This window comes from Sturnira hondurensis, unplaced genomic scaffold (assembly GCF_014824575.4).
Source record: "Sturnira hondurensis isolate 20B ecotype Veracruz unplaced genomic scaffold, ASM1482457v3 Scaffold0016284, whole genome shotgun sequence".
NCBI lineage: Eukaryota > Metazoa > Chordata > Mammalia > Chiroptera > Phyllostomidae > Sturnira > Sturnira hondurensis.
In genome coordinates this window covers 5,428,354-5,500,442 of record NW_028088915.1, presented here as the reverse complement: position 1 = coordinate 5,500,442, position 72,089 = coordinate 5,428,354, and the positions used below count along the sequence as shown (strand labels likewise).

General features: G+C 41.9%; 1 long non-coding RNA gene across 1 annotated transcript; it reads left to right on the top strand.

Annotated features, from left to right (window-relative positions):
• Positions 1-33,032: 33,032 nt before the first annotated feature.
• LOC119000779 (uncharacterized) lies at positions 33,033-45,296 on the top strand. Its single transcript, XR_005069407.1, has 3 exons — positions 33,033-33,043; positions 39,558-39,563; positions 45,229-45,296. It is a non-coding gene; the product is annotated as an uncharacterized LOC119000779 (long non-coding RNA).
• The last annotated feature ends 26,793 nt before the right edge of the window (positions 45,297-72,089 follow it).

Sequence of the window (72,089 nt, the reverse complement as noted above, 5' to 3'; positions counted from 1 at the left end):
CCACGGAGCAATGCCACGTTTCAAAGATCACAGGCCTGTATCCTTGAAGGAGTGATAGAGGGAGTAGGATGACCAGACAGAAATAGTGCTGAAGGCATCCCTTGCAACTCTGCCTTATCTTACAGAAGACCAAAAAAGGTCAATTGTACTTCCTTGCCCTTTGTATTTATATCTTGTAGACTTTGGAAAGAAACTCATCTCATTGTCTCTAAGAGATAAGAAAGTCAGTCTTTAAGAATCAGACTTGGCTGAACATTAGAAAAGCTCCGGGGGAGCTATAAATTCTGAGGTCCAGGCTGCTCCCCATACTAATTAAGGCAGAACCTCAGTGGAGTGGGACCCAAATATCAGTATTTTTTAACCCCCGCCCCCAGGAGAACCCAAAGGCAAATAACAGTGGTGAGGTGGCGCCTACTCACACAGGAGCAGATCATTTGCATGTCTTCCTGTGATAGAAGAGGAGCTACATCTGGTCCTTGTCCTGGGTTCCTGGCTCAGAGCTTAAAGAAAGCTTGGAATTTCTTGAGTGATCAGAGTATTTTTTGTTATTTGAACAAGCCATACTTGCATTTATGCTAGTGAGATGACTCAAGGTGCACTCTTAGATAGCTTCAAGGGAAGAGCTAGCCACACCAGAAAGACCAAGCATGTGATCGGAAGGTTGGAACTTTATGTATGTATGCATGTATGTATGTATGTATGTGTGTGTGTGTGTGTGTGTGTGTGTATGTATTTATTTATTTATAAAGATTTTATTTATTCATTTACTTATTTTAAAGAGAGGAGAAGGGAAGGAAAAAGAGAGGAAGAGAAACATCAATGTGTGGTTGCCTCTCACACACCCCTTTCTGGGGACCTGGTCCACAACCCAGGCATGTGCCCCCACTGGAATCAAACCAGCAACACTTTGGCTCACAGGCCCAAGCTCAATCCACTGAGCTATACCAGCTGGGAGAAGGTTGGAACTTTTAGCCACACCTCTAACCTCTGGGGAGGGAACAGAGACTGGAGATTGAATTTAGTCCTGTGTCAAAGGATTTAATCATGTTTCCATAACAAAACTTATAAAAAACTCTAGACACAAAGACTCAAGGGAGCTTCCTGGTTGGTAACCATATTGATGGACAGGAAGGTGGCATCCCTGACTCTACAGGGACAGATGCTCCTGCATTTAGGACCCTACTAGACCTCGCCCTATGTACCTATTCACCTGGCTGTGAATAGGTATCCTTTTGTATCATTTGTATCCTTTGTAACAAAATCGTATTCATTAGCATAGCATTTTTCTGAGTTCTGTGCATCATTCTAACAAAGTTGAACCAGAGGGGATTGTGGGAAGCCCCAAATTTGTAGTCAACTGGGCAGAAGTGTGGGTGGCATGGGGAATGCCTGAAATTTGTGTCTGGCCTGAAAGGGGGACAGTCTTGTGAAAAAATTGCCCTTAATTTGTAGGGTCTGCACGAAGTCTGGATATTTAGTGTAATAATTGAGTTGAATTTCAGGACCTCTGAATTGTTGTCAGTGACTTGGTGTCAGAACACACTCCCCAACTCTGTGTTCAGTGATTTTGTGTTAGCAGCTTGAAATCAGCCACAGTGAGAGCATTTACATGTGGAAATTGGCAAATGCTACAGATCAGGGCTCATCCTTCCTCTGCCTCTGAGAACTAGTTGTTAAACCTTTACCAGCACACCACTCTTTTGAACCACTAGCCTAGATAATTGGGTGCTTATTAAGACATGCTGGATAGAGCTTAGGAGGGCAGAGTCTGAACGTACTGAAAATCCCCCATTTCACATTCATGCACGTGGGGCCAAGCCTGTTCTATGAGTGACAGGCAACCACTCCTCCCACAAATCCCTCCACAGAGCCTCACTTCCATGGGAGCTGTACTCAATCTGTCTACGACACTAACCTTCAGTCAGTGGGCAAAATTCTGTTTAACAAGACAGTCCTACTGTGTGACAAATCAGAGAAGCCACCACTGTGTCTTCATGTTAACTTCTCATGCTGCTTTCTTTTTCCTTTTGAGTTTTTTAATTTGTTGTGGATCTTTTAGGAGTGGATGCGTCCTGTTCACAGCTTAGCCTCAGTTTGACTCAAATCCCTTTTGGGGGAACTCAGAAAAGACATAAGGAAATTCGCTTAAATGTTATGAGTTTTCCAAGATAATTAGTTCACCAGTACTATTCCCTCCTGGACCTCTCTCCTTCCCCACTGCCCAATCCTCTTTAAGTTTTGTTCTAATTTGCTTAATATTTCTTCCTTTCTGACCCATAATTCACTTAAGAGCAGGAACACATATACATTGTTCAGGAAACCACTGTTTGGGAAATCTCTGACTCTTTCATATTTTCACTGTTCATTTAAAACAGAGGTTCAATTTTCCCCCTGACACTTGAATTTAGGATTCAGTTGCATTCTTAAGGGATGTTACAATGTTTGCAGTATATTGTAGGAACTGACTCACCTAAAGGAATGAATCACACTAGAATTTAATTAGGGCCTTGTGGGTGGAGAAGCAGGAACAACAGCTGGAAAACACAGAGACTTAGGAATTCAGTTCAAAGCAAAATGGGACTTCAGAAAGAGATGACCCCCTTACACACACATAGCCATGTCTTCTTGTAGTTTCTCATGTTGGGGCAAATTAAACTAAAACCTGGAACATAATCCTCTAGTGTAAGTTTTTAAAATTTACTGCATATTCAATTTGGACCTAGATTCTGTATCTTCTCCCTCTTTGTGGTTGACTGTGAAATTAAATTAGGTTTTGTCTAAAGCAGAACTTTCTGTGCTGACAGAGTATTCTAAATCTGTCTTGTCCAATGCAGTTATCTGTAGTAAGTACACAAAATATGACTAGTACAACTGTATTTTAATTTTACTTAGTATTAATTTATATACATATATGTAGCTAGTGGCTGCCACGTTGGACACATCAGCTATTGATAAACAAGTCCAAAAAGGAATTCAAAAGACAAAATTTGTGAGTTGGCACCATTATTAGCCTGCTGAGCCTGCTATAGCAAAGTACCACAAACTAGGTGGCTTAAACAATAGAAATTTACTTTCTCAAAGATTTAAAAGCTAGAAGTCTGAGATCGAGGTGTTGCCGGGATTGCTTCTTCCTGACAGATATGAGAGAAGGTTAACTTCCAAGCCTTTCTTCTTGACTTACAGATGTTCATCTCCCTGTGTTCAAACCTACTTTCTTCTGTACATGTCGTGCCCAAATTTCTTCTTCTGATAGGACACCAGTCATATTGGACTAGGGCCCAGCCTAATGACCTCACTTTAACTTAATTACCTCTGTAAGACCTATCTCTGAATAGGGTCACATTTGAGGCACTGGGGATTAAGACTTCAGTATAAAAAGGCATTTGGGGTCCTGGGCGGGTGGCTTAGTTGGTCGAACATGATCCCATGTACCAAAAGTTTGTAGGTTCGATCACTGGTCAGGGCACATACCCAGGTTGTAGGTTTCATCTTTCTTTCTCTCTCTCCCCCCCCATTCTTTCTCCCCCTTCCCTTCCTCCCTTTTTCTCTCTCCAAAACAAATAAACATATCTTCAGGTAAGGATTAAAAATATTGGGGTGTGGGTGAGGGGAGACATATTTCAACACAACTTTATTGACTGCCAGTGTTACTTCTGTCCAGAGCTTGCTCTACCACTCTCTTAGGTTGAAATAAAATTGAAAAATGAGGCAATTTTCCAACTTTTTAACTTCTGAACAATAACTTCTACTCTAGTAATATTTTCATTATTTTGTTAAGCCTATTCCTAATTTCTTTTGTCTAAATATTCCTGTAAGAAATTCATGTAAAATATGTGGAGACTAAACAACACACTCCTGAACAATTGACAGTCAAAGGACAAATCAAAAGGGAAATGAAAAATATCTTGAGACAAATGAAAATGGAAACACAACACCTCAAAACTTAGGGGATTCAGTAAATCCACTTCTAAGAAGGAAGTTTATAGTCTGTACATATAAACTTTACAAATGCCTACATTAAGGAAAGAGAAAGATGTCAAATATACAACCTAACTGATGCCTAAAGATACTAGAAAAAGAAGAACAAACCAAGCCCAGAGTTAAGATAAGGAAGGAAATAAAGATGAAATGGAAATAAATGAAACAGAGACTAGAAAAGACAATGGAAAAGATCAATGAATCCAAGAGCTGGTTTTTCTGAAAAGATAAAACTGACCAACTTCCACTAAACAAGGAAAAACAGAGAAAAGTCCCAAGTAATATCAGAAATCAAAGAGATGTTATAACGGATAACACAGAAATACTAAGAATCATAATAACTATGAACAATCGTATGCCAATAAATTTAATAATATAGAAGAAATTAATAAATTTCTAGAAATATATACTCTACCAAGATGGAATCATGAAGACACAGAGAAAACCATTAAGAACTGACTGATAAGAAGTAAGAAGATTGAGTAAGTAATCGAAAACCTCTCCAAAATAGAAAGTCTAATACCAGCTGGTTTCACTGGTGAGATTCTACCAAACATTTAAAGAAAAATTAATACCAATTCTTCACAAACTCTTCCAAAAAATAAAAGAGGAAGGAGCACTCACAAACTTATTTACAAGTCACGTCCAGCATTACTCTGACATCAAAGCCCAAGGGGGACACTGTAAAAAAAGAAAAAATACAGGCCAATATTGCTGGTGAACCACCATTTTAAAAATATGAAGTTTTCCCAAGAAATTAAAAATAAAACTACCATATAATCCAGCTATCCTAGTTCTGAGTGCGTATCCAAAAGAAACAAAATCATGATCTCAAAAACATATGTGCACCCCCATGTTCATTGGAGACATTATCCGCAATAGCCAAGGTGTGGAAACTCAAGCATCCACTGGCAGATGAATGGATAAAGAAAACATGATATACATATATGAGTATACAATGAAATATCATCCAGCTTCTAAAAAGAAGGAAATCCTGCCATTGGCAACAACATAAAGGAAGCTGAAAGCCAGTATGCTAAGTGAAGTGTGGCAGGCAGCAAAAGACTATATGGGCTCACTTAGATGTGGAAACTAAAAAAAAAAAAATAGTAGAAAGTGGTTGCAGGGTCCAAGGGTTGGGGAAGGAGATGTGGGGAAAAGGGTACAAACTTCCAGTTATAAAATGAGTAAAATCTGAGTATCTAATGAATAATAGGGTGACTGAAGGTGATAACAGTGTACTGTATAATTGAAATTTGCTAAGAGTAGAGCTTAAGGCTTCTAAGCAAAAAATTAAATTAAATTAAACTTTATTTACTTTTTAAGTATATTTGGATTGATTGTGCTATTACAGTTGTCCCAAGTTTTTTTCTCCCCTTTCTCCCCCTCTGCCCTGCACTGTCCCCTCACCCTCCAGCATTCCCCCCACCTCCGCCACAGTTCACGTCCATGGGTTGTACATACAAGTTCTCTGATTTTTCCATTTCCCATACTATTCTTAACCTCCCCCTGTCTATTCTGGACCTATGGGTCATGCTTCTTATTCCCTGTACCTTTCCCCCATTCTCCCTCTTGCCCCTCCCTGCTGATAGCCCTCCATGTGATCTCTATTTCTGTGACTCTGTTCCTGTTCTATTCTTTGTTTAGTTTAGTTTTGTTTTTGTTTAGGTTCAGTTGTTGATAGTCGTAGGTTTGTTGTCATTTTACTGTTCATAGTTTTTATCTTCTATTTCTTAGATAAGTCCTTTTGTCATTTTATATAAGGGCTTGGTGGTGGTGAACTCCTTTAACTTGACCTGATCTGGGAAATACTTTATCTGCCCTTCAATTCTAAATGATAGCTTTGCTTAATAGAGTGATCTTGGATGCAGGTCCTTGCCTTTCATGACCTTGAATACTTCTTTCCAGCCCCTTTTTGTCTATAAGGTTTCTTTTGAGAAATCAACTGATAGTCTTATGGTAACTCCTTTGTAGGTCACTGTCTCCTTTCTTCTTGCTGCTTTTAAGATTGTCTCCTTATATTTATTCTTGCATAATTTAATGATAATGTGCCTTGGTGTGCTCCTCCTGGAATCCAACTTCTTTGGTATTTTATGGGCTTCCTGGACTTCCTGGAAGCCTATTTCCTTTGCCAGATTAGGGAAGTTCTCCTTCATTATTTTTCAAATAAGTTTTCAATTTCTTGCTCTTCCTCTTCTTCTTCTGACACCCCTATGATTCAGATGCTGGGAAATTTGAAGTTGTCCCAGAGGCTCCTAAGCATCTCCTCATTTTTTGCCTTCTTGTTTCTTCATTCTGTTCCAGTTGGATGCTTATTTTTCCCTTTTGTTCCAAATCATTGATCTGAGTCCCAGTTTCCCTCCTTTCACCATTAGTTCCCTGTATATTTTCCTTTATTTCACTTTTTGTAGTCTTTATTTCTTCCTTCATTTCGCAACTGAACTCAAACCAATTCTGTGAGCATCCTGATCACCAGTATTTTGAACTGTGCATCAGATAGGTTGGCTATTTCCTCATCACTTACTTCTTTTTCTGGAGTTTTGATCTGTTTTTTCATTTGGACCATATTTCTTTGTCTCAGTGCACCTGTTATGTGTTAAGTGGTAGAATCTTAGGTATTCACCAGGGCAGGGCAAACCTCTTTTCTGGGTTGTGGTACTGTCTGTGAAGGAGGGGTGAGAGAAGAAACAGTGTTGCTTGCTCTGTTCTTGTCCCACTTTCTGTTACTTCCCTTGCTTCCCACAAGTGGTTTGTGCCCTTTGGTTGCTGATTTGCAGGTGGGTGGGTTTGTGCTCATTTTAGGACCCTGTGGGGTCCTAAAATATTTCTCTCCAATGTACTCTCCAGTGAGATTGGGAGTTTCTCCTGTCACCACTATCCTCACAGATCTTTTTTTTTAAAATATATTTTATTGATTATACCATTACAGTTGTTCTATTCCCCCCTTCAATCCCTTCCACCCGCACCCTCCCTCCCCCACCATTCTGCCCCCCTTAGTTTATAACCACGTGTCTCAAGTTCTTTGGATTCTATATTTCCCCCACTATTCTCGCCCTCCCCCCTATCTATTTTCTACCTACCATCTATGCTATTTTCTGTGCCTTCTCCCCCCCTTCTCCCCCTCCCACCCCCCTGTTTCTAACCCTCCATGTGTTCTTCATTTCTATGGTTCCACTCCTGATCTAGCTGTCCTCTTGGTTTGCTTTTGTTTTAGGTGTGGTTGTTAATAGCTGTGTGTTTGCTGTCCTTTCACTGTTCATATTTTTCATCTTCTTTTTCTTATATAAGTCCCTTTAGCATTTCATATAATAAGGGCTTGGTAATGATGAACTCCTTGAACTTGACCTTATCTGAGAAGCACTTTATCTGTCCTTCCATTCTAAATGAAAGCTTTGCTGGATAAAGCAATCTTGGCTGTAGGTCTTTGGATTTCATGACTTGGAATACTTCTTTCCAGCCCCTTCTTGCCTGTAAGGTCTCTTTTGAGAAATCCGCTGACAGTCTGATGGGTACTCCTTTGTAGGTGACTGTCCCCTTATCCCTTGCTGCTTCTAGGATTCTCTCCTTCATTTTGGTCTTGGCTAATGTAATTATGATGTGCCTTGGTGTGTTCCTTCTTGGGTCCAACTTCTTTGGCACTCTCTGAGCTTCCTGGATTTCCTGGAAGTCTATTTCCTTTGCCAGACTGGGGAAGTTCTCCTTTATTATTTGTTCAAATATGTTTTCCACTCATGGCTGTTTCTTTCCCCCTTCTGGTACCCCTATAATTCGGATGTTGGAACGTTTAAAGATGTCCTGGAGGTTCCTAAGCCTCTCCTCATTTTTTTGAATTCTCATTTTTAGGGCTCTGATCCTGCTATGGAACAGGCACGATCAACCCGAAAGATGGCACAAGAAGAACTCAAAGTCCAAGAGCCAATAACTCTCAGCGACCAAGAAATTGCCAGCCTCTCAGAAGCACAATTCAGGACACTATTTATCAGGATGCTCACAGAACTGGTAGATTATAGTCACAAATTAGAGGAATATATGAAGGCTAAACTAATTGAAATGAAGGGAGATGCACAGGAAACCAATAGTGATGGAAAGGAAACGGGGACTCAAATCAATGGAATGGACCAGAAGGAAGAACAAAACATCCCATCAGAAAGGAATGAAGAAATGAGAATTCCTCACAGATCTTTTCCTCAAACTGGTTTTGAGTCCTTAGTTGCCTATGCTGAAACTCAGGGTTTTAGGGTACATCTTGCTCCCCTGCCTTCCCCTAGACTTGTCTGCGTACCAATGTGGGATTGCCTGTGCGGTCTTCCAGCTGCCGTCTTGTCCCGTCCTCTCTGCCCCCGATGCCTGTCTGCACCCCTCCTACCTCTGGTTAAATGTTTCTTCAGTCCTTGGTTGTTGAACTTCTATGCAAGTGTTTTTCTGGCAGTTCTGGTTTTTCTTTGTTTTTAAATTGGTTGTTTTCCTTCTTTTGGTTGTGCAAAGAAGCAAAGCATTTCTGCCTACACCTCCATCTTGGTCCCCTCCCTCAAATTAAATTAAGTTTTATTTATTTTTGTTTGTTTTTTAAATTTATTTAATTATTTTTCAAGTACAGTTTTCTGTCTATTACTCCCATTTAAAACAGTGAATATATGATATGGTGGATATGTTAATTAACTTGATGGTGAGAATACTTTTTCAATGTTTACATATATCAAATCATCACCTTGTATACTTTGTATATATTTGTAAATTATATCTCAATAAAGCTGAAGGAAAAAAAGCATCCATTTAGAGGTCTCTTTCACACAACTACTAAGCTTCTGCTTAATCTCTATTACCCTGATTCCTTACTTATTTCCTCTTCCAAGCACCTTTACTCAGAACCTCCTTTCCCTTCCTGGACCTTACATCAGTTAGGAAAAAAAAGTTAGGCTTAAGCTAGAATTAGGGACTCCTTCCTGGGAAGACAATGCAGGCAGGTGCTGGGCAAAGCTGTCATATTTCACTGATCTTTCTTATCGGTGGGATTTAGCACCATCTTTTAAAGTTCACTTGGGCTTTGAAGACTCTTGGGTTTAATTCCTATTTCCCCCTCTCTGTTAAATTTGTCAAGTATGCTGAAATTATTTAATAGAAACATTCAAAATAAGTTAATAAGTTAATTAGATATGAGGGGGGATATCATGAAATAGTTCAAGTACAGGCTCTGGAATTGGACATCACTCCCCTGCAAGCTAGGAAACCTTTGAGTCTGACACATTAACTATACAACAGAGGTAAGGAGAAAGGTTTGTTGTGTGTTAGTTAAGATAAGGCATGCTTAGCACAGTATCTGGCACATAGAATACTATTTTTATTTTAGCTGTAATTATAATTTGTTTCAGCAGTCTTATTGTCAGACAAATAGGGGAACGTAGCATAGTGGAGTCAGATACTCCAAGACCAACTGCAAAAGTTTTTTTTTTTTAATTGTAAAGATTGGTAATATATGATTTAAAGAAAATAAAAGGACAAAATCGCTTCACTTTACCATTGGTCAAATTTTGATAGAACAGCAGAATTGGAAAATCTTGCCCACTTGAAGAACTGCAGTTCCTGAAGCACTTTTAATTTCCCAGCATGCATGCTTCTCAATGAGAACTCTCAAAGCACCCGTGGTATTAAGCGTTTCCCTTTCAAGAGAGCAGCATGGATTCTTTAAGGCATATTCTTTTACATCACACATTGCCAAGGTGATTTTTTTTCTGATCCCAACATGTGTTCTTATGTTGTATTTAATTTAGGAAGATTATAACCAATGATCGAACCTAGCTCCCACCTGGATTCCTCATCATCTGTATTTTTGTATAAAGGTTTTTGATGTTTTTGTACTTTAGATTTTAAAAGTATTCTGATTGCCATTTGTGGCCTACAAAAACCAAGGATCACTCACTTCCACAATTTTCCTCTTCTCCTAAATTATCCCTAACGTCCCATGCAGTCACTTTTTTCAGTATTTGTTTCCTGGGTAGATAGAAGCTCTATGAAGGTAGATTCTAAGTTTATACTGTTTACCACAGTCTCTCCAGCAGCTGACACAATACCTAGACCATAGCAGACACTTGCTAATTATTTGTTCAATTGTTTTGCACTGTTTTGTTTTCCTGCTCCATTGAATGTAAGCAGCGCAGTAAAGCCACAGGGATAAGAAGCAGCAGATAAAGACTATGGCCCTTTCAGCCCTACCAAATCTGTGATATTTTGCATCCAGGAAGACATCATTTGTAAACACCACTGATTTTGTTCACACCTCCAATGACTCTGAGGAATGTGTTGAACATCTTTATTTTTTTAAATTTAATTATTTTTCAAGTACAGTATTCTGTCTATTATTCCCATTCCATCCCACCCTCCAGGCTCCCCCCCTCCCATTTCCACCCTTCTCAGTTGTTGTCCATGTATCCTTTATATATGTTCCTCTAAATCCCTCCCCTATTTCCCCTGAAATTCCCTCCCCTCTTCCCTCTGGTCACTGTCAGCCTGTTCTCTATTTCAGTGTCTTTGGTTATATTTTGCTTGCTTGTTTGTTTTATTGTTTAGGTTCCTGTTAAAGGTGAAATCATATGGCATTTGTCTTTCACCATCTTGCTTATTTCACTCAGCATAATGCTTTCCAGTTCCATCCATGTTGTTGCAAAGGGTAGGGGCTCCTTCTTTCTTTCTGTGGCATACAATTCCATTGTGTATATGTACCATAGTTTTTGGATCCATTCATTTACTGACAGGCACCTAGGTTGCTTCCAACTCTTGGCTATTGTAAATTGTACTGCTATGAACATTGGGGTGCATATGTTCTTTGGGATTGGTGTTTTAGGGTTCTTAGGATACAATCCTAGCGGTGGAATTGCTGGGTCAAAAGGCAGGTTCAATTTTAGTTTTCTGAGAAAATTCCACACTGTTTTCCATAATAGTTGTACCAGTCTGCAATCCCACCAACAGTGGACCAGAGTCCCCTTTTCCCCACACCCTCTCCAACATTTGTTGTTTATTGCTTTGTTTATGATAGCCATTCTCACCGGTGTAAAGTGGTGTCTCATTGTGGATTTAATTTGCATCTCTCTGATAGCAAGTGATATTGAGCATCTCTTCATGTGTCTCTGGATCCTCTGTATGTCCTCCTTGGAGAAGTGTCTGTTCAAGTTCTTTCCCCATTTTTTAATTGGGTTAGTTGTCTTCTTAGACTGAGGTCGTGTGAGTTCTTCTGTATATTTTGGAGATTAAACCTTTGTCTGAGGTATCATTGGCAAATAGGTTTTCCCACACAGTTGGTTGTCTTTTTATTTTAATGCTCTTTTCTTTAGCCACGCAGAAGCTTTTTATTTTGATAAGATCCCGTTTGTTTATTCTTTCTTTTATATTCTTTCCTCTAGGGGACATATCAGTAAAAATGTTGCTGCATGAAATATCTGATATTTTCCTGCCAATGTTCTCCTCTAGGACTTTAATGGTGTCACGGCTTATATTTAAGTCTTTTATCCACCTTGAATTTATTTTGGTGTATGGTATAAGTTGGTGCTCGAGTTTCATTTTTTTTGCATGTTGCTGTCCAGTTCTCCCAACACCCCAGGGATGCAAGGATGGTTCAATATCCACAAATCTGTAAATGTAATATACCACATAAACAAAAGCAAAGACAAAAACCACATGGTCATATCAATAGACGCGGAAAAAGCTTTTGATAAGGTACAACACCCATTTATAATAAAGGTACTCAGCAAAGTGGGAATAGAGGGAGCATTCCTCAATATAATAAAGGCCATATATGAAAGACATACCGCCAACATCATACTCAATGGGCAAAAACTAAAAGCTTTTCCACTAAGATCAGGAACAAGACAAGGTTGCCCACTTTCACCACTTCTATTTAATATAGTATTGGAAGTTTTAGCCTCAGTGATCAGGCAGGAAAAGGAAATAAAAGGCATTCAAATTGGAAAGGAGGAAACAAAACTGTCATTGTTTGCAGATGACATGATAGTGTACATGGAAAATCCTGTAGACTCTACAAAAAAACTGCTTGAACTAATAAATGAATTTGGCAAAACAGCAGGATACAAAGTCAATATCCAGAAATCAAAGGCATTTTTGTATACTAACAATGAATCAGCAGAAGCAGAAATCAAGAAGAAAATCCCATTCGATATAGCAAAAACAAAAATAAAATACCTAGGAATAAACCTAACCAAGGAGGTAAAAGACCTGTATGCAGAAAACTATACAACACTGAAGGAAGAAATCAAGGAAGACACGAACAAATGGAAACATATACCGTGTTCATGGATTGGAAGAATTAACATCATCAAAATGTCCATACTACCCAAAGCAATTTACAGATTCAATGCAATACCTATTAAAGTTCCAATGGCATATTTCACAGACATAGAACAAATACTTCAAAACTTTATATGGAACCATAAAAGACCCCGAATAGCAGCCACAATGTTGAGAAAGAAGAACAAAGTAGGAGGGATCACAATACCTGATATCAAACTGTATTACAAGGCCACTGTAATCAAAACAGCCTGGTACTGGCATAAAAACAGGCAGATAGACCAATGGAACAGAACAGAGAACCCAGAAATAAACCCAGCTCTCTATAGTCAATTAATATTCGACAAAGGGGGCAGTAACATAAAATGGGGTAAAGATAGCCTCTTGAACATCTTTAAATAAAGCAGCTATTGATGTCTTTGCTCTTAGGCTAAGATGAAGGAGTTCAAGGAATTAGGGTGATTCTCTTCACAAAGTCTCTGCTTTTAGTCATCTTCTTCATTCTCCAGTTGGTGGGAGAATGAAGAGAGGAAAGGAGGAAGTAAGTTTCACTAACTCAGATAGGACTGAAAGCCTTTTACCCCCTTAAAAAAATGTGGAAAGACCACAGAGAAAGAATGAGTCTCTCTTCAACCTGAGGCTTTGCCATAAACTCTTAGCTGTAAATAAAGTAACAGGTTGATGGGCATGACCATTAACTATGAGAACCTATTTATTGCTTGTGTTGCTGACTTTGGGGGAAAGCCTTGTGTGTTCTGTAGTAGGCATCCCTACAGACAGAATACTGCCCTAACTCTAATCCGACACATCAGGACAGTGTTTGTTTTTATTATTTAAATGAAGAGAACACTTTGGTTTCCACTAAAAGGAAAGTCACAGAGACCTCTTATTTTTAATACACTTTACTGGTACCTGTGGGCTTTAGAAAAATTTAATTACAAGCAACTTCCAGAATTCCACTGGGGTTATTGTTCTAACTTGAGGAATGACCATGACCTGACAAATCAAGGCAGCCAAACTAGTAAAATGATACTCTTTCCAAACAGATCAACTAACCTCCAGTTCCCAGTACCTCTTAGAGAAGGACCCTGAGGTGGAAGCATCGTATGAAGGCATCACATCTTCACATGCCAGAGGAAGACGTAGGAGCTGGGAGGGTAAATTGCATGTTGAGAAATTCAGACATGGTGTTTCTTGCTGATTCCACACTGGAGCTCTAGAGAACTTGAGTTTGCTCAATTCCAGATGCAGTTACAGGGTGATGGGGAGGTATTTCCTGCTGTGTTTCTGTTGCTGTTTCTGTCTCTCTCTTAAGTTTACACACAAAATTGTTATTAACTCCAAAAAAACCCAGTTCCTTTTAAATTCTTAAGAATATGCAATGCCCCCTCTGTTTATTACAGAGATTTGCAACAGTGTGAAACCAGGTTCTCTGAGCAATACAGTTTTTACTTTTTGAATATCAATTAATAGCTTAGTGAGAGACATTTTCTTTTCTTAAAGATTCAGCTAAAAGCAAGGATGACTACAGGTTAGGTAGTATTATGGAGTGTGAGAGGACTGGCTGAGTTGTTAGGTAGGGAAGGATCTATGGAAATGTTGTGTTCTAGCTCAAGCTTGCCCTTGCTATTTTGGCAATCTTAGAAAAAGAACTCCAACCCCTACGCCCTGCCCACCCCAAGCCTCATCTCCTTGATTGCAAAATGAAGATATTGAGCTGAGGTTTTCAAACTGCTCCCTAGAGATTTGCAGAGCTCTCTGGAGGAACCATTTAGGGCAAGGGAAAATGAAGGGTCAAGATGCTCTGCTTCATCCTACTCCGTAGGGTGGTGATGCCATGCTCTGAGACAGTGAGGCAGTGTTTCTTTGATGGCTTGTAAGACCATTGCAGAAATAGAATTTCATGTATTAGAAGCAGACAGCTTCTAAAATGGTGTGAAGCAACAGGTGCCAGCAGAGAAGCTAGAGGCTCCAGTGAGGCGGCATCTGGACACTTGGCTCTGGAGAGGGCAGAGATCTGCGGATGTCCTTTGCATTTCTCCTTAGATGCAAATTGATCAGAGCCTTCAAACCAGATTACCTCAGCACACTGCCGCGAACAGCTTGCATCTCGAGTTATCGATGTTTCTGCTTTTAACCAAGAAAAAGGATGAAGTGGAGGAAAATTGTGTGTGGTGTAAAGACTTAGAACAAGCAGGAATATAAGAAGCAGCTGAAAGAAAAATAATCAGAATACACCCGTGACACTTCATTTGGCATCTTGGGAAATGAAATGTTACACACACACAATGACATTTTCCAGTTTAGAGAAGTTCATCCATTCCAGCACACGAGCCTGAAAAAAATCATGACCATTTTTGATAGAAGGATAAACATAATAAACATGTAATTCTCTTTCTACCCTCAAAATAAAGCATCTTGAAAACTTTAAAATTTTTTCTTAATTACATACATATGCATTACATAAGATGTGATTACACATTAATTCAAATATTTCTTTGTGTTCCCCGAAGTTTGTGTCTAGTAAAGAGAACAGTCTATTTTTTGTGGGTGTGGGAAAGCTGGCTTGTTAAGAATGTGTTGTGATATTCTAGTTGTAGCTCTGTGTGAGGAACTTGGGTACCAGATAGGATGATCTTAGTGCATTGGCTTTTTTCCCTGAATTTAGGTTTGGAGTCTTATTCCAGGGAGTTAAAATTTGAGGAAATCTGACTTGTAGATACCTAGTAAATATTATATGTATTTTTTAATTGGAAATATCCGTGTGCTACTAAAGTGTGCCTATGGGATCTGAACGCCTTTCCTCTGATTGGTGTCAGGCTCACTGAAGAGAAGAGTCACACACATGCTCAGAGCAGCGGGGAGGGGAAAATAAGGGATCTGCGTCTAGTGAATGTGGCCCAGAAGGCCAGCCTCTGGGACTCCCCTGGCGTAGCATGCTGAACCTTGGCCAGAATATCAAAATCTTAAGTCTGACGAGATTGCACCAGAAATTGTTAGGACCAGCCATTGCTGTGGCTGCAGCAGGCACCGTGGTTCAGGAGGCTGTGACCGAGGGAGTGATGTCATTACCGTGACAGTCCAGGTGGTCTTTGTATAAGGATGTATGCATGGCGGACATACTGCTCTTCAGTCATTTTGCCTAAACAAAGATGTAATTGTTATGTCTCTTAAATGCTCCCAGAAACCCTTAGGCCTTTTTGGTCTCTGCCAGAGTAGCTCTAACAGTCGTAGCTGCGAACACCAAGCATAGGACAGCCCAGCTGGACCTCAGTCCAGAGGAATGATTTACTTTAAAAGTGCATCTGGAACCTTCCAATGGCAGAGATAGAAACAGGGATAATTACTTCTTTGAATCCTCAACCCTGGCTTCCACCACTTCTCTCTGTCTCTGCTGTCTCTGAGGCCCTGAAGTAGAATAAGGCAGTGTTTCCACGTCTGCTTCCCCTCCCACACACCCCTTCACCCCAAGTGCAGTCTTGGTCCTGCTCAGGATCCCCGGGCAAACCTAACTTAGCAGGAAGCTTCCCTGTGGCCTCCACACTACCCTCCTCTAGAAGTAGAAGTCCTTTTCCCTACCCAAATCAGGACCAGGCTGCTGAAACCTCCACACTGGCCCCCAGGTGCCCTAAGATGAACTTGAGTTGGCTACTTTGTAAGTCTAGAAGTTAAGAGGCCCTCTGCCCCACTGGTGATGGGCTAGTGACCCTACCCAGGCCTCAAGTTTGACCTAGAGTACAGTTGCCTAATACGTTTTTTTCAACTCACAGCATCCTTTTGTAGCCACAGCTGCCTAAATTCTGTGTGCACTTATCTGCCTAATGCTTTTCTACCTCTTCTTTTCTCCTCTGTGCTCCCCTTCCCCCTGCCCAGTGCTGGCTGTTTCTGCCAGTCTCTCCAGCCAAGCCAAGTCCTGACTCACTCTTCCTTCCTAAATTCTCCAGAATGGACCACCATGTCTCAGGTCTGAGTTCCAAAGGACAACATGAGTTGCTCTGCGAATGTGCCACTCGCTGTAGTGGAATTCCATTTTACTTTTTGATATGCAAGGGCATGTTCATTTGTCATCCCTGTTGAGCTTATGGGGCTCCTCCAATCAATACACTACACTACACTTCGGACTCACTGAGTCAGAGCATTCATGTGCTGCTGCTTTCATTGGCCTTTCTCTGCCTCCCATAATCTCTGCGGCTCTGTGCATCTGTAGTGGCCTGATTCTTTTTTTTTTTTTTGGAGGGGATGGAGGTCAAAGGAGATAAAAATTCCAAATCCTGCCTTTATTGCCATGCTTCAGGGGATGAACAGAAGGGAGGAGGCTCAACTCTGCTTAGTGGTTATCAGACCCAGAGGCAGCTGGAGGGCAGCCTGGAAGTCTTCNAGCATTCATGTGCTGCTGCTTTCATTGGCCTTTCTCTGCCTCCCATCATCTCTGCCGCTCTGTGCATCTGTAGTGGCCTGATTCTTTTTTTTTTTTTTTGGAGGGGATGGAGGTCAAAGGAGATAAAAATTCCAAATCCTGCCTTTATTGCCATGCTTCAGGGGATGAACAGAAGGGAGGAGGCTCAACTCTGCTTAGTGGTTATCAGACCCAGAGGCAGCTGGAGGGCAGCCTGGAAGTCTTCTCTACACAGCAGAGGAGCTAAGGGGAAGAGGAGAGGTGTCTGCTGCTGCCACTGCCAGGAACAAGAAGACCTGGAGCAGCACCTCCAGAAGTCACGAGAGACCCAGAATCAGGCAGGAACATCAGGCGCTGGAAAGGTGGATGGGCTGAGAAAACTCTTGGGGTCCCAAATAGCACTGAGCTTTCACAGAAGGGCACCCAGGTCCTGCTAGCTCTAAGGGCAGAAACCCTCAGGGAGGCACCCCAAGACTGAGATGCTCGCAAAGGGGCCCTGATATCACCCCCCCCCTCCGCCATTCAGAAAAAATGAAGAGAAAGTCTGGAGGGAGAAGTGAGGTTGGGGTCTGGGCAGGCAGGAGGCTGAGAGGGGAGCCTAGTTAGAGCCTGAGGGGCTGGTTATCAAGGCAGTGCCATGAGGGGACAGTGGCACTGCCTCCTGCTGGTGGATAAGGTTGGCAGTGGGGATGGTGACGCTGCCTATCAAGGCCAGGTACTTGACGAAGCCGATGTGCCCACCGTGGTTGGCTTGTCAGCAGCCTTTTGGTTCTGGGTGAGTTTGTCAGAAGGTGGGTTCCCATGTTTGTCAGCAGGTGGTTGAGCTCTTTCTGAAGCATCTTTCTGGAGCTGCTCTTGCTGATCTTGTTCTTGGCCAGGCTATGCTTAAACGTGTATCTGTAGCAGTTTAACATCAGGCCCACGAGTGCCTTCTCCAGCTCTGTGTAGCAGCCTGCCATCTCTCTGCCTTGCTTGTCAAATGCCCGGCTTTCTCAGCCCACCTCCTCCATAGAAAGGCTCTGGGCCTGGGTTCTGGCACCGCCAGCAGCAGCCTTCACTCAGCCCAGCCATGATCCCTCCCCATCCCCTTCCAGAATGGATCCCACTCCCTCCTTCCCTGCCTAGCTGAGCTGGCTCAGAGGTAGTGATTGAGCTCCCTCTTGACTTGGCCCTGGACTTGGCCTGATTCAATTCTAATACTGTCCAAAAGAACTGTGGAATCTTTGGGCAATGTCACAGGCTTAACCTGACTGTCTAAAAAACAAAACATTTCTAGAAACTTTAAAAAATATATTGATTAAAATCTAGAGAATTCACATGAAGCTTGTTTAACTACTTAATTGAAAGGAAATCACAGGTAACTTGTCACCTTTTCTGATATCTAAAAAAAAGTGCTTATACTCTTAAATTAAGGCCTATATTCTGTTAAATGACCACTCAGTCAGCCCATTCATCACCTAAGGAAAAAATATATGTATACACACACGGGAAAAGGAGAACAACACATGTTGCTGCTGTCATTACTATAAATAGATTTTTGCTTTGAATAACAGAAAATATGAAGTTTGTGTTTTATAGCATGTTATACAATAATAGTTTTTGTTTGCATAAGGTATTTATGAATGTGGTAGTTAGTGATCAAAATGGGCTTTAAATGTAACTTTATACACTAAGTTCTATGAAAAAAGGGGGCCACAGGTAAAAATAGAAAGCAAGGAGACCTGATAAAAAAAAAAGAGACTTAGAAAAAAGACAGGAAATGAAAGAGGAGAGAAAGTTTTAAGCCCACATCCAAAGAGCAGGGATTTATGAGCAGAAGACATTGTGCCTGAGAGAGCTGAGCTGTCACAAGAATGACTGTGGACTTGGAAGTCTTATCTATCAGGTTGAGAAAACAGTAAGGATCTCAAGTTATTTCAAGAGCAGAAGCAATCTGAAAGGATCTCCTGTCCAGTTTCGGTAAGACAATTCCCAAAGGGGAAGAGTAAGTTCAATGTCCAGCAGAATTTACACTTGTTTTATTTCAATAATGACATGTCAGTTGGACTTTCACATGATCTCCTTCCTTTGTCATTTCACTGTAAGGTAAATGGTTGTGAGTTTTGTATCCCTCTGTTCCCTAATCTGGACCAGTGAGTTTTCAACCTTTTTCATCTCACGGCACACATAAATTAATTACTAATATTCTTCAGCACACCAAAATATATATTATATTTTTTACTGATCTGACAAAATTTGGTATAATTTTGATTCATTCATATTGGACAGCTATTATTGTGTTGACTATTGTCATTTTTTATTTGACAATCTAAGGGAAAAGAGGTTGGTGACCCTGACTAAATAGTCACGTATTGCATGTTTTAAAAATTCTTGCAGCACACTGGTTAAAAATTGCTGATCTAGACTTAAAAAGAGCCAGAAGGACAAATGCTTAGTAATCAGTTCCATACTAAACTTGTTCCTAGAACCAGTGTGGATGAGCAAGTATGTTTAATTAATAATAAAAAAAATCTGGGGCCTTATGGTTCCACTCTTTAATGTAATTTTAATTTTGTTATCCAAGTTCATATATATAATCATATATAATGAAATGGACCTGTAGGTTTCTACTAAAATAAGTCCCCTGCCTTATTCTCTTTCCCAATCCTTGTTTGCCATAAGGTAATACCTTGAAGCTTTTAGCAATTTATCTTGGTATTTCACTACATATTTTTGCATACTGATGTTTTTCAGATTTTGATGTTGACTTTCTACTATGAATGATAAGACTTAGCTCTCCTAAGCACCGTCACCTGCCTCTCTCTCTCTCTCTCTCTCTCTTTCTCTGTCTGTCATCGTTATCCCAATAGAGTGATACATATTTTGGGGTAGATAAATATTATTAAAATATTAATACTATTCAGAGTTGAACATATAAAAATAATCTATTCCTTCAAAAACTTTTTAGTTTCCCCAAACTTAAGAGTTATTTTACATTCTAAATTCACTTGGCTTCTTACTTAATTCCACTAACTCATTTGTAAAAATCTATAGATCACACTTTGTGAATCTTATCTTCTACATCAAATACACCAAATTAATTATCTTTTTCTTCTTCCTTTTTCTTTTTTTCAGGGACATTTTCTCCTGGATTTCTCTGTTCTCTTGCTTCAATCTGTGATGGCTGTTCCTGAGGCTTGTCACAGAGGTAGCATTCTTTCTTAGATGTTTTGATCCTGGTCCCTATACCTTTATTTGTTTGTTTGTTTACTCCCCAGTTTGGTTAGAACACATCCTCCAGTAGCTTCCTGAGAAAGGATATGTGAGATAATTATTTGAAGTCTTGAATATCTATAATTTTGTTTACTTTACCTTCATACTTGGTAGACATTTTAGCTGTGTATAGAATATGAAGTAGGAAATCATGTTTCCTCAGAATTCTGAGGGCTTTTCTGAATTGTCTTTAGAGCCATTTCATCTCCTAGTTCTTTCTCTCTCTCTCTCTCTCTCTCTCTCTCTCTCTCCTTCTATTCTGAAATTTCACATTGATGTGACTTAGTGTAGATCTTTTCGCATTCATTACTTTGGACAATTGGAAGGTCCTTCCAATCTAGAAACTCATGTCCTTTAGTACAAGAAACTCATGTCCATTATTTCAAAATAATGAAAAATTTTTTTCACTATTTCTTGGATTTTTCTACACTCTTTTATTTCTGATTCTGATGTCTTTAGAAATTTTAATTTTATCTTTCCAACTTTTTGTATAAATTGCAATACTGCGTTCTTATTTCCAATTTCCAAGATCTATTTTTGGCTCTCTAAATCTTCCTTTGGTCTAAATTGACCACACTTCTTTTTTTATGGGTATATTTTTTCTCATACATATATATGTGAAGTCTTTAGGAAACCTCTGTTTTATCCTTTGTATTTGTTCGTACTCTTATGTTAAATACTTCCATATAATGGTGATTCGTGGATGCCTGTTAAATTGAAGAGGGAAGCACTAAAAAGTTCATTGGCAGCTGTGGGGCGGGGCGGGGGGCGGTGGCACTTGCCAATTGATAGGCATCATTGCAGGGCAGTTTCACCAGAAATTCCGCTGAGACATCACCACTGTGGCATTTCTCTTAGCCTGAATTTTTCCAGATGAGATTCCATCAGTCTCTCACCTGAGGGGTATAATTCTGACCAATCAATTTCCAGAAAATGAATGGAAAAAGAAGGCTTGGGGATGGTGGATTCAACATTCAGTATTTAGATTTTTCCTTAAACCTTCTATTCTCAGTATGGTCTCCCTGGTATCCCCAAGTCCAAAGTCCCTCTGGTCAAAGTCACCCAATGAATCGCTAATATTCTATCAGGATGGGGGAAGTGCAGTCACTCAGACTGCAAACAACAGGACAGAGGATCAGACATGTTTAATTTCTTACTCAGAATTTCATTCAGTTCTCCAAGCCTCAGCCCCATTATTTTCAGGTGTACCTGGTGCGCTCCATTCCTGCGTTTTTCTGCAATTCTGTGGTGTGAATAAGCTTAGAAGCTTCCCCCACTGCCTGCTTAAGTTGAAGCCTTTATTTTTATTTTGCCCAGTCAGTTAATCTTCCTCAACTGCTTTCCAAAATTGTATTACTGTCTTCTCCTCTGCTGTTTAATATCTCCATGTGTGTGCACAATTATATCCTTATAGTGAAGTTTGAAAGGGAGCAGAGATAAATATGTGTGTTGCTGCTGTGTTATATTTAGTTGAAAATCATCTACATATGAAGTAGATATTTCATACGTCTTCAGTATTAAGCTGTGGAAATTTCTAGGCTGATCCCATATTTAAGTTTTGTAAAGAAAGGGAGATCTCATACCATTAACTCTGGAAGCAATGTCATCATCATCATCGTAATTATGAACTGATTCATTTTTTACACCAGGAAGGTCAGTGTTTATCTTGTCTTGCTGACACCCATCTCAGATGTGATCAGCTTCTAAGACAAAACATTATGTTTCTAATTACACTACAAATGGCCTGAGATCTGAGAACCAACATGCTTCCCTTTAGCTCTGTACCTCCTTCTCCTACAACAGTGTCCTCAGCCAGAATTTAGCTGGCAGATTGGAGGATGAATCATAAGATAGAATGGGATTCAACTTGGCTTTTTCTGTGGATGCACAGAGCCAAGAAGGAGCCAAAATGTGTTTGTTTCCACAAAACAAACAGCTTTTGCAAAGTGACACATGGGGGAGCAGCCACCAGGAGGAAGATAGTCTGATATTTTCTCTGCCACAGGGCCTGTGGACTCAATTGCTCTCCATAATGCGCTCTATACTGAGGCCAAGAATGTTCCTCATCGAGGCCTGGGAAACGCGACTGGGTCTCCATCTCCTGGAGCTCATGGGCCAGCATGCTGACAGCCTTTCAAAACTCGTTTGAGACAATCCTACAGTTTCATTCATCTCTAATCACAGAACCTGTTTTGGGGAAAGACATGTTCAGCTCTGCCTGTGGTTCTGAAAAAAATCCCTCAAAGATTGGTCTCATGTTGTACAAAACAAGAATGTGCAGAAATGCGCAGGATGGTTAACATCATGCACTCCCCTTTGCCTTGGGGCAGGCTTGCCCGTGCCGCCGTGGGTACATGGGCACCCACCTCATTGCAGAGGCCTCCACTCAAGCTAACTCAGTAGCCTTTGCCAGACCCTAATTATGGTCAGAGATAGAAAATGTTTTCCTCATGATTAATGGAAATTTCTTTCAAAGCAAATTATTTCTGTGATCATTATGGATAATAGGTGGTCCTTTCGCGCCACATCTTGCAATTAAAAACTTCTTCAAAGTTTTCCTTTTTCAGGTTAAGTAGTCTCAATGAAATGAAGCCTTCCTCTTCAACATAGCTTTTTCTCCCTCTCTAGACCACAAGCCTCAGGAAGTCCGGGTCCGCCATTGCTATAAACCTTTGCCTAGAACAGTGTCCAGCACATGGTAACTGCTCAACACACATTTTGCAAAATTAAATATTTTCAATTCTCTATTAATTGCTATTGTTCTTTTCTGAACTCATCATTGTTGTTTATCCTTTGCACAATCAAGGTTACTGACCTGTATAGCCACAGTGGCTGTTAAAATAGAGAAACTCTTCCCAGTCTCCACAGTGTGCTCTCCCCTTGTATCCTTGTTACCCTGACTTGTCATTCAGGGCTCTCTGGACCTTCCAGAACGTCCCACAATCCAGCAGCTGAAGAGGTAACACCAGCTGTGGTGCGGGGTTTCCAGGACCCTGATGGTTCCATCAGTGCCTAGCACCTTTCATTGATCTGGTTTTTGCAGTATTTTAAATAGATTCCTGGTTCCAATTATTTTAAAATCATTTGTGTCTAAGAATAACACTTCACTCAGATAAATTTAAATAATAAACCACAGGTGTTATCAAAAGCTCCTACCATTCATTCATTGTACCAGAATCAATAGTTGACTTTAGGACAAATGCTTAGAATATCATTTGAATATCTTTGGGAACCCAAAGAGAAAAAAACCACAATTGGGGGACAAGGCAAAGGAAGGAGCCTTCAGTGTTCATTCAGTCTATTCTACTAAGGATACCGGGAGAATATTGTCAAAATTTTAAAATCTCCCCAAAGTAACACATTGGTAGAAATAAAATTTGACAATCTCTTCAAAACTTTCAGAAAATACATACTTGCTGAATTACTTAACCAGTTTTAAAGCCTGAGTTTAGTTGGGTGTTTTATTGTTGCATTCTGTTTTATTTTATTTTTATTTTAAATTTATGTTATGGGTTAGTGTAAAAGACATTGGAAAAGGAGCTAGAATTGGAACAAGAAAGTATATTCCAGTTGCTTCCTTTTTTCTTTCTTGTGGAAGCACATAGAAAAACAAGTACTTTGTGTTATAGGCATCCAGAGAAATCTTTGTTTTGTTTTGCAGCTGACAAAGGCACTTTTCTGAATTATTGCTTAAGAGACAGATTTCTAGCAATAACCCTGTACATGGCCTCAACTTCAAGTGTTAAGTCTTTTTTTGGCAAGATAATGGTAGAAGAAATGTGTGTATATTCCATTAACTGACTTTGGAAATTTAAATGAAGAATAAGAAACAATAACAAGCATCTTCCAATTTCAGCACATATATAATTCTTTTAATGCTGTGTGGAATTCTATTTTGTGTAATATAATTAATTTAACTAATTGATAAATATTTGGGTTGTTTCTAGTCTTTTGCTCTTGAGAGTCAAAGGATGGCAGTGAATCTTTTCCATATGTACCTGCATATATTTTTATTGATCAGTCAAAACTTATCTGCATGTTTTTAAAGCAAAAAGCAAGTTGTAGAAAACTATACCATACATCCACTGGTGTTCTATTTTCAGATATGTGTGTGTGTATTCATTTGTGTATATGTTTGTAAAGGAGTAATATATTTCTGGAGGTTGGCCAAGAAACTGCTAATGGTAGTCACATCTTGGAAATGAGGTTGGGAAAGCTGTTTAACTTTTACGTGTTAGGCATTTTTATCAAGGGTCTTGTTACTTTTATTATAATTATTAAGAAAATTATGTCCAAGTCACACCAAGACAAAAACCTCAAATCAGTTGTGTTACAGACCAGTTAGCATTTTTGCTTTGTTGTTAGTGCCTTTCAAAGCGATCTGTCTTTTAAAAACTATCCAGAAATTGAGAAAATGTCAGCGTTTCCATGAATTAGGACTTAAAATTAGGTATGTGAATCTCCTCCCTCCAATTCCATCTGAGAGTTTAGGTTGGTAAAGGAAATGGAGCAGAGAGATTAAACTTTTAGTAATCGGGGTCTGACCTTAGGTTTCTAAGTTTTGTAATGAAGGTGGGGTATTTCATACCAATCACACTAGAAGCAGCGCATCATCGCTGTAACTCTGACCTGATTAATTCACAACATCAAGGTCAGTGTTTATATTGTCTGGCTGGCACCCGTATCAGATGTGATCAGCTTCTCAGTCAGAACATTATGTACACCATGCACAGGCCTTGTGAGGTCAAGTGAGTGTCTAAATCTTTCTTGGCCCCAGTTTCCTCACTGAAAAATGAGAAAAAGAAGTACAGTACCTTCTATCTCATGAAGTCACTGTGAGAGCCAATGAGATATTCTATACAGCTCTTAGCTTAGGGGCTGAGAGAAGCACTCAGTGAATGTTAATTATGTTTATATTACTATCATTACTGTTTTATAGAAGAAGCAGTAAATCTTTAAAAATAACAATTTATATGCCCTGTCTGGTGTGGCACAGTGGGTTGAGTGCCAGCTTGAGAACCAGAAGGTCACGGGTTTGATTCCCAGTCAGGGCATGTGCCGGGGTTGCTAGCCAGGTTCCCAGTAGGGGGCATATGAGAGGCAACCAATTGATGTATCTCTTGCACATTGATATTTCCTCTCACACATCAATGTTTCTCTCTGTCTCTTTCTCCTTTTCTTCTTCTCTTTCTAAAAATAAATAAGTAAAATATCTAAAAAATATAACAATTTTTAGTATTAGTTTGATTGTACTAAAGTGAGTACAACATACAAATATAATTTTTTCAGTGACAGAAGAACAAATATTAATAGCTGTACAAATATTCAGACTTCCCTCTAGCTTGGCAACACTGCCTTCAATTATTCATCATAGCAAGTTACCATTGAAGCTGATTGCAATGGGTCAAGGAACTACATTTCCATGATCCATGCTAACATCTCCCAAATTCAACACTATTTATTTGCATTCAGAGAGGTAAAGATATCCATCTGTTTAACGTTTTGGCCACTCTAAAGAAAACATGAGAGTGTTCCAAATGAGAGGCCTTTGTTGGCTCCCTCCACCTCACTTCATGCTCTCTGATTTGGTCAGTTCTAGTGCTGGCACGTTCGACACTACAGCTTCATGTTCTGGGCCATGCCCAGGAGAGACAGCAACACCAAATCCTCCCCAGGGCCCACCCACAACCCCCCCTCCTGGCTGGACTTGGCCACACTGGGTCACCACTGCCTTCTGGCTCTGTCCTTCTCGTCTCCACCCGTTGCCTGGATTCACCATTTTCGCACCATTTTGCTTTGGTTTCTCCTGCCATGTCCTGCTCTTCCATCTCTTTCCCAGGACTGGCATCTTAAATTAATTTGGGGTTGATGTATTGAAATAACAATATCCAGAATGCACAGAAAGGAAGGAAGGAAGGGAGGAAGGAAGGCAGGCACGTGCCATCTTCATACCATTTAGACTTTCCAACAGACACCCCAACCTGCCTAAGGAAGACAGACAGCAAACTCAGAATGGGTGAGTCTCGCGTGGTCTGGATGTCTGCAGATGCTTCCCTGGAGTTTCCTGTGTGCCCGTCTTCGATGTGATATCATTCACTTAAAGCTTAGCGATGTCTTTCCTTTGAATTACAGAAGCAGCATGTTCTTGTTGCAAAATAAAAAATACAGAAGTGTGTCAAGTAGAAACCAAAGATTCTCCATCCTCAAAGTTTACCATTATTAACATTCAATGTGCATCCTTACCATGGTTTTTGTTTATCCGTGTTTTTAGTGTGGGCAGCTAGTTAGACAGTAATGAAAGAGAAGGGAGCCAGACATTTAATTGTCAGATTAACTAGGGAGCTGGAAATTCCAGACACCCAAAGGGACAGCCACATCCTTCACAAACAAACACTAATCCCCAGTAGGGAGGAAGGACTGGCTTTCCAACCAGCCCCACTCCCCCAGATGCCTCAGGGAAGGGAGAACCACTAAAAGGGAAAGTCCTCTGCTGAAGCAGGCTCAGTAGAAGCCAAGATGGCACAGTGGGAGGTCCTTCTACTGCGGGGCATGTGCAGTAGGAGCCAAAATGGCAACTACAAAAAGGAGGAGTCTAGCCTGGGAAAATGTGGGAAAAAGATAAGATTGGATAAAAGCATGAAACTGAATGATACAGGAAAGGGCTTGGTTAGGGGGAGGGCCCAGCACCAGTGCATGAAAAGCCAGGAAAGAGATTGGCTAGTTTGAAAGAGAGCTTACCCCTTCCCAAACCCAACATAATGTAATAGAAGCTCCACAAAGGCCCAAGGCCAGTTCATTCATGCATGTTCTCTCTCTGTAGCAGCTGCCTGGGTCCAAGTGTGAGTCCAAGTGTGGCTCCAAGCATGGCAGCACGGCACCGGCCAGAGCACAGCCAGGAACAGAGACTAAGCTAGCTGGAGAGCGGCAGATGCTTAGCTGGACTGAGGAAGCTTCTGATGACCTACTGAAGCCAAACTAGTGGCACAGCATCTGTGGACCTTGGCCCTTCTTCTGGGCCGGGTAAGGGCAAGTGTGGGGCTGAGGCCCCAGAAGCCGGACTTTTTCTACTGGGAGATGGAACTGAACCACCTTGTCCTGGATATGACATCGGGTACCTGGGGGCGGCCCATTGTTTTTGCTACAAAAAATCTTGCCACAGTATGCCTCCTCCTATGTGTGTGTCCCCAAAATGCTTTTCCTGTGCTATCACTAAAGAATCATGTTTCCACTGGCAACACATTGACTTCACAAATATTTTCTGAATACCTGCCATGTGCTGGGCTCTGGGCTAGAAGCTAGGGATGCAGGAGTGGGAAAATCAGATAACACCTGTGTCCCCCTGGAATGTTCAGTGTAGTGGGGAGGAGGGGGAGACAGACAATAAAGGAGAAGAGGCAAATAAATAGAGGAGGCAATTCTTAATAGATGGGCACAGGTGGAGAAGGCCTCCTGAAGGAGGTGCTATACAGCACAAGTTAGTATATGGCTATGGGTTTTAGCCAGTGAAGGACCCAGGAGGAACATTCTAAGAGAGGGAAGGCCAAAAGTGGGGAAAATAGGTGGTGTTCGAGTGTCAGAAAAGCTATCAGTGTGCCTGGAAGCTCATTGAGCAAAGAAGAGGGTGATGGAAGATGAGACTAGAGAGGCGGCAGCACCAGCCCGCTCAGTTTGGGAAGCTCCTTAAGGAGTACAGGTATTGTTCCAGGGACAAAACGAAACTGCTAAAGTAGGGAACATGGTTATGCATCTATTTTTAAGAGATCATACTGGCTGCATCTGCTGAGAATGGACTTTAGGAAAACAAAAGTGGAATTAAGAAGCTTACGTAAGTTCTCACCAGATGCCTGAGTTGGTTGGAGAGGTGTCCCGTACACCAAAATGTTGTGGGTTTGATTCCCGGTAAGGGCACATACCTAGGTTGCAGTTTCAATCCCAAGTCAGGGCACGTATGGAAAGCAAACAATTGATGTTTCTCTCTCTCTTCCTCTCTCTCTGACCCAATAAACATATCCTCGGATGAGGATTTTTTAAAAAATGTAGACACCTACTTAATAAATTGCCATTTCTAGGCAGAAAAGGATGGTGCCCCTAGAGAAAGGGACGGGCTCCTGACCAGAGACTCTGTGACACCGAGAATGGGGAACCATGAAAGGGGTTGTGAACAAACTGTTAGAACAAATCATTTGAATTGTGGACTGGAGAGTCCTTTTCAATATTTGCAGGGAGTGTTTCTGCTTGGATGATACAACTTTTGGTTTAAAGCATTTACCTTGTCTTGGCTATAAAATTGTACAATCATTTCTATAACCAAGTGCTTGCTTCTGCAGCTCCAGGGCACGCATCTGTCACTCAGCAATAAGGTTTCAGTTAACACTCAAAGACCCCTGGGATGTCCACTTTCCAGAAGCTAATCCAGGGCAGCCCCATGAGCAGATCTGCAAGAGAGGACCCCAACATTCTCCCACCCACTCCAGGATTGTGACATTGGCCCAGTATCCTCATCACTTCACAAGGAACACTGCCCCCTTCTACCAGAAGCACCCCAACCCTGCTTCCCTCCTACCCTGCTCTGGCTGCTAGAATTACCTGGCATATTCTTTAAGCATCTGGCTATAGCTCATGGCAAGTTCCTAGCTGAAAGCCACCTGGCCTCTGTAGGGAAGCTATAATGCTTCAGCTTCAGATTTAGGTGAGAGTACACCCCAATATTCAGGGAGGGGGAGCAGCAGATGGACGGAGTCAAGATTCATAGATTTTGGAGTTAGTGGCCCCCCTCCCTCCCTCCCATGTATATAAAATCATATTAATATACAGTCAGTTATGCTATTCCTCTTCTTTTCCAAATGCAAATTTATTCCAACAGAATTGAGATATTAGGGAACAATCTTGAATCAACACAGATTTCCTGTTATATGTGATTTCATCTGCAAAAACACAAGTTAAGTGCAGCTGAGCTCAGCCTTGTAGGGAGCTACAAAACTCACCCATCCCAAACTGCAGCCAGCTGCCTCCTTGGACCAAGGCAGAGCCACACCATCCACGCCCAGCACTGCCACCCTCCTTCCCATTGTCCCATCTCCTCACGGGAATGAAGCTCAGGGCTTCTCCAAGAGCAAGTGCCACACTTAGTGCACTCTTTATGTTCAAGATCCAGCACAAAAAGCACACACCCTTTTTATCATAAAAATTTTTATTACCAAATCATAAGCATGTAATTCTATAACTTGACAATACCACACTTAAGCCAAGCATAGGACGTTTTAGGTGAAATGGTCAAACTAAATCTATAAGTCATTACACCCATACTATCACCCTAACAACCACACTCCAGCAGGTGCTCCTTCTGCCAGAGCCTGTATTTCTTACCCATTTCGGGTGTGTAAAGCTGTGTCACCTGTTTTTACTAAGTTCCATTCTTGTTTAGAATGTATCACTGATGAATGTTTGAGTGTTTGTGCCAACCTCATTACTGCCATGAGCCCTGTGGTTTCAGTGCTGTTGCGCGGCCCTGTGACTTCCAGGAGGCACGTGGCATCGAATTGCTGAGCAGGAGTATATTCCAGTGCGTGGGGCTTTGGCCGTTCCAAATGAAATTATGCTATGTGAAAATATACTATGTTTGGCAACTTGCTTTAGAAAGGATTGAGACTACACCATCCCCAAATCTGACACCTTGCATACTGAATATTTTAAGCCGAAGGAATTTGAAGCAATGGCAGAAACAGGACGGTCAGTCTGCCTGGACCCTCTCCCCTGATGCAGATCACGAGACCCTCAGGAGAGGGGTGTCGTTCTCTTCAAGAGGAGGGTTCCTGGAATATGGAGGGACAGGCCTTGTCAGGTGTCCCCTGTCACTACACTTAGCTCACACCCCAGTATTTTCACAGCTCTCCACTCTATCGAATCTAACATGAAAACAATGATACTAAAGAGAATCTAACCGAGTAATGTCAGAGTGGAGAGCTGTAATAACCTTCACTGTATGTTCATACTGTATATTTAGATCCCACGAATCGGGTGCCCCTCGCCATAGCAGGTGATGTGTGCTGGCACTCGATAGAGGTCAGGAGGGGGGAAAGGGGAAAGACCTGGTGTCTGGGGAATGTGTTTTCATAGAGAGCTCCTGAATAGCAACAATTTCTCTTTGCTCCTGGCCTTCCTTGGAGAGTAATTCCGGAAAAATTCTGTCCGAGGGTTACCTTTCATAAAGGAAGCTACAATTGGTAATGATGAGGATGATCCTTGTTATTATTATGCCATTTATTTTGCTGTGGTTATTTTATTGTACCATCCAGCACGATGCTGCACACTTTTTAGGTCTTATTCAGGCAATTATCTTCATAGCTTTGTGAGGTTGATATCATTGTTCCCAGTGTACAAATAAGGGAATGAAGATTCTGAAAGGTCCAGGGAATTCTCCAAGGAGTGGCAGAGCCAACAGGAGTCAAAGCCACGTCTGTCTGACACGTGTGCCTCTTTCCCTCTGCTGCCCCAATGTCCCGGTAGCATCCCAGTTCTGAGGGAGGTGTAGGAGACTGAAGGGCATAAGTCTGCAGCAGAGATCTGCAAATGTTTTCCGTAATGGCCACAGATTAAACATTTTAGAATCTGTGGGCTAGACAGTTGCAGCTGTTCAGTTCTGCATTGTAGCGTGAAAAAAACCTGAGACAACACAAAAACAAATGAGTGTGGCTATTCCAATAAAGCTTTATTTATAAAAACAGATGGAGGACCAGGTTTGGCCCTTGGGTCATGGTTAGTGCCCCCTGGTCTGCAGGAGCAATGAATGGGAGAAGTGGCTGCAGGACTTGGAAGAATGTTGCAATAACAATTAGAGGCCCTGTCGCTAACTTCAGATACTTTAAATTTTACCAAGAAATGTTAGGCAAACCCATGAGAGAGAGAGAGAACATAGAGAAATATAAAATAAATATAATGCAAATTATGAAAGTAATTTTCAAGAGCAAAAAGGAGTGCGTAGTTGGATTAGCCAAAGTGTCTTAGACAAAGAGCGTACAAAGCTGGTTTGAGAGGCAAGGTAGGGAGTGAACAGAAACAGAGGAGAGAAGATTGCAGCTCAACCTAGGTGTCTGAAATGTACCTGACATAAAAGGAATGAGGACACTCAAGAAGCACCACACAACTATATATAAATAAGTAAAGGCGCTGGTGTGCTTAATAAAAAAGCACATCATAAGTAAAACTTCATACTCCTCACACAGGCAGTGCCTATTAAAATAAATGTCATCTGCCCAGACTAACAAACTGATAAGACTGAATTATTGATTACCTTATGAAAGTTTTTATTTGAAATGTTCTGTGGGTTAATGCAATAATCCAATTCATTTCCCCAGTCCGTGCCCTGCTCTTCCATCTCAGCTCCAATTTCCACTCTGAATTGTAAAACAGGACATGGTTTTATCTCGAGCCCCTCTCACTCTACATAACCCAGTGCTCTCTGGCATCGTCATGAGCCAGGGCCTGAAAGCCTAGAGAATCAGCTGGCAAAAAGGAGAGCCAGGCTCAGTGCCATTTTTCTGCAAAGTAATTTTCAAATGAAAATTGGATGCAGTTGTATGATGAGGCTTAACTTGCCTCTGCTTGAAGCACCGGACTTAGCAGGCTCCAAATCCCCAGCTCCATGCAATGCAAACACCTTTCTGATGCTCAGTGGACCTAAGTGATGAATTTCTACTATGGGAGTATCAGTAAAGGGGTGGACGGCTATGGGGGAAGCAAATAATGCCCACCCTCAGCTCAAAAATAACTGGGTTGGGAGATCCAAACTAATATATTAGTGAAGTTGGGCCAAACAGGTGATGAAAAGAATTGTATAGGAAAGAGTACAGACTCCCCCCACCACCCAAGAAAATATGAGTGATTCAGCTATGGAGTCAGTAAGGCAGAGATGGTGTGCCACCCTGTGGTTGCTCTATCTCCTCTTCTGTTCAGACCCATCGTGGGTTCCCTCACCTTGGCCCTGAGCTATAACCAAGGTATTTGCCTTCTGCTTGCATCTTGCTCTCAAATCCCATTGTCTTTCTCAATCAGACTTAACCTTAGAATCTCAACTTAGTCTCCTTAGGGCTCCATATATAACTGTATCCCAAGTGAGCTTCCAGACTATTGCCTCAGAATCTCAACAACCACTTCTCTCCATCCAGGAGCCACAGTGATGGCTTTCATTTTGCTCAACTCTTTAGCTAGGACGCTGAACCCAGAGCAGCTGTGCCCATGACTGCAGCTGCTAGCCCTGTGGGGTTTCTGAGCACTGGAAACACGCCAGTCTGAACTGAGGTGTGCTAACAGTGTAAAAACACACAACAGATTTCAAAGTCACAGTATAAATATAGAGTGTAAAAGAAGGTACCTAGCTCATTCATAATTTTATAATGATCACATGCTGAAAAGATAGTAGTTAGGATACATAGGTTTAAATAAAATATTTCTGTGGAGTTGCTTGTTTCTTTTAATTCTGTAAATGCGACTCCTAGAAAATTTCCAGTTACCTGTGTGACTCCTATTACACTTCCGAGGACTACGAATTATAGAAGAAGCAACGAGCGGACTAAGAGAGCAAGCTCTGTGTGTTTGCAGTGCAACAAGCACATGCTCTGAGGCAGATATTCAGATATTCTTCACTTAAGGCAAAGATAATTCATAAATTATTTTTTAAATTCCCTTCTTTTCTGTCCTTGATAAAAATGGAATTATTTTTTGAATTAGTGGTATAACACTTGTTGTCATTTATTTCTGAAGTGATTTTACCATTCATGTCTGTGAGAGGGATTTTCTTCTTAGACCCAGCAGTCCCCCTTCCCTAGAGGGTGAGAGTTATGAAGGCAGAGCCTTTGGGAGCTTCAGCCCTGAATTCACAGCTCTCGAAACAGTGCCTGTCCCTTTGGACTTTTGAATAAATACTCATTAAATGTTACATATTAAGTGTTAACTGAATTGAAGTTTGCTGTTATAGGGTGTCAGTGGATTCATTGCTTATAGCATCAGAACTAGACCACACATAATTTCTCCAGTTAAAAAAAAATAGAAAATAAAATGCAATCCTAGCTGAACTTAAAAAAATAAGCATTTTTAATTGACGTATAATTGACACACAAAATATTAGTTTCATGTGTACAACAGAATGATTTAACACTTGTATTCATTGAAAAATGATCCCCACAATAAGTCCAGTTACCATCTGCCACCCCGTAAAGCTAATACAGTGTCAGTGAGTGTATTCTCATGCTGTGTACCACATCCCCGTGATGCAATGAGGTAGGAGAAGAAGCGTCTTTCCAAAAAAGACAGGCTGCCCCATGGATCACTGTTCCTTCTTAAGGAATTGCTACAGCCCTTAGCTATAAAAAGTTCAATAAAAGATTAGAAATAGGCATTTGCATTCAATTCCTTAAATACTATGTAGGATCTTTCTCACTACTCTTAACTCATTCCTGGGCAGAGTCACCTTCATGGGCACATAGCTTGGGCCTTTGAACGGGGAATCATGCTCACCAGGGCCTTGTGCTTCGGTTAATGATCTGCTATCACTGTCTTAAAATTCTTAATAATGTTGTCTTTGAACTTGTGTTTGGTAAATGAGGTCTGATGGAACAGTGGGACATGCACATGAACAGAAAAGATTTGCTCCATAGGCCATTCATAGTCACCCATTGACATGCAGCTTTCATTACGCCCCACAAGCACAGAATTCCAGTTGACCCATAATTTGTGGGAGTTCAATGAGATGCTGAGTGAGTGCAAGGTAAATGCATTATGTCTGTGACTGAGTAAGCAGGGGCGCTGATGCCCCAAGAGGCCATTCGTATGCAGAATGAAAGCAGTGTTATTCTAAGAAATAGAAACAACCAAGGGACCCTTTTCTTTCTCATGCTCGTTCCTTGTATTAGTAACCACTTACACTAAAAGTGATGAGCTAGAAGAAAGGGAAAGATAGGGCACCCCAGAGTCCCTTTCCCTCTCATTCTCCCTTACTCATCTCTAAGCTAAAGGTACAGAGTGTTGGTAAAATGTGCACATATCAAGAAGTGAAATAAAAACAGATGAGGTAGTGAGACTCCCCTCCAGGAGCACACGTGTAGTTTAACAAACTGGGTTCATTCCTCATTGCAGTGTGGAATTCCCATTACCCACAAGAATCATGGGCAGTCTCAGTAAGAGGCTCTTGGAACCTAGTGTAGGATTTGGGCTCTGGCTGAGTGATGTTGGGGAGGGCCTAAGGAAGCAGATGGTCTAGAATGGGCATGGTCAGAAAACAGGCATCTCAATAAATATCAATAAATTTTATATGTAGGAAGGCAGCATAGAGTGAGGCTACAGCTGTGACTGGTGAAGACATAGCTGTCACTCATTCAGCAAGAGAGGGTGGTGTTGGGCATTTTGAGGGTTGCGCAGTGACCTGATGGAAGTGGACAGCCTGTGAGATGAAGTCCACCAGCAGAACACAGGGCTTAACTGGAAGTGTTGGGTCCATGTGCAATAACACTTAGCCCGGGCTGTGAATGTCAAATTCTGTTCCCAGTCATCGAAGACTGCTTTTTCTTTTTCTCACACTGTTCTGTAAAAAAAAAAACACACACAAAAAAAAACCCCACAAAAAACATATGAACAGGCTGACAGGGACCAGAGGGGAGAGGGGAGGGAATTTCAGGGGAAAAGGGGAAGGGTTTACAGGAACAAGTATAAAGGACACATGGACAAAAACTAGGGGTGGGTGGAAATGGGAGCGAGGTGGGGAGTACTGGGGGGAGGTGGGCTGGGATGAGAGTAAAAGACAGAAAACTGTACTTAAATAACAATTAAATAAATTAATTTAAAAAATTAATCCATTTTTTAAAAAGACCCATATGAAGGTATTAGCTCTGAAATTAGAATCATGCAGTCTTACTAATTCTGCAAGCACATGAAATCCACTGATATTTGCATTTAAAACTGTCATCAAATAACATAAAGTGATTGCTGAAATTCAAGATAATAATTTAAATTTTTCATTACTTAGATTAACATTAAATGGCAAATTTTAAACAATAGCATGAGAAATTGAGAGAGACTAGGGAGGGGGAAAAGGCTTTGCATTTTATTGCTTTTAATGACACTTTTTGCCTGCTTTTTGAACAAGAGGCTCTGCATTTTCATTCTGCCCTGGGTCCCACACATCATGTAGCTGGTTCTCTTCCCAGTTTTTTAAATCTCTTTTAACCCTTGACAGTGCCTTAAAGAAATTCTTAAATCGGGTTTTCTTTTGTCCTTCAGAGATCACTAGTTGCCACCTGTTCCCCAAGTTAGAAACTGTCATAGGAGTTCAGTCCCTGAGGAGCCCCTCGGCAGGTGTGTGCCTCAGTTGGTTGGAAGAGTCCACAGGCTGCCTCCTGTCTTCCCAGATCCCAGTGGTAAGTCCTTTTCAGGGAGGGAGCGGAACGGGAAGGCTTGGAAAGGTGCACCCCCTCCGAGTGTTCCATCCTCGTGCCTGGCTCCGTGCTGTGAAAGAAGCCCTCTCACGAGGGCGTTTTTCTGTGTGGGGTTTCTTCCTTCCTTCCTTTCTTTTTTTTTTCTTCTGTGCAAGAGATAGCCAAGTTTTTGCTCACTCTTCAGATCAATATCTTATTTATAAACAATTTTCCAGTTCTTATCTCCAGTTACCCCAAGGATTCTGAGCCACAGTCTCTGATTACATTTGTCTGATACAAATTCAGTGTAAATCTGTTTCTTAGAAAGGCTTTTTTGTATCCCTTACACAGATTATAGCTTTACAAAATAATTTACAGAAGGTTATTTGAACAGAGATTTAAAGTGACTTCATGCCACATCAGATAAGAACAAACATATAAACTGCATTTGAAAATTCCATAGCTTTGGGCACACCCTCTCTGTCTCTCTTTCTTAACAGAAAGAGATCGGCACCTCTTACATCTAGGTATTCGAAGGCCTTTACCTGAGATGCAAAGCGTCCGTAGAAGCCTGGGTAAGACCTTGCCCACAGCTGTGCTCTTTCCCTGCAAACTGCTCTGACCCATCCCCATGGGTCAGTATCATCAGCATGTGAAACACCATGTTCTTAATACAAAGTCAGAAACCTGTCTATTTGGATGAAGTGGATGAAGGAAGAAATAGTGGCATCCATCACCTACCTCTAACTTCTGTCCCACTCCTCAAACAAGAGTCTCTCCCCTTCTGAACGCCTTCTCCAGGTGGACATGCCTGAGAGCAGAGGTGCTCTGAGAGACGGCTGTATCACAACTCATCAAAGTGGGGAGCCGTGGCTTTGTCATCTCAATCACCACACGAGTACCCACTGTAGTCCCCTCCGTTACCACAAATACATTCTCAAATACAATATTCCGTGCCTCCCCTACTCCTCAGCACTTTCCTGGTTACTGGTCATTAGAAGGCTTTCTCAACAGCATTAAGGGCCTTTGCTGTTATTACCTGAGTGAGGTAGACTTCTTGAGAAAGGGATAAAAAGGAAGAAAAATCTAAGTTGGAAATACGTAAGTTCTAGCAGAGTGTGGCAGTCAGTGACCGCTATGTTGATCAAATGATGTCTGAGATTTTATTTGCCTCCACCTGCCCTTTTCCACTCTATAAGAAGGAGAAGTAAGTCGCCTCCCATCTAATTCCTTCAGCTAGGATACCTCTGCATTAGTAGTGTGCAGGAAAAGAAAAAATAATCCTCCTTGTAAGAGGTGATCCTTTTAATAGAATACATAACAAAAATTGAAGCCTTGCATTTCAGTACCAGGTCTGGAGCCTTGGATTTCAGTACTAGGTCTGGAGCCTTGGATTTCAGTACTAGGTCTGTAGCAGGCACAAAAGAAAAAAAAAGAAAGGAAGGAAGGAAGAAACCCCACACAGAAAAACGCCCTCGTGAGAGGGCTTCCTACACAGCACGGAGCCAGGCACAAGGATGGAACACTCGGAGGGGACGGGCCTTTCCAAGCCTTCCCGTTCCACAGGGATGACCCATGCCTGTTGTAGGCATGGAAGCATTTCAGGGTCTGGCATCTTCCACAACTAAGGCTAGTAATAAAGGAAATACTTGCATTCAGGGATTCTCTTCAAAATGCCGCCCACCACAGTAACAATGCCCTCTGCTGTCCCAGTGGAAGACCTTGAAGCGTGTGGTGGATAACAGGATCTCTTGAACATCAGTTTCAGGAGGGAAACATAGAAGCAAGCTCAGGTGCCCGCTTCACATGGCCTCCACTTCAAAGAGTTGTTTCAATGTGGGTTCCCTTCTGAAAACAGCATGCAGAGTGGGAGAGTCGTATCAGGATCTTTGGCTGTCCATCAGAATACTAGTGTTTGGTCTCAGTGCATGGAAATGAAGCCCCTGGCCAGTCCCACAGAGGAAGGGTCATGGGCAGTGACTGTGCAGCTGTGGTGATGGATTATCCTGGAGAATCGCATTTTTTCACGCTCTCACTTCTTTCTGTCAACACAACGTGCACGTGACACACAGCCCTGTAAAGGGAAGCCAGGGCCAACAGAACTAACACAAACAAGCTCAGGCCTGCCCTGGTGGCTGTATCAGCCTGGATCTAACTCAGAGCAGCATTATGTCATGTATAAATCAAAGGGCAGTAGACAAGCCTCCCTACCTTCTCAAGTGTTTCACCCCAGGGCAGACAATAAAGAGATGTCTTCTCCTCCCACACTTCCTCAAATACTCACACACACACATACACATACTTATACACACAGACAAACACAGAGGCACACACACCCATGTGCACACTCACATGTGCACACACAGGCATGCAAACACATACACCCACCCTGCCTGTCAGTTACAAAGCAAAACTGACTCTTTGCAGAAAACCCTGAGAGAGCGTGCTCACTCAGCTCCTTTTCCTTGGCATAACTACTGCCCGGTGGAGAAGCAGCCCTGCCGGGTGGGTAGGTCCTCAGGCTCTGCAGTCAGGCAGGGCTCAGTGCAGCCCATCCCCAACAGCCACTCTTAAGGCAATTCAGGTCACACGTCCCCATGTAAACAGTGAACCCAGTGAGTGCTGGCTGCAAGATGAGTGAGATGGGCGGCTTGCAGAGTAAGCACAGAGTGGGGCTCACTCCCAGCTGTCAGCTCTCCCATTGCTCTACTCAGGTGGCCCTACATGGGACGGAGGCTTCTGGAAGGCACTGTCCCTGGTGGTTAGCTATTCCACAACCCACAAGGGCACGTGTTCTCTGAAATTGGTCTGGGCCCTACAGTACCTTTTTTTATATTACTTTTAATTATTAAAAGAGGTTTCCTAGTAGAAACTTCAAACACATAGTAGTGTGAAGAAATAGCAAACCATCATCCCCCAGTACCCCATTCCTTCTTTGGCAAGTATTCTTTAAGACTTTCTCATATGCATGTGCTTGTGTGCACACACATAAACTTGCAGACACATATTCACATGTGCACATAGGCTCACACACAGGCACACACAAAACAACACGCCATTCTAAACAAAGCTTGTATGCGAATTGTAACGGCTCCTGTAATTGCTTTTCCCCCCCGGACAAGAGATAGTGGTATAGGATTCAAGGGTGACATCCTGTGACAAAATGCAGGTGGTGCCACCATTGCTGGTGTCCTCTCTTAAGGTCCTAGAAGATGTTCTTAGGAACAAATATTAGTATAACATCTCCCCACAATTATTCTCATTTCCATTACTGAGAAGAATGTTTTATAATAAGATATCCAGGAAGATCAATGTATTCATTGCTGATTCAAGGGCAAGTAGTTTTGAAGCAGGAATACAGAAGACAACGAAGAGAGGGCTCATGTCACAACTGATCAGATCTGTCATCATCTAGGAAGAAAAGGTCTGAATGCTTGGTCTGTGTTGACTCATTTCTTGAGTCATAGTGACAGTTGCCACACACTCAGCCAAGGACATTTTTCTGGGCCCTGGTCCTCAAGGAGAAATCCAGAAGGCATGGACGCCGACAGCCTGAATCCTGCTGGGTGCCAGCCGTGCCCATGAACTCAGGTCAGCCAGCCTTTCTCTGAGCAGTGCTTTTAAAAAAAAAACCTTCTTTCTATTCCTTTGAACAGGAGACTTTGGCATCATCAAAATGAATAAATAAACTGAAGGGGGAAAATATCCCTATTAAAGGTCATTAAATACAAATTGTTCTACTTGTTGCTGGCGAAAGGTTTCAATTAACACCTAAATTTGCCATTAGTTTAGCTGGAGTCCCTCCTTGAATAAAGATTTCTCATTGTTTGACCCTTTGTTCAAACACAATGCAAATCAGAAGCAATTTATTAGCATAATCTCATCTAATATGGTGACTACACATTCTTACTAGTGGGAATGAATTGGAATTGTCAGAGTTGGTCAATTGCAGACGTGAAACACTGAGACCTGAGCTTTTCTTAGCATATCTAACTTCACATCTACTCATGGGCTCCGACATCAGATCTCACTTACTAGGAAAACCAAGAGGACATTGTCCCCTGTGGATTAAACAAGAATAAATATCAGAGTGTCCCCAGGATTGCTCTGATCTACCAGACACCCTTTGTGATCCCTAGGGATGAGAGAAGAGGGTGGAGGGTGACATCAGTGTGGAGCACAGGGGTTTTGGCTGGCTTGTTTTTGTATATAAGAAACTAATTTCTGTTCAGAGCAAGGTTCTGATTCTGAAGGAGCTATCTGCTGCATGTGCCCACAAAAATAATCTTAATAAAGTGCACTGCTGCCCCGTGAGTTCAGAGAAGGCAGAGATCACACTGTCCTCCTCACCTCTCTTCTCACCTCCAGTGCCCACCCAGCCCCCGCACGGTGCCTGTGGAATGAATGAAGGAAGGAACTGATGACAGTTTCTGGGTGTGATAGTGGGCAGTGCAGGTAGATGCTGGTAGGATGACTGGAACATGATAGGTTCTTCCTAATAAAACCTTTTAAAATTGTCTGCCCATCTTGATTTTGGCCTCATTGCTCCCAGTTTGTTCTTTTCTTACTTCAGGTTGTGGCTAAGTCCTTTGGAACCATTTTTTCCACCCGGTTATTTTATGTATTTGAAATCTGATACGTAAAGAGGTAAAGTTACTTGTTCAGGAGAACACATAGTCTGTTTTCTTGGTATTTCATAACATTACAAATCTTTATCAATTGGTTTTTGTGAAAGCATCAAGTCCTGCCATGGACTCTAGCTCATCTTTAATAACCAGAACATCTGAGTTATCAGAAAACAATACTCCCTGTGTTGGCTAATCAAGAATTTACAAACTGTAGTTTTACCATCCACTCTTAGATACTAGTTGATTGTAAGACACACAATTACTTTAGGCACCACTACGTAAAAACATACTGTAAACACAGTTTCTTTCTACTTAGAAGTTTCATAGTACACTTGTTGAAAGAACTTTTCTGGATTTATTATGCATTAAAAATGTACTGGTTTGGCTCTGGCTGGTGTGACTCAGTGGACTGAGCGCTGGCCTGCAAAGCAAAGGGAAGCCAGTTCAATTCCCAGTCAGGACACGTGCCGAGGTTGCAGGCTGGATCCCCAGTTGGGGGTGTGTGAGAGGCAACCACATGTTGATGTTTCTCTCCCTTTCTTCCTTCCTCCCTTCCCCTCTCTGTGAAAAATAAATAATCATAAAAAAATCTATTGGTTTGTCCATACCTTAAAAGGAAAGTATAAGCAAAAAAAAATTGCTTATGTATGGTATTGGTATTTCTAAAACTCCTCTGCAGTCAGGAAACGATGCTTTTATATTACTTTTTAACTCTGTCACTGCTGGGCAGAGTTAAAAAGCATCATTTCCCATGATGCTGTCATTTGTGCCATGAAAAGCATCAATGACGAAACTTGTCTTTAAACCAAAGAGCTTTTTCACTATTGTCTCAGATTTTTGTTCAAACCGCTATTCACCTTTCTGTGAGTGTTGATGTTAGTTCTTTCTTGCTTGGCTGGTGGGCTAAAAAAATCCCTTTACACTGCCTGGGGAGGGAACTGTGCTCTCTGTCTCCCACCAGCAGGATCCCAGAGAGCACTTGTTGGTGGTTCTGCAGGTTCATAAGGGGTTGCAGCCATTTCTGTAAGAACAGGTCATTGTTTTGCTAATGCTGGACATGTAGCCCACTTTGCTTTACTGTCTCTCTTTGTACACAGTAAGTTGGTGTTTTAATGCCAAGTCATGGAAGAATATTCTTAGAGACTGATTAAGCACCCAGCAAAGCCTTAAACACCCATGGTTCCAGCAATTCACATAACACAATGGAAGTGGCTGTTACACCAAGCGTCACTGATACCAAGAGACAGCCAATCCAGACCATGGGGAGCAGGCTGAGGGTGAGAAACAGGGAGGGCCACCTGGGGAGAAAGAGCTAGGCCATGGGATGAAACTGGGAAGCCACTTGTGCACCGAGTCACGTTCCTCAGGGACATAGGTCAGAGGTTGGACCTATGCCTTGGTGACCCCTCTGGGCCGTGGCGAGCACATTGAGTTTTGCAGCACAGCACCAGGTCCTGTGAGTGTGAGGTGTTTCCCGGGTAACTGAGCATGTGCCCTGCAGTCGCTCTCTCCCTGCTGAGGAGGTCCTGCTCCTGGCTGCTGGTGTCCCACCCTCCTGCTGAGGTGGCCCTCAGCACTGCCTGAGAGGCCGTGAGCAGTTTCCAGGGTCCCTTTACTTAGGATTATGGTTTGCCCAGTCTCTGCTGGTGGGCCCTGAGTGTGGGCCACTCAGTGCATGCAGGGACTAGGGTGTAGGGGGGTGGAGCTGACAAAGTTCCAGGGGAATTCCACCTGCCCCCAGCCAACATGGCATTAGAGGAGGCTCTTACACTGAACACACAAGGCTAGCAAGATAATTGGGTAGAGGAAAAAGCCCTCTACCCACTGCTGGTACCAGATTGAGGGTACGAGTAGGGGAATGCAGGCATATGGGCCACAGAGGTCAGAATGGTGACGGGGGAGGTTCTAGGACAAAGAGATCTGTTAGTCTAGCCAGGGGAGAGAAGGAATTGGTTGGGAGGTGGACCTACCCAAAGCATGAGCAAGTACCTGGCCTGTCTCGCACCCAAAGCTAATGTGGTCCCAGGGGAACAAAGAAACTCACTCTTGTTCATAGCTGGTTATTCTGGGCCTGCACTCTAATAGTGCACTGGCCTGTCCTCTCCACGGGCCATGTGGCCTCCAGGAGGGATTCTTTCTCTCTCACCCAACAAGTAAGTGCACTAGCTGGTGCATTCATACAAACTTACAGCCCTAGAAGGCACATGGCAATGGCAGTGCAGACAGCCACATGTGGGTTCCAGGAGGGAGCAAGATGCCAGTTAGGAGCAGGGAACAAGCTAAGCTACCCGGATGGCCATTTGGCAGCTCTCTCAGGCTCCAAAGGATGATACCTTGAAATGGAGCAAGAACTTGGGTCACTGCCTTTTGATTTGGTCTTTCTGAGAACGGCTAGATTTTGTCTGGATTTTGTGGAGAAGATAAACTTTGAGACAGGGAGTCCTCTGTTCTCTCATTTGGAGATCATTCGACATCCAAATAAAAACTTCTTTCGTGCCTCACCAGCCTCCGCCTTAGAGTTTGCCTTCCAAGACAGTGGGGATCCCAACCTCCATTTCTGTTTGGTAACATTATGACTGAATCTGCATGTGTCAAAGTGATGGGAGCTTCATCAGGACTGTTGCTTGTTCCAAAAATGGAGCTGAACAATCTCACTGATTGTAAGAGGCATCCTGATTTCTGCTGTGCCTGAATGTGGGGGGAAACGTGCGCCCCAGATACTAAAGAACACAAAGCTAGTATTGGCCTGTGTTGGGGTATTTCCTGGGGAAGTCTGTTTTTCTAGCTCATTAAAATGAGGTTGAAATTACAAAAGTGCCTAAAACACCTGCCAAAGAAGAGGTAATCAAGGCAGTTTTTAAAGAGACGTTCGCAAGTCAGTTTTAGCAGCATTTCTCAACATTTGCTGCACATTAGACTGAAGAGACAAATTGAAAAAGAAAAGAAAAGCAATGCTACCCCAAACAAATTAAATCAGAATCTGGAAAGGTGGAGCGCAGGCATCAGGTAATTTTAAAAAGACCTTTGGGAGGTGCTAGTGTGCAGTGTACTTAGGAAGCCACTGGTAGGAAATGCACTGGGTTTGCAGAAAGCCACTTTCTCCGTGCATCCTGGCGGTTAAGAGTAATACAGCACATCAGAAACATCTGGAAGCAGCAGCAGGTGGGCCTAAGGTTTATTTCAATCAGGCATATGTAGTGTGGGCACCTTTTTTTGCTCCTCCTCTTTCTTTTGTTTTTTTCCCCCCATTTACTCTTAATATCAGCTTGACAATCTTGCTGCAAGGATCTGTTTTAGTGCATCTACACATGGGGCTTTTAAAGCTTTCAAACTGTGTTAGTCAAAACCATGTCCGCCGTATCATGCATAGGCCACAGACTTTGCAGGATTCTTGGAACTCAAGTCCTGACTGCAGTCATTTTGGTATCTCCCCTGACCTCTCCTTGTCCCCTCCCCTGGTTGGGCTAGTCAGTTTTGCCTCTGACTTCTCCCTGCCCAGCTTCCCTCAGCTGACTGCATGGAGTGCTAGGGACACCACCAGCAGCTCCTGGGTTTCTCTGCAGGATTCCAGCTTCTCATTTAGTGAATCTCTTGTTAGCTGCAGAGACATATGGCAGAGATCAAAAGGGAGGGTACCTGTGTTCAGTGTCAAGGACAGTTCAGAGAAACCGCTCTCACAGTTTGTTGCAGTGACTTCCTGGGGTACATTATCTCACACTGTGTAAATATTGGTGTTCGCCTATCAAAAGCTTTTGGTTTTCCATCACAAAAAGAAAGATCTGCTTTTTATGTGGGATCTGCTTTTAAGATCCCACACCCTCCTTATCCTCACCCTTTCTTCACACTATGCTTTTGAATTTTTGTTGTTTTTGAGTTGACAGACTCTTCATAATTAGGGGAGAGAGAGAGAGAGAGAGAGAGAGAGAGAGAGAGAGAGATCTGATTGGAAAATTTCAGCCAGGAGAGAGGAGCTCAAACCTAGGTATTGGAGGAATTGTTTAAATTTATTCTCCAAGGGTCATCACTATATTTTCAAATAAAATAAATGATAGTGTGCTCTGTTTTTAAAACTTCCATTGAGATTTTTATGGAGAAGGTGATCTTGGTGTCTGCATATTTTATTCAGATTTTGATGGTATAATGTAAATAATGACTTATTTAGGAGAATTAATCACATCACTTGAAGGGAATCCATTTCTGTAACTCTTCATGAGATCCTCAGTCAGTGGCGAGCTTTCTTTCAGTGGACTGAGCCTGTGTTTTCCTTCATGTAACTTTCTTTTCATAAGAAAAATCAATTAGATATTGTAGTACCTATCACAAACAGAAGACAGAAAAATCTATTACCTGGAAACTCTTCTCTTTACCCTTCTTTACACTCGAAGAATTTTCTTACTAACTCTTGGCTTCCAGTAGAGACTATAGTTCATGTGAGTGAAATTGTTGACAGCAAACAGCACCAGATGTTAGACCTCAGTCCTTGAGTTTGGCTAAGAAAGAATTCAAAGTCAAGACTCAAATACAAGCAAAAGTTTACTTAGAAAGTCACAGCAGTAGAAGTGAGCTGTAGAAGAAGTGAGCCGGCTGGGCGGCGTGGACTCAGGACACAGGTCACAGAGACACTGGAGCTTATGAGAAAGACAGGCAGGGAAAGCGCATCTGGGGGAAAGTGAGGGAGAAAGGCGAGGGTGTGCGAGAGAGAGAGAGAGAGAGAGAGAGAGAGAGAGAGAGAGAGAGGGAGAGAGAGAACACACTCTGGATCTTTTGTGGGTTTTTTTCTGCTTTGCAGAGGCAGGGATTTTAGGAAAGGTCTCGGGGAGGATATCAATAGACTCTTCATCAGTTTTTTCAAGTGTGCCCTTTCAGGGGAGTGGTCTGTAACTGATTGGCCAGCACTAGGGTGGAGAGCATCGGTCATTGCAGCTGGTCCTGACGTCAGCCATGGCATGGCTCCATCTGGTTTTGCTGCTTTTCTGGGTCAGGAGCTGAAATGCAACCCAGGCCTAGATGTTATCTTTCATTTGATGGAAACCCTGTCTCTGTGGTCCATAGACCCGAGGCTTTGTCCCTAAGATTATGTGATATGGAGGACAACCTCATTGTCCTGAGGGCTTCATGCTTAATGGAGTGCTTATGCAAGCTCTTGTGCGGGAGTCGTATGAGGCTATTCCCTGGCCCACTTGTTCCTTCTATAAGAAGGTGCACATGTCTAGCAATGTGCCAGTGGAGGAAAAGTTAGGGGAGAGTCCAAATCTCATAACCAGTGATATGAAAGATCAAGGGGTCTAAACCACATGGCCAGCAATATGCTAGGGGAGGAAATGTCACCCTGGGGGTGAGGTCCCATCCTATAATACTTGTTTTCTCAGTTTTGCCCGTTGCTAGGCACCCAGGGCTTTCCTGGTGACCTGCTGTACCTGACCTGTGGTTCCGACTCTGCTCATGGCTGTCTAGCTGCCTACTATATCAAAACAAAGTGATGTACAGTTTGCAATGAGTTCTTAGCCATCTATACAGTTATACATAATTTCTGTAAGTTATAAAGTCATGTTAGAATATGTATGTTGCTACCAATTACTGTATGAAATCAAGTTGATTTTTTATGTCTTTATGCCTCAGTTTCCTCACTTATAATAGAAGGTATTTCTAATAGGGCTTTGTAAAGATTAAAATGAATATAAAGTATGGAACCAACTGGCATTCAGTTAAGCACACAAAAAACTGCAGCTGTTGTTATTGTTAATTTTGTTATTGTAAACCAATTGTAAATGATCATCAGCCATTTTTCTCCTGTCATTCCACATGTAAGAAGAAAATACAAACAGATTTTTCCCCTAACCCAAAATTTATCTTCTCAACCTTCGTCAGGGATTCTGCACAAAACTCGTAGAGTACAGTTAACCTGTTTTGAATCTGGGTCTTTCCCTGCCTGCAAACTGTCTGGTTTGACAAAATTCACCAAAGGATTCTGAAGGCTTTTGTGGTTTCCCCTCTGGTGAGCTCACAAAGTCCTCCCCCAAATGTTAACCTTCAGAATTCCCTAGTAGTGATTCCACTTTGCATTCACATAGCAATTTGTGGTTTGCAAACATGATTATTATTTAACATGTCAACTTCATAACATTCTAACGGTATGTCATTAATACTATTTGTCATAGAAGAACATTAAGAAACCAAGAACTTAGGTGACCCGGCCATTGTCCCTCAGTGAGTGAGAACTTTAGGACTAGAACTGACGATACCTCTGACACATGCCTTAACTTCCATCACTGAGTTCAAAACTCTTATTAATATCAAGGAGGCAGGCCTACAGCTAAGAATCCCTAGATTTTTTTTTAAATCTTGAAGTTATTGAGCGTTGCTATGGGCACACAGTCACCTTGTAATATCCTTTTGTTGCTGGCCACAGCCCAAAAAATAAATCCACAGAGCATTCAATGCCTGATTGGGCATTTTGTTGAAACCTGTTCCCAGTTACAACTGTAGATATTCATCTGCCAGTGAATGCCAAAATGGATTTGCTTTTTTGTTTTGCCTCTTCTTTTCCAATTTGGAGCTTCTTTGGAACTTACACAAAAGCCGCAGGTAATAAAAAGCAAGAGAAAAGTACAGAATGTATGGATTGGGAAGTGGAGTTAATAAGAGACCTGGTTAATTCGCTCAGAGGATAATAACTCCCTCATAACCAACATCTTGTATTTGAGGTCGAGCCAGCTCTGTGGTCTCCCGAGCAGTTAACGGTGTGTCAGCCATCAGGGTGGATCACCCCTTTTCTGCAGAAAATAAATGTGGTTTCCAGTGGCCTAATGAGTCCACAGCGTGATGACATCTGGGCTCCCATTTAAAACTCAAGGGTATACCACCTTTTTCCATCTGAGCTGTTAGCTTTTAAAAATACTTAAAAACCAATCAGTAACTAAATTGCATCTGAAGAGCTATTTCAATTATAGAATGGAGGCAGTTCCTCAGCAACTGAAGTATTTAAGAGCTGCAAAAATTAATGTGCATTTTAATGCTGATTTTCAGAGTATAATACACTTTGCAATTCATTTAAATGTATTCTGTGTGTTTTATTCTAGCTTAAGGCACAGCAGCAGTCCTTGACTCATCATAAAACTACATTTTTAAAGTTTTTTTTAGATAGAAAAGTATTTAAAACCGAAGGAGATAAACTGAGTGAAAACATAATTGGTTGGAATCTGAATATAGATGAGTTCTTTTCCTTGAATAACATCACTTAAAAACACTGCTGTGGAATGATTCTCACTCCTTAAAGAGACAACCTGTCGTTTGGATCCTATCAAATAAAAATCTCATGTAAAATTGCTTTCTCCCTTGTGGCCAGGCGTGGGGACAGCCTTTGTCCTCTCTTCTCTCTAGGAAACTACTGATTTGGCAGATAAATCCGGTAGCATTAGTGCCTCTTTAAAACTGAGTTAATCAAACATAAACGTTTTGCCCCAGAGCACTGGCAAGCAGTGCATATGTCGATAGCCCAAAGGAAGTAGCATAAGCAAAGCAAACAGCTGCTTTTGCTCAGCAGTTGCCCAAAGATTAAATAGACATGTGAGGCGAACCTGTGGCCAGGGGCAGGAAAAGAGGGTCCGAGGTGAACACACCAGGCCCTGGGTCATCTTTCTGCAGTCTTCAGTCCCTGACAAGAACTTAGAGGAGGGAGTAATGACAACCATGGAACATTAATGCGAGAAGAAACCTGCTCCCTTGCCTCTTTCAATCCCACCATCCATTCCTACAGCGGGTGAGGGATCTGGAAAGGAGCTAGCGCAGATTCAAAATAGCTGCTCACCCAGAGAGCCCCGTTCCCTAAGCCAGCCCCCAGAGGGCCATGCGAAGTTGTACAACTCGGCCTTGTTCCGCAGCAGTCTTAAATCAAAAGAAGGCTTGCTTCCCCATGACTTCCAGTGCCATTGGGATGATTTCCAGCTTTCATCAGTCCCAGATTCAGTATTATTTGTGTTTGATTTGCTGGACTTGCATTTTAATCAAGGAGTTGCACAAAATGAGGGTGTTCTCTGCTTCCTCTAAGTCCTCTTTCCTGAAGTTTGTTCTCCTTCCCTGAAGTCAGCGTGGCTGTAAACTGAGCCAACCCTGGCAACGAAGACAGAGGCTACTTCCTCTTCCTGAACATTGCTAATGTTCTGGGTCCTGGGCAGAGAAGTGAGAAGGCCATTTATTTATTTAACTAGCATTTTTTAAGACTTCGCTATAAATGGATTTTGCTAAGGGTTATAGGAAAGGAACATGGGTGAGCCATTGTCCCATTCATCAAAGAGAACCAAGTTCAATGGGCTGGAAACTCTGGGGGACTCTGTGTTGCTCACCGAAAGGTTTCCTAAACCTTAGAGGAGTGGTTATGGGATCTAGCTGAACTCAAAAGTCGTGGTTAGAAGTGTAGTGGCACATTCTAGGAGCACCCAGCTGGAATTGCCTACCCCAAATCTCCCAACTGAGGAGCCGAATAGCTCAGGGATCTAAGGAAATCTCAGGCTGGCTCACAGGCTGGTCTGAGAGTCTGGTTTTAGTGAGCTCTGGGTCACCTTTAGTTCCATCTGCTGGGTAACTGGAGCCTGTACAATGCGCATGCTTTGTACCTCTCCCTCTCTTTGTACCTCTCCCGAGCCCTCTGCCCCGGGTCCCCGAGGGCCCCATTTGCCCAGCCAAACCCGGCAGAGTCACAACCAGTCCTGCCATGAGCCCTTCACTTCTAGGCCTTCTGTAAGGAAACCATTGAGTCTGCCCCTGAGCTGTACACAGTGGTGGCTTTCATTTAAATCCCCACCGCTACCCCTCGCAGCACCGTGAAACAGAGAGAACTATTTATAAGCATTCTGGTGGCAATTTCCCCAGTGAGGAGGTGAGGCTGATTTCTGATTTACGCCTTTCTAGCCAGCTGTCCCTCGCCATTTTCCACATGCTGGCATGACATTTCCCTCCAGCCAGTTTAATCCAGAAAAGTTCTCTTTCTTTCACATGTGAATGAAAAGTAAGTCTTTGGCTTGAATCATCCCTCGCCCCTCATAAAACTGTAATTTCACGGGTTCTATCTAATTTGTACTCGTATATTTTACTAAGCCATGGGGAGACAATATAAACTCTCTTTATAAAGGCTTTTATGGCTTACCATGTGGAGTTTCTTTTGTGGGGTAGGTGGGAGAATTTAATTAAGAATTTAGGGAATAACTGGAATCTGAATGATTTTCTTTACTGTTTCTTTTCTTTTCTACACATTTTCAAAATCTAAAGCTATATCAAAGTGGCATACGAGCAGCTAATGGAAAGCTAAGCAGACTGAAAAATACATAGGGGAAGAATAACGCCCAATAATCTAAATGTCTTAAATCAGTGGAATGATACCAAGTACCCAGCAATCTGGAACAGAGAGTCATTGTTAAGTGGAAACCTGGTTAATGGGGTGGGCGTATGACAGATGTGTGGACGAGGGAAAGACATAATCTAGGTCTTCAAGAAATTTGAACTGTTATAAATCATAAAAATTCTCTAAGAATCTCTGGAGATTTGATACAGCCAGAGCTTTGGCTTTAGAGGAGGAATTATAAGTGCCAGCCAGCCCCCCTTGTCCCCCCTCCCCCGTGAGTCCACCCTGCACCTTTCGGTTTCAAGAGCTCCATTAGGGGCGCGTGGGAAACTTTGAGGAACTTAAATCACATATTATGAAATGGGTTAGAATATAAAAATAAGATATTCTAACCATGAAATACTGCAAGTGATTTAAAATAAACTTGGCACAAACACAACGAAAGTTATATTTTAATTTTAGACCTGAAAGCAAAAGGAGAGGCTGAGGAACAGGAAAAGAAAACTGTGTCCCAGAATAAAATTCTACTCACGTCCCCACTTTCTCAGTGCGTTCGACATGTACTCACTGAATAAATAAGCAAATGAAGGGAGGGATGAGTCTCGAGCATGGGGATAAAAGCAGCATTTAAATTTTTTTCTGAGAGTGGAAGAATTGAAGTAGGGTTCAACAGCATTCAAGATGGTAGGAGCCAGATTTCTCGCTCGAGGGCTAAGAGCATCCAGGGGCACTCCCGCTTCCTTCCGTTATGGAGGAAGAGTTAGCAGGGAGCAAAGACAATGGTTGCTACAAAACGTGAGAAGTCCAGAAGATTCACAAAAATTATCATGAAGCTCTATTGACAATACCTCCAAAAACAGTGTAAAATGATCCTCTTTCTCATTATGAAAGATTTCAAGGACACAGAAAAGCATGAAGAATGAGCTCTGTTCAATGTAACATTTAAACGAAGCATTAACGGTGAGAAGGGCAGCTCCAGCCTTTCCCTCCCTGGCCCTTGACCTTCTCCCTTTTGAGAAATAACCACTTTCATGAAGTTGATGTTAATCCTCCTTAGCAATTTTTTTAAAAATTCAATTTACTTGAAGATGTATGCATTTATCAATTACTTACGGTTTTGCATCTTTAGCATTATTAGAAATACTACTGTACCTCTCTTTCCCTAACTTGCTTTTCATACTTATGTCTGGGGAATTTATCTATGTTGATTTATGTTGCTCAAGGTAATTCAGTTTAACCGATATGTAGTATTTATTGTCCTTTGTGAGTATAGCATAATTCACATCTCCATTTGCCTGGTGCTGTGTATCTCGGACATGTTTCATTCATGTATGTAATCTTTTGCTGTCGCACACAAGGCCCCCCTGAGTGTTTCTCTCTGTGTGTCCTGTGCACACCAAAGAGCCAGAGCAGTTCCGGGGCAGTGTGGTCTCAGCCCTGTCTGTGCTTTGAACGGCTGTAAGCATAACCCTGCTGCCCAGACGCTCCCTCAAAGATTGGGATTCGGTTGGTGAGGGTCTGTAGGCTTGTGACAGAAGGCGGGAAACAAAGTTATAGATTATGAACTATCTGGTAGTGGGGCAAGATATAAGGAAAATAAAACCGGTAATCCCCCAGAGCCTGGATCCGGGGAAGAGTGTCCCATGGATGACACTGAGCAGAGAAGAGTGACCAAGGGGTCACCATGTGAAGACCGCAGAGAAAGTCTTCCTGATTGAGGAAATAGCTGGAGGTGGCTTATCATTTTGAAAAATAAAGTATGTGGGCTAGCCGCTCCCAGAAAAAGTGGGGCAGGGGCAGGAATGCCAATGCAGAGCCCCTACCCTACATCCAAATGCTTAAAAGTTGGAAGTCAAGCAAACTATTAAAGGATATATGTTCTGCATTGCTCCTTGCCCAATGTATTATCATAATGACAAATAAAAACTACGGATAGGTCTATGGTCTCTATCCAGTGGAAAGTCATCAAAATACAGGGACAACTGAGTTGAATTGTTATTGCACACGTATGAGTGCGCTGTGGGTGGGCCGGTGATGCTCAGATGAATAATACAATACAGACAGTTCACAAATTATCTCCTATTTATCCCATTACAGTAGTTTTATTGGCTCAATTTCAATGAAATCATCATATTGTTATAATCAACATTCATGTAACAATGTGAATTATTGAAGTTATTAAGTTAAAATTATTTAAAGTTAAAATAAATTATTTAAGTTATTTAATTTTAAATTATTTAAGTTAAAATAAAAATTTTAAATTTAAACCTGAAGAAATTTAAATAAATCTTAGAAAATGCTCTTATAAAAATAATAAAAAATAAAACTATTCATAATTCAGAACACGGACTTACACTCAGTTGCTGATGGGTGAATGGGTGTCACCTTTCCTGTTACGTCTAGTCCTGCCTTGTTTCAACGTATAGGTTTTGTTATTATTTAGCTATGGAGAGGCAAACGGATCAGAAGGCAACTGCCATTTAAAGAGAGCTTGTCACACGCACAGACCCCAGGAGGAGGGCGCACACAGACCATGCAGGGCCACACGGGGAAGCACCGGAGTCATCGGATGTGGAGGGAGCGAGGGGCAAATGTGAGCTACAGCCTTCATTGTGGTTTCCACAAGGCAGGGTAAGTTTTACCTGAGTGCATATGGTTTTTAAAACCCGAATTAAAATATGATATAGAATATATGACTTAACAAAAAAACTAATGAAATATAAGATAAATTTTCATTTGTTTATTCGTAATGTGAGTAAAGTAAGTAATACTGCTGTGAGACACAATTATCTATATTAAGTGAAAAAAATTTCCAGGCATCACAACATTTTCAAATGCTGGGTTTCTAACAGCGTCTCCAGAGAGCAGCGGCGTATAGGACAGAAACAGGTGTTCGCAAATGTAAGTCTAACCAGAAACACTTGTGCCCAGAATGCTGATGATAAGACCGAGAACTTACAGGACAAATTGCTTGAAAACAGATAAACTGTCTATGATTTTTTTCTATAATAGCTGATGAGACTACAGATAGTATATCCCAGTTAGCTGTATTTCTTATGCCTTTGTTGGAATTTCAACATGACTTTTCTGATAAAAACTTTTGAGCGTAGTCCTTGTGTTAGCTACACATGTCAGGACGTGGCATATTGTGTTGTACTGAGAAATGTTCTGAAACTTTAAAGTGGGCTGCTCCTAGTTAGTAAGCTGCAGCACAAACAGGGTTTCTGGAATGGTCCCAGTCAGTGTTGCATTTGCCACACGCCCAAATCCAAGATGGTAACTGTTTGCAAGGACATTGTCTTTAGTCATTTGTTAACGTGCTCACCCAGGAAGAACTTTGTATTGAACTTTAGGAAACATAACACCACCAACACTGTCTACCCTTAGGCCCAAAGCCACAGGTAGTCGATACTGGTTAGGGCGCTACAACCCGAAAGTCAGGGGCATTGGTTTTGCCATGGGGACAAAGAGATTTTTATTAACTTTTGGGATTAATGCAATCCAGAGAAAAACACCACCACATTTCACCAGGAAAAAGTGAGTGCAGACTTAGCCTTTTAGGTTGATAATAGGCCTTGCCAAGAATTTTGAATTCGACCAAGTTGTTCACATTACATTTATGAGAAGCCAAATCCCCCCTTCCTGAAATCCATTTCCTGAAATGAAAGCGAAACATTTTCAAAATGATAGATTTGAAGACTGAATGGCAAAAAAATCATCAATTTCGTACTTCATGAAATAAACTGGCATTGGTCAGCCCATGCTCTGTTGTCACATTTATAATTTGAATAAAAGCTGTGAATGGAAGTCAGGCCACACTGCAGTGAAGGGTAAATACGAGGATGAAAGAAAAGCAAAATATTACATGCATCTCGAGAGTGGTTACTTTAACTAAAAAAATCACCGTGCAAGAATTTATCCGCATTTAGACTCCCTACGTCTGTGAACAGCTGTTTTTCGTTATGAAACTGGATAAAACTAAATGTCACTGTCTGTTGAAGGATTTAAAGTTGAACACAGAACACAAGACTTGACATTGTCATCTTAGTAAAACAACAACAAAAAACCTCAAACCCCCAACTGTCAGGTTTCTATGTCTTAATCCAGAGCATAATGAATTACTAAATAAAAATACATAAAATATAAATTGAAGAGTATAATTAATTGCATAGTAAATAATCTTTATTTTACTTTTAATTTAAAATTGATAATATAAACTCTACGATTACACATATTTCTGTGATGACCTTGCAGCAACACATCTGGCGAAACAGAAAGACTGAATATATTTCCGGCGGTTGGTTTTCCTTATACTCCATCCGTTTCACTTGTTTATTTCTGCTTCCCAGGCCCTGTAGGCACCGCAGTGCATGATCCCTGCTGTAGACTGTGAGTTTCTCGTGGACAGAAACCTGGCAGCATATTAGTCAACCAGCTTCCCCCATTCAATCATTTGTGATTCATCAATGATCTAACAAATATTTCTTGATCGCTTACTATCTGCCTGGCACAGTTACAAAACAGGATAAGACAGTTCCTTCCTCTGGGGCCTGAGATTCCAGCTGGAAGCAAAGTATTCACTAAACATTTGAGTTGAATTGATTGGCTGTCTCAGTCTTCCTGTGGCAAAAGAAAGTCCTCTGTTACCCCATCTACAGAACCCAAGATGTGAGCTGCAATGTAGGAGGAAATATAACAGCTTATAAAATTCAACCCCAGGAGAAAAAACTATTCCTGTCTGCAGGGTTGGATTGTCAAAAGCATCTGGCACAATGGGAAGCATCAAGTTTTGCAGCTGAGGCGACTAAAACTTAAGTCCCTGAAGCTAATTAGTAAATTAGCATATAGGCTCACTCACCTGAGCCCCCACTCAAGCCCTCCCTTATTTTGCTGCAGAAAGTAAGCTTTTCCCAGGAGACACATTTGAAACTTGTCCGAACAGACACGGCTTTGTCCTTGCTGACACATGAATCCTTTCTGTCTTTGTTACCGCATTTCAAATCCAAAGGATTATATCAATACCTCTAATCCCGGCGCACTCAGTTCCGCACCCTTAACTCACTGGATGGGCATACATTTCCCCACATAAACTTATCTTTACGTTAATTGTCTCAAGACACAGCTGGGCTGCTATCACAGGAAAGAGAATAGCAGCTCTCGGCTGAGCTGTGGAGTTGCCCTGGAGTTGCCTCCAAAGGCCTAGATGAGAACTGGAGATGGTGTAGGGGGTTGAGGTTGAACCCACAACTATAGAAAATAAATTTATGCATCCCTATGTCCCATTTTTGAAATATTCGACTTCTTATTTTTAATGAACCCAGAAGAATACAGTTGTTCTTCAGTTCCATAAATTTTATCTATTTGCTAAAATTGTTCTTATTCCAATATGTTAATCAGCATAACCTAGCTGAGTTCCAATATAATTCAATGCTATTTTAATAACGTTTTATCGAGTGACCATTTTATGCAAAGTCCTGTAGGCAGGCAGCTCTGGAGGCAGGAGAGCAACTAGAAAGCTTTTCCATCAAAGACAGAATGAAGAATGAATGGACTATATTAAGTGAAAAAAATGAGGTACAAAATACAGGCAATTCAATCAGCATGTTCAAAGATGCACAGGAACAAAATATCATGGTGGGCCAAAAAAATATATAAATTGTTTGGTTGGCTGGGAAGCAGGGGAGGAGCAGGTGTGGGGCTGCCTGGGAGCTGGATCTTAACCCAGCAGGTCTAGGGGGTCCAATCGCTGTTCAAGGGAGGGCTTGCTGCAGAGTCACCAAGTTGGGGGGCAGGGGGGGTGGTATTGAAAAAACAGAACGAAGACCCTGGTCTTTTCTGGGCAGCATATCTGCTGATTCAAATTCAGTAGGTGTGATATTGGGGCCCAGAAATACTTATTTTTCAAGATTCTTTCCAGGTTCCAGTTCAAGATGGCAGACTGAGCACAAGCCTTTGCCCCTCTTCTCCTTTTCCTGCCAACCCACTTGAAATCACAGTCAGGGAGGTCTGAGATGAATCACCCACAACAGCGAAGAGATCAGAGAAACTGCAATGGCAATCCATTGCTTCCAGTTAGACAGAGAAGAGATGCAAACCGAAAGCTAAACCCAGTGGAGGGAACTATGGCCCTTCACCGATGGAGCTGCAGAGAGGCTGCAAAATCAGTGTGGGCAGGAGCGGGTGGTGAAGAATGTCACACACAAAAATAAGATGATGAGAGGAGTGTTCAAGGAACAACTAAAGCCTCCACTTCCAACTCGTGAAGAATAACTAGCGGCCCAGCTTCTAACCTTCTGGACAAGATGCTTAAGAAACCCATGAGCTACTATTTTTAACCGGATTACCTTGACAGCAGGGAGAAAGACCAGCACAGGATGAGAAGAGGATACCCAACTCTTCTACAAGCATCTCTGACTCATAGCCAGGCACCAGGAAGAAGGTATGGAGGAGATGCGAAAGCAGTGGGTGTTGGCACACAGCTGATCCACCGCACCTGCTTTATGATTATTTCTATTAACTTATCAGGGTGGCGTAAGAACTTTCATAGAGAACCCAGAACAACCCAGCCAGGTCTGAGGGTGGCTGCCCTTCAAACAGTGGCAGCAGGAATTGGACTTCTCCTTTAAATTCCCTCTCAGGAAAAGAGGAATTCCCTGATAAATAGAGTGACAAAAAAAAAAGAACCAAAATTCTCATGTGCTGCTTTCTTTTATTATCCTTGTTCACTGGAGAAGGGAAGAAACCAGCGTTTGTGTATTGAGTTGGTGCCAGGTGAATCCAACACTTGGTCTGGTTCCAAAGGGTAGGATTGGCCAGGACTCCAGAGTCCAGTGCTCGAAGTGATCCAATCCCTGGTGTGGAGCTCAGCGTCAAGAACACAGACCAATGCAAGTTTTGGAAACTGCTGTGAGACAGTTCTCAGCCATCATTAGAAAGGGTGTTGTTCCTCAGGTGAGCCTGCTGATCAGGACTCGGAGTGCTGTCAGAGCTCCATCTAAATGGGCTGAGATACACCCTTCCCAACAGGGGGCAAAGGAATTGGAGAGGATGAGGCAGAAACCCAGTCTTCTGAACATGAAGACGTAACATGCACCATGCAAACTCTCAGGGAGCCACCTACTGAGCCATCCACAGGCTCCTTGGGGTTCCCACCAGTGTGAGGACCGCTGTTCCATACTGGATTCCTTTAGATTGTGCATGCCATTCTGGAAAGCTTCCTCTACTTTGAGCAGAATGGGTTAGAAAAATCTCACTGAATCCACAATTTGAGAGTCCTCTATGATTTCAGATGAAGGAGATGAAGAAAAGAAAGAATTCTCCTTCTCCGGTGTTGAGAAATTAACTCACTTTTTGTGACGAGGAGGTCCCCAATTTTTTCTTGAAAGTAAAAAAAAAAATGTTTAATGTGATTGTGTTTGCTGCCCAGTGCGGTTCTGTGGCTGATTTTCACACTTGGCCCCCTGTGGTCTCTAGCTGCTTTCTTCCCCAAACACATTCTCAGCAGCCCTTCCCTAAGTTACGTGGTGCTCATGCGTTTGGCGTTTGGCAGGCTTCAGGAGAACCTCCGTGTGAAGGGTTGGGGGAGAGTTGAATAACCCCTTTGCTTGTGTCTCTAGTGAGATTAAATTTGGTAGGTTCTGGCCTCTTCTCTAGCTTTTTGAATAGACTCATCTCCTGTTCACAAACTTGGCTTTGTTTACCAATGAATAAGGCACTTTTCTGCCTATAGCCCCTGTAGGAAAAGAAAACAGCCCCGTGCCCAGGAGAAGCTGGTACAGAACAACATTTGCACCCTCTCGACCCACCCTCATCTCCCCACAATGGACCATTGAAAATGCCTCTCAATTGCCAGTCCCTGTCTTGGGCCGTCCAATGAAGAAAACTCATTGTTTTAAAGATTCCTTTCTCCGTTTTGATCTGTCTTATTGCATCCCCTGCTTTTGAACCGCTGGGTACACATGTATTCCTTTTAACGACTCTTTGCAAATTGGGTGAAATTGCAGTTGTAAAGTGGCCTTTTATGAATAACAGAGAAATAACAGAATCTTCGCTTCCTTTCTGAGGCTCTTGGTTACAGTCATGTGGGTTCTCCAGAAGCTCTTGATTTGAATGGGCCATTTATGTTCTGTGTACATGAGGCAAGCCTAGGAATGATGTCTACTAACCACAGGAGAGCTGGGCTCGATAAGTTACCTTCTTTGTACTAAATAGTTCTTGGGCCACTCTCAGCAACAATGCAAGTGATAAGAGCTTGTGTTGTTGTGAAATGAATTTGGCCCCAGAAATCTCTGTTATCTGAAACAGAGATTGATCAGTCAGTTCTGTAGATCACCGCCCACCTTCTGGAAGACCAGGGCCTGCGCCTGCCCTTGGAGGGCGGAGGGTGCTAGCAGACCTCTACCTGTCTGCTATCACAGGTCAGAGATTCCCGACCCAGGGCCCAGATCTGCAGGATCAAGATAATTTCAGAACCTTGTGTGGGATGGCTGCTGACGTTCTCTCTTTCTTGCCTGTTGAAAACTTAGAAAGGACAAAATGTCACAAGCTGTATCCCTTCACCTGCCCACAGCTACTTCAGTCAGAATTGCCTTTCATCACAGGAGACACAGGTGCTTGAGACAAACTAATGAAACAGTGATGGTAGGCAGGCTGGACAGTATCAAACCAGAGAGGAAGAGAAGCCAGGAGCCAGCGGTCAGCCAGTAGGGCAGAAGCTAGAAGACCGTATCAGTGGAAACACTGATGTCCAGAAACGGGAGTAAATAAAAAGCAGCTGGTACTAGAGGAGGGATGGTTTGGGAGTTATCTGTACACCCTTTGACCCTCCTCCCCACAAGAGATGGACTCTCATTTCCATCTTCTTGAAAAAGAGCCAGCCTCAGTGAATTGCTTGTGTGGAAAAAAGAAAGAGCTACAGCAGAGGTGATGTGCCTGGGTTTTAAGCCTGGCTCTCTCTTGGGACACTTATCTTTGGAGCCTTGAGTCACCACATTAGAAAGTGGCCACTGTGAAGCTGGTGTCCCAGAGAGATGACATAGGGTAGCTCGATGCCCCTGTATCCCCACATGGACCAGCCCCCGTCTCTGGAGTCTCCCCAGCCCGCGTGCCAGATGCATGGATGAGCCTCCAGAAGATCCAGAAAGTTGGAGCCTGAAGCAGGGTGAGGAAGAAACTAACTACCCCCTCTCCAACCCTTCCCAGAGGGCCTGTTTCCTGAGGAACATACATATTGTCCTTTGAAGGCACTGAGTACTGGGGTGGACACTTCTGCAGTCCTAGACCGGGTCTAGGGAGGTTAGGATTAATTCATAAACCACGGTGCAGGGAAGTCTGGGAGGTTAATCCTGACTGGGGATGATGCACTTCCCCGGTGGTGCTGACACACTCAGATGGCAGACAGCGAAGGACCATGAAAAAGTTATTACACTGCCTGTCCTTTTGTTTAGTAATTTAAATACTACAGCTTCAAGCCCTGGCTGGTGTAGCTCAGTGGGTGGAGCGAGGGCCTGCGAACCAAAGAATCGTGGTTCAATTCCCAGTCAGGGCACATGTCTGGGTTGCAAGACAGTTCCCAGTAGGGGACGCACATGAGGCAACCACACACTGATATTTCTCTCCCTCTCTCCTTCCCTTCCCCCCTAAAGATACATAAAATCTTTTTTAAAAGCCACAAATAAACAAATTCCTGTTTACTTCACACAATATATACTACTTTAAAAAATACTACAGCTCCAGAGAATAACACTGTGAAATACTAAAGCTCCCAGCACCTGGAACTGACAGGTATTTCCATTTTATTTGATGTTTCTTGTGCTTTTGCTGAATTGCTGCTGGTCTATCTCTCTCACTCTGCCTCTTTGATTCCTTGGTTACTGGTTTTCTACCCAGTCTTCAGATTCTGTCACCTTGGGGATTCCCATGCCCTGCATCTGATCAGTCCCAGATTATGCACCATGACCATGACCATGACCCAGAAATTTTGTTTCAGGAATGGTCCAGCGGAACAGTTTGCCAGAGTTGCACTAGTCTTTCTACCCCTGACCCTAGATAAAGGGTGTGAAACTCATTTTTACCAGGGGCCACATCAGCCTTGCAGTTGCCTTCAAAGGGCTGAAATAATTTAAGACTGTATAAATGTATCTATTCCTTAACTGTTAAGGAATTGAAATTACACTTGGCCCTTTAAAGGCAATCTCAAGGCTGATGTGGCCCCCAGTGAAAAGGAGTTTGACACCCCTGCCCTAAATCCTTTCTGATTCCCTTAACAGACCACAGCTCTTCAATCTCTAACATGTATCAGAACCACCTGGAAAGTTTGTCAAAAAGATTTCTGGGCCCCACCCCCAAAATGTAGAATTAGTGGGTGTGAGAGGGGGCCCGAGGACGTGCATTCTGGCACAGTCCCAGGTGGTGCTGGTGCTGCTGGCTGGTGGGCAACATGAGGAATAAAACATGTTACTTCTTCCCAAACCAGACTTCTCACCCAACACTAGATTGTCCAAGATCCAGAAGTCATTCATCTTGCATAATTCAAATGGATCTATTTACCCAGCTCTCTGCTGGCAGCATAGCTCTGGTCCTGCTGAAGCTCTCCGAATGCCATCAAGGGCACAGGAAGATTCCATTTGACCTTCTGAGCCTCTGTTCTCCTACTGTACTTCCTTTCTGGTGCTCTGAACCCACCAAACCTTACCATTCACCATCTCCAGCAACATCCACTCTTTCCTGGCTCTGTGACTTTACTCACACATCCCCTTTCTGGCCATCTCTACCAAAGAGACCCTACACTACCAATGGGAGTGTTGTAAATGTAGAAAGCCCAAAGAAGCCGTTTCTAATCCTCTATGTCACCATGGCAGTGACAGCTCCCTCCTTTGGGCTCTTGGACACTTTTGTGTATGCCTCCAACATCACTTACCCAGACTGCCAAACATTCAGTCATGGAAAGACTCTACTTTCATACTTTATGGGTTTCTGAAAGTGTATTTGAAAGTAACATTAGACAGGAGCTTAATTCCCCCCAAACTAAATAATATTAAAATTTTTAATTATACTTTACCACTTCGATACACATCCCTCATCAGTGTTCTTCCAGAATTTTACTTCCTTAAACTTTTATTTCCCTGACATTAATGCCCTGAGTTAATTCCAGTAAGTATCTATTTGTATCTTAAGACTTAGAGCTTTGATGCATTTCATGAGTTATAATTGTGGCTTGGTTGAAGATATGAGATCAGATATTCTTACCATTGGTTAGTAGTTCCAGTTTTGAGGTTTTCATAGATTCATTTTTATAACAAGGTTTTTCAAAAAATTATAAAATATTTTAGGTACACTTTAAAATGGCAGTATGGCAAAGCATCTCAAGCTACTAAAACAAAATGTCTGTTTCCAGTTGTACAAGTTGGTCAGTGCACGCCATACAGAATGAAAGCCATTCAAATGTGGAATGCGGAGTAGTCAGAAGTTATTTGCTGCTCATGTCCTGCCCTGGGCAGGACTATTCCAAGAAAGCAGAAGCAGAAATAATAGGAATCAGGTTGATTAAACTCATTCTTAATTTCCAAAACAAACTAAGGTTAGACAGGACAAATCTTGTCAGACTGAAGGTAGTTCGTTTCCCAGTGGGTTGGCAAACTAGTTAGAGCTAAGGACATCTGCACCTGGAGTTCCAAAGGTCATTGGCAAAATCTGTCATGAGATCCTTGAGGGAAATCCATGTGATCACAGAGAAGGTGGCTGTCTACAAGCTAGGAAGAGAGCCCTCACCAAGAACCAAATTGTTTCGCACTTTGACTTTGGACTTCCCAGCTTCCAGAACTGTGAGAAACATATGTCTATTGTCTTAACCCAGTCTATGGGATTTTGTTGTAACAGCATCAGCAGACTAAAGTAGTTTCCTTATTTGCAAAATGGGGGTGATGATGATGCCTACCTTTTAATGGGGTTCTGATGATTAAATAAGGTGACATGGATTTGTAAACCCCTACAACTGTACATGCAATCTGTCCTCAATCCACGGACAAACACATGGAGTCTTTAGTTGTGCGAGTGTGCCGCTCAGATCCCCTTCAAGGAGGGACTTGCTGTGGAGTGTGGTCCACTCCTTTAGGGATGGCCTCAGCTGCAGAGAGCACATCAGCCTGAGGGCACCCCCTTCTGGGGGCAGCCTGCATCCTATGGCTGAGTCAGAGGCACTGGGTAGAATGAACTGGTCATTTCTGCCCAACGCAGGCTCCTCCGACCGGGACCACTCCTCCCAGAGCTACTGAGCCTTTGCTGGGCTACACTGCAGTTGGCTTCCTCTGGCCCTTCCTCCCTCCCTTCACAGGTGCTAAGTCCTAACAAGCAACTTGCACTCCAAATTCTGTCTTAGCATCAGCTTCCGGACACTGGTGCCAGCTAATTCGCCATTTCCCAGAACTGCGTTAAGAGTGATTAGAATTTCTTCATATCCACCAGCTCAGTTGGACAGGTGGAGACAGAAGAGCAGTAGTATTTCCCTTTCTCTCTACAACAATGGTTCTCATCCTTTTTGTGTTCCTGACACCCTTTTGAATACCAGTCTTTTAGCAGCATGTTTGGAGGGATTAAATTGTATCTGTGGGCAGCACTGCACTGTTTCCTGAGTAGAATTCACTATTGCCCTGAACATTCTGTAATGGTGGCTTTAAAAATTATTTGCCAGTGAGCCACAGTAGGAAATATATTTTACATCATGTCTCAGTACACTCATGCATATAGGTTTATGTGTATGCGAGTGACAGAAATAAAAATCTTACAACAGTTACCTAAAAGCACTCTGACATTTTCTGACATTATTGTTTTCAATAATGCTGTTCATGATCCACTAAACTGGTTTCATAACATGCTAGGGTCATTTGGTGTGTGTGAAAAAACACTTTATATTTACAAGTCAAAATTTATCACATATGATGTAAATACATGATTGGCTCTCTATTCAGTGTTTCCCAAGTATTTTCAACCACCACTTACAGTAAAGAAAATACATTTTATACTGTGACCCACTGTGCACAGATAAAAGTTTCATGGCAACACACATACCTCTCTTCAACATGGGTTATACTCTGACATTTACTATTTTAGTACATTTTATTTTTAAGTGGTTAGAACTCAATAAACTTACGTCATAATGACATTTACTATTTTAGTACATTTTATTTTTAAGTGGTTAGAACTCAATAAACTTACGTCATAATTCACAAGTTGAAAAATATTACTCTAGCATTAGTGAAAGAGTCCACTTGTTTAACACCTGAGAGACACACTCATAATTGCAGGTACTCTTAGTTGTAATGAAAACTTCTTTCACAGATTGATCAAAATGTGGCATCCTGACCTGGCAGGACAAAGCAGAGCTACAGGAAAAGGACAAAGCACCCGCAGGTGAATTCTGATGTCTTCACAGCAGGTAGGTGTGGACTACGGATGTGGTCACTTGAGGATGTGGTTACTATATTTGCATTTCCTAATCTCTGCTTCCCAGAATGCCTCAGTCCCTTGTATTGTAAACAAGGGACTATTTAACAGAAGTCATTTAGTCTGCTTTGTTTTAAAAATACATTTGCCTGAGTTAGATCATACCATAATCTTGATCATTTTCATAAACACTGACCCTTACACCCATGCTTTTCCACCAGATCTGTCTTGCCCAGTAGTTTCAAGAGTGAAATGCTCTGGCTTTTTTTCTGTCTGTTGCAGGAAATCATGATCCTCCATATTTCTGACTGCTTTTCTCAAAAATGTGATTTTTACCTGAATGCAATGGCCATGTTCCTCTAACATCCCTATTGCTTCTCTGTGTTCTATTGTTGCATGGGAATCAGATACAAGTTCAATGACAAACACTTGTCACCACAGCATGAGCCTTCCAGAAGGATTTTGAGAATCAATACCTCATGCAAGCATGGCCATTGATATTTACTGTACCCTCTGCTTACTAGGCAATATTCAACAAAGGAATAGCCCTTGCTGGCTGAGAGAGGTAATGAGGATAAGGTTGCAAACAGGAGAAGCAAAGCAAGCTAAGTCATTCTGTAAAAAAGCAATATGGGAAAGTACGATTTGGGAGGGAGTTAAAACTAAAACTGACCCTAAAAATTCCTCAAAAGAGGGGAAAAGAACTTACTCCAAGAGAAGACAGGGAATTTCTCTAGACAATTTTTATGAAGTTTTCCTATGTGATGTAATCTTTTGTTTTCATTTCTCTTCAAAGCATCCGTAAAATCAACAATTCTTGTATCTGTTTGCAGGGTCAAATTTGAAGTTTGGGTGCGATATGGGAAAGCTCTGTGTCTAATCTCGAGGTGGCACAGAGTGCCAAGAAGGCGCCTTCACATTGGGTCCCACGGAGCATGGCTTTGGGTGGGAAATGGCAAACCACACTTGAGAGAACAAAGTAAGACAGAATTCCAGTCCATTTGGAGCATGGATAGAAGAAGCTAGAACAAGATCATGAATGCATATATATCTCTGTCTCTCTATTTTTTTCATGAGATCATCATGGACTATTTTTGTACAAATGTTCCTGCGTCACAGCCCATTCTGGGGAGAAGCACTGAAGCCCATTTTCCCTGCTCCAAGCAGGCAAACGATAAGAAAAAAGGAAAGGAAGCTGGTTGGAGAGAGGAAGGGAAAGGGGGGTGGAGAATCTGTCAGCAAAATTTATTATCTTCTTCCCGCGTTTTGGTGAGAATATGCACATTAATGCCCCATCTGCTGAGAAAATCCACTGGAGATTTTCAGTGATTGGAAGTGATGATAGGACTCATGTTTCCATTTCCTCCCAGCTGCAGGGAAGGGCCCCACTTTTAAGAGAAAAATCAATGACCTCCCTTGGCTGCCTGGTGATCTAGCTCTAATTTTCTAAGAGCTGAGGATAAAAATCACACCTCCAGGCACTAAGTCTCGCAACACACACCTGTGCACTAAATGGCCCCCTAAATGGGACGTTAGAATCTCAGCTCAATTCCCTCTGCTATCATTGCGTGACTAAATGTCCTTGACAAAATCGCTGCCTTTCTCGCTGTCGCAATTCTCTAGCCTTAACACCAAGAAGACAATCTCCTTTCTTGAGGAAAAACTACCAGCCCTCTTCTTTAAAATTAACCCTTTCACATCTTCCACAGATCCTTCATTTGATCTTCACAAAACTCTTGGCCCATTCAGTTTCTTGGTTCTCATTCTCTGGAAACTCAGCAAGGATGTTCTGGGAATCTTACCTTGATTTCTACCTGCCTGCCCTGACTGCTCTCCACCTATTGGCCAGTTCTCTGGGTTTTTTTCTGACCACAGACTTTGAGTATCCTCAGAAACTTTGTCCTTGACCTCTAGTTTCCTTGCCCTAAACTCACATCCTTTCTCCTATGATTGCTCTATCATCTCTAACTGGAAAGCCTTCATCATATATACATACAATCAGATGTCCCACGGTTATCCCAGAATCAGTGTCTCATACATAGCCCACAAATAGCCCCAGACTGCAAACAGGCCATTCCTTCCTTCGCTCTTCCACATAATTACATCAATTTTCCTCTTCTAACCACATGCAGCCAGAAATGACCAAAGCCTGCACACTCCTTTTTAAAGTGTTAAGTATTTTTATCTTATTTATTTCACTAAATGCATTAAGGTGATATTGGTCAATAAAATTATATAGGTTTCAAGTAAGCAGTTCTTTAATACATCATCTGTATATTGCATGGTGTTCATCAGCTAGAGTCTAACCTTCTGGCACCACATGTCTGAGCCCCTTAGCCATTTACTAGCTGCCTCTGCCCTGATTTCCCTTCCCTTTTGGTAACCACCATATTGTTGTCTGTGTCTATGAGTTTTTGTTTGTCTTCTTTCTCCATTTGTTGCTTTCAGTTTTATATCCTACATATCAGTGAAATCCTATGGTTTTGACTTTTTCCATCTGATTTATTTCACTTAGCATGATATTCTCAAGACTCACCCATGCTGCTGCAAATGGCAGTATTGCATCTTTTCTTATGGCTGAACAGTGTTCCATTGTATACATGCCCCACATCTTCTTTATCCAATCTATCAAGCTGTCCATTCTTAATTGAATTTTCCCACTGCTCTGGGCATCCATTCTTTTCCTTCCCAATACCAACTCAGCCCTCTTCATTGTCTTTTTGTCAGATAATTCATCCTAAAACAACTTCCCTTTAAACGGCATGTCTAGTGGAGAAGGGCTCTCTGGATTCGGGGGGGGGGGCTGGCAATGGTAGTGCTGATGGTTGCATCTTTAAGGAAGGGAAGGAAGTGAGTAAGTCCCATAGTTTGCAGCCAAAAAGATATAAAGCTGGACAAGGTGATTACGCAAGACCATGAACAGTCCAGGTGGGACAGGGAGCTCTGCCTCCACGGCCCATCTGCCCTCTCTTCTTGGAAGTGCTCCTTTGGTCTATTGAGACTCTATCAGTACTTTCAAACCCAAATCAGTTCTCATTCTCCTTGGTGGGTTACCTCCCTATCAATTTAGACCCTTCTCTGAACTCCTTCAACGTTTCCATGAAGTGGCCAAATATGGCCTCACATTGACATTGAGTTATTTCAGTTGAGAATGTCATTGCTGCCTTCCCTGCAGTCATAGAGGAAGAATTTCCTCTGTTTCTGCTGTCTTCTAGGAAATTTTAAGGTGTCATAACCAAATCATAAGTGATTGAAAGATAGGACTCATGTCTTACAATGCCCCTGTGGCCTCAAGACCCTAGAGAAGAACCAGGCACATAGTACGTAATTAAAGGCACCTATTTAACAATAATTTATTGAACAACTACTTTTTTCCCTAGGCACTATTCTAGGTAATGGGATACAGTGAACAAAACAGACCAAACCTCCTCCCTCATGGGTTAATTTTTCAGTGGAGTGGGTAAGAATGAAATAGCTCATAGTATAGTATTATTTTATGTATTTTAGTGTATATTTGTAATTCATATAAGATAATACAAGTAACAGATAAGCGCAGGAGTTAATTATGTACTCTGTTAGAAGTTGATAAATGCTATAGGAAAACATGAAGCAGGGAAGGAAGACAAAAAAATACAGGTTGCAGGGCCAGGGAGCAATTTTAAATCGGGCTGTCGGGGAGGCCTGTGACAAAGTAACGTCTGAGCAATTTCTGGAAGGAGATGAGGGAATGAGGCCTGTGGCTCTTTTGGATGAGCAGCATGTGCAGTTCTCAGCTGTGGGAACTGCAGATTTGAAGACTCTGAGGCAGATCCATGTCTGGACTATTCTAGAAAGTGCAAAGAAGTCCCTTAGACTAGGACACGGTGAGAGAGGAGGAGGGTAATTGGAGATGAGGTTTGAGAGGGGACTGGGTTCAGAACGAGAGCACCTTGCTAGCGGTTACAGGAACATTGACTTGTATGCTGAGTAAGATAAGAAACAGCTGAAGTAATTATTACTGAAGTAGTAATTTCTTTTGATCAGTCTGGCTGCTATCAGATTATACAGCATAGAGCATAAGGGTGGAAACATGAAAACTAGTTAAAAGAAATAGCGATCCAAGAGAAAGGTGGAAGTGGCTTTGACCAAGGTAGCTGTAGTGCAGGTGAGAAGGAATCACACTCTGGATATATTTTGAAGGTAAAGCCAATAGGAATTGCTGTGGATTGATTGTGGGACAGGAGAAAAAGAACAGACACAAGGATGACAGCAGGGTTTTTGACCTGGGCAAATGAGAAAGCAGAATTACTTTTAATTGGGTCAATGGAGACTAGGATATTTGCAGGGGGGAAGTGATATATTAGTCAGGGTTCTCCAGAGAAACAGAACCAATAGGGTGTGCGCATGTATATATACACACAGGAATATTTTAAGAACTAGCTTGCATGATTTTGGACACTGAGAAGTCCAAAACCTGCAGGGTGTGTTGGCAGCCTGGAGGCCCAAAGAATAGCCCAGAATTCAAATGTGAAGTCTGTCTGCTGCAGAATTTCCTCTTACTCGAGGAAGTCAGTCTTTTATTCTTTTGGGGCTTTCCACTGATTTAATGAGGACCACATGCATTATGAAGAGCAATCTGCTTTCCTCAAAGTCTACTGATTAAATGTTAGTCTCACCCCAAAACACCTTTGCGGAGCATCCAGACTAGTATTTGACCATGTATCTGGGCACCACAGCTAAGCCACATTGATATTGCAGGTGTGTATTAAATATAGCGAAGATGTTGAATAGTAAGTTGGTTAAAGGAGCATTGAGAACAAGAGAGAGAGGACCAGTCTGGAGATACAAATGTGTGAGTCATCAATAATGATTTTTAAGGCCAGACCTGAATGAGATCATCAGAGGAATGAGTGATAGAGAAGAAGCCCAAGAACTTAGTCTAGGGTATTTCAACATTCAGAAGATTAGAAGCTGAGGCGTAACTAGCAACGTAGATCAAGGAGAAGTAACCAGTGAGAGAAAAAGAATAAATACACATGATAATTACCTACACGGTATAATGAGTGAATATGCACTCATCAAACACAGAGTGAGTCAGCAGGTATTCACATAGTGAAGGAAACAACAACAAATCAGAATTCAAGTTACATGTTTAATAGATAGCATCACATTTAATCATGAAACAGTGAAAGGGAAATCTATCATTTAACAGTTATGGTTTTAATCTGAAAGGCACTGACCCAAAAGCAATGAATGGTACACATTTAAAAACTTGTGGAGAGAAATATCACTTGCCCTTTAGAAAGGAAAGAAAATAAAGTCCTAAAAGATTCAGTCATCTACCTAAAAAAGCAAGTAGAATTAACTCATTTACATGAATTTTTTTATTAGCAGAAATGACTTGTTTCTTAAAGTCACCTCTAAATTGTCGTTTTCCCCCCCAGACAAGTATGTCTTTTAATCCCCATTTCTGCCGCTGCCGGAGGCCTTTCCGCGATAAACATTTAGAGCATCTAGTCTGTTCTAAATCTGACACCTCCTTTGCTAAGCTTCCCACTTCTTTGACACCAATAAAGGGTAATAAAACTCTGGGAATATGCTATTAAAAGAGCAACCCACTGCTTTGCTCCCTTCTTTATGGGTGATAAGGAAACATCCTCTCTTTCAGTGATTTCGATAGCACAGACCCAGTCTCAGCAAACATGTTCTGGAAAGGGTCAGATTGTAAATGTGTTGGGCTTTGTGGGCCATACAGCCTCTATTGCAACTACCCAGCTCTGCTGTTACAGGTGAAAGCACCCAGAGACAACACATAGTGAATGGGTGTGGCTCAGTTCTCATAAAACTATTTACAAAAGCGCTGCAGATCCAACTCAGCTCTGAGTCCCATATGTGCTGATTCTGCCCCAGGCCCAGACCAGCTCCTCTGAGCATTAGTCACCTATTCATCCTTAAGGACAACCCTTTGATGTAACCAGCGCCACACAATGGAGAAAAAGCAAAACGAATACGTTGTTGTTGCTGCAGCTGCTTTTATTATAGAATGGATTGAGAATAGCCACATGTGAATGTTAAGCAAAGCAGCCTTGTTGGAAAAGGTCTGTGACACTAGTACATCTCTCTGTTCCCCGGGTTTCTCGGAGCGCATTCCAGAATAGGACTATCAAATGGTAAAAGGGGAAATTACATTACCTGGTATATAATATTAGAACCACTTGTTCAGATACATGGGTGTCTCTTTTGCATACAGTATATTTTCTTAGCATTAATCTGAAAAGGCTAGAGGAAAAAGAAATTTGAATTTTAATGTGATATCCTCTTTGCTTTTGTCATTAAGTTTCTAAGTAAAGAGCTGACTCTTCAAAAGTGTACTCTATTTAATTCAGTCACAATTTAGCATAACCTTCTCTTTAGCAGTACCTATGGAGGATAGCACATGCTTCTTTCTATGTCTCTTTCAACACAAAGATTCAAAGAAAGATTTACTGCCTGTGGTAGTTTCGATATTAAAAAACCCATTAGCAAACTTGAAACGTGTAAATTGCACAGAAGGCTCTAAGATGTGGCTTAAATTGTTAGGGCGGTGAACTTTCTCCCAGAAGGTTCATGTAGAGAGACGGTACTTGCTTCAACAAAGGGCTGGAAATAATACCCAGAAAATCACCTTCCTGATCAAAAGATGGATTGCTTTTTATTGCAGATGTGTATTATGATATGAATGGCTAAAAACCATTTTTATTATTCCTTTACGGCATTTTCTTTGGCAAACATAGTATTAAATACATCCCACAGAATGTGAATCCAGGCTCACTAACTCATCTGCTTCATCTCAGGACAGATGTGGTAACAATTGTTTTTATTATCCCTTTGGGGTGTTTTATTAATAATTCATAATAAAATCATTCTCATCTTATACAATCTACACTCCAGAATGTGTAAAAATATGGGACCAGGGATTCACAAATAAAATGGAAGGAATGGTTAAACTGAAAACATCATTTTGGACTCTAATTTTTCTTCCCCTGCTCCCTCCACTAAGAAAAAGTCAACCATAGCTTTACCAGTGTTGTAGATACAATTATCTTGAAATCCTTCACTACACTGATTCTTAATCATGTCAGTGGTCAATGAAAAACTTAGCTAAATGTTTCTTTCTAGGGATATAAAATACAGCTGTTTGTATTCCATGCTTTTTGTCAGTGCACTGCCACCAACTGATGAATTTAACATGATAATGTCTTGCATATTGTTATACATTTAACACCTGGTCTCTCCAAGGTGGTGCTCCATTCTAAGGCAAGTAAAGTGCTTGATTGATTCAAACACTATATTTTATTTTATTTTAAATTAAATTTAATTATTGTTCTATTACATTTGTCCTAACTTTCCCCCTGCCCAGCCCACCCCCCTCACTGCCACTCCCACAGTCAATCCCCACACCATTGCCCACGTCCATGAGTCATTCATACATGTTCCTTGACTAATCCCTTTCCCTTCTTTTCACTATTATCCCCTTCCCCCCCTCCCCTCTGGTCACTGTCAGTCTATTCCATGTTTCCATGTCTTTGGTCCTATTTTGCTCATTAGTTATTTTGTTCATTAGGTTCCTCTTATAAGTGAAATCATATGGTATTTATCTTTCACTGACTTGCTTATTTTACTTAGCATAGTATTCTTCAGTTCCATCCATGTTGTCACAAAAGGTAAGAGTTCCTTCTTTCTTTTGCTGTGTAGTATTCCACTGTGTAAATGTACTGCAGTATTTTGATCCACTCATCTGTTGATGGGCACTTGGGCTGTTTCCAGCACTTAACTATTGTAAATAGAGTTGCTATGACACAGGCGTGCATAGGTTCTTTTGAACTGGTTTTTCAGGATGCAAGGATAACACAATATTTGCAAATCAATAAACATTACACACTGCATAAATAAAATGAATGACAAAACCACATAATCATACCAATACATGCTGAAAAGCATTTGATAAAATCCAGCACTCATTTATAATAAAAACATTCAGCAAAGTGGGAATAGAGGGAGCATTCCTCAACATAAGAAAGGCCATGTATGAGAATCTACAGATAATATCGTACTCAACGGACAAAAACTAACAGTTTCAACATAGTACTGCAAGTTCTAGCCATAGCAATCAAACAACAACAGCAAAATAAAAGGCATCCAAATTAAAAAGGAGGAAGTAAAACTGGCATTATTTTGCAGACAACATGATAATGTACATAGAAAACCCTATCATCTCCACCAAAAAACTGCTCAACCTAATAAGTGAATTTGGCAAAATAGTGAGATACAAAATCAATATTCAGAAATCAATGGCACTGTGTTACACAAACACTCTTTTTAAAATGGAAATTGTTATTCTCACCTGGGAACATTTTTTATTGCTTTCAGAGAGAGAAGAAGGGAGAGAGGAAAGAAGGGAGAAAAGGAGAGAGAGAAACATCGATGTGAGAGAAAAGCATTGATATGCACCCGCACCAGGGATCATAGCGCCTGGATCAGGGATCAGGGTCTGAACCTGCAGCCCAGTCACATGCCCTGACTGGGAATTAAACTCACAACCTTTCAGTTATGGGAGGATGCTCCGACCAACTGAGCCAAACACTCTGGGTTGTCTAACCTTTTGGTGTCTCTGGGCCACATTGGGAGAAGAGTTGTCTTCTAATAACAGTGAGCTATTGGTAGTTAAGACTTTTGGAGAGCCAAAATTTACGTGTAGATTTTCTACTGCATGGGTTTGGCACCCTTTACCCCCATGTTGTTCAAGGTTCAACTGTACATGTAAGGGGAACCTGTATGCGACAAAAAGGAAAGAGGAAGGGAAAAAACATACCATGATTAATTAGTGCCACATGCTTTTATATATGACATGTCATTTAGTCCTTAACCCTGTGCAGTAGATACTGTTATCCCATTTCACAGAGAGGAACAGTCAGATCTTGGAAAGGGTAACTTGCCTAGAGTCACACAGTTTTTAAAATGTTTATTAATTTTAGAGAAAGGGGAAGAAAGAGAGAGAGAAACATTGAATGGTTGCCTCCCATATGCACCCTAAGTAAAGATTGAACCCACAACATAGGTATGTGCTCTGACCAGAAATCGAACCCCCAAATTTTTGGTGTACAATGATCCAACCAACTGAGCCACTCCAGCCAGGGCTAGTAACAGATTTTTTAAAAAGATTTTACTTATTCATCTTTAGAGGGAAAGGGAAGGAGAGAGGGAGAGAAATATCAATGTATGGTTGCTTCTCGTGCGTCCCCTGCTGGGGACTGGCCTGCAACCCAGGCATGTGCCCTGACTGGGAGTTGAACCACAATCCTTTGGTTCGCAGGCCCATGCTCAATCCACTGAGCGATACC